Genomic DNA, 60,948 nt, shown 5'->3' with positions numbered 1-60,948 from the left:
ATAAAAGCTGCAGTAGTACTATCACTGCGTCTTTATTATAGATCATTTCATGTCACAATAATGCAGACAGCATGCAAACTTTATTATAATACAATATACAATATACAATAATGCATATTTTGCTGTGCTACAAATGACCCACTAAAGGTATCTCAAGCTCTGTATTACTTGTTGTTTGTACTTTAAATGATCTATTAACAATAATAATTTAAAACTGGTTCAGTCCAAAATAGCCTGCCTTATTATCCAGGAATAACAGGCACTGAGGAGCTAATAATGAGCAAGTCTAACCAATATCTTCTACATACTAATGAAAACTCTCTTCTCTGTAGCACTGCTTTAATGAAGCTAATACATGCTAAGGCAGTTACAGTGTGATTACCTCCGTGTGGGTGCTCATTGCTACCTTTATGTAACCTGGCCTGCTTTCACAGCCAGGATTTTACAGAGAGATCTTTGAAAAGTGGTCTTGAAAAGGTTTCTTGTGTCTCTCCAAACTTAACAAGACTTAGCCTCTCCATCATGCGTCAGCATTGTGAATGGAAAGCAGCTCAGGTTACCAAAAGGTCTGTCTCATACACCAGTTATTTGTAAGTCTGCGTGGCTGCACAAGCCCTTAAAACCAGATGTTTAAACTAATGCAAGCAAAATACAAAACTTTCAATACTGAAAGAAAATGAGTTGTTTTTTTATGAGAGAAAGAGTGACATGAATGCTGGGTGCATGAGCCCCAGGTGTTTGTAAGCGATGTGTATTTTAGGTCTGGTTGTTGGTGTTTGTTTTGGCTGTCGAGCTAGAGGCCAACATCTTGGTGTCTTCCGTGCAGGTCTGTCTGGAAATAGTCAAATAAAATGTTAGTCTGAACTTTGAGAGCAAACATTCTTTTTGGGCATTCGGTTGGCCTCTGAGGACAAACATGATGACAGCTAAAGTGTACACGCCAAAGCATGTTTTGTACAACAAAATGGACAGCATATTATTGAAATCTCTCTGAAATATCTATGGCCAGACACATTTCTTATACATTGATTGACTATGTGAACCAACTGTAAGCAAGATAGGTTTGTCTGTCTTTCTTTAAGATTGAGAGTGTGCTACATTGTTGCTTATGAATACTGAAATAAATAACACAATCTTCCTTTTACAAATGAGAAGTTGAATTAAAAAAAAAAAAAAAAATAAAGATTTGTTTGGCAGGGACAGTCTACATAAATCAACATTTTAGTTCACAATGTAAATGTGTCAGAGTTAGCCAAGAGGTGAACATATAGCAAGCATTTAGCAAACTTTAGGTATCTATTACTGTATACCTGGCATTACTGAGCTAGTTCACCGACTCTCCATTTGTGCTACTGTTACAGTCAGTTTCACATTTAGCATTAGCATTAGCCACAGCTTTCAGGAAAAAAAGGTACATAATCGTGCTTTAAGTTGTACACCATTTTAGACAGTTTCATTTGATCATTTGGTCAAAATGTAGCACCTACACACCCCAGACTATCTCTATGTCAAGTTGTCAGAAACTTAATCTTGTTTGTGGCTTAAAATAAGTAATTCCTCGTAAACTAAGAAGCATTATTACAGTATTGGTGTATCTGATATCTGTGGACTTTTACATACGTCTTTCCTTTCTTAGATTACTAGAAAAAAATACTTATAATGTAAAATACAAAACCAAATAATAATTCAACAGTTAGTGCACATCTCGACTAACTGCCATGTCATGTGTTGTAAACACTGCTGACAAGGTGTGTTCACTTTCGAGTCAAACACAGAGGTTCCCGTCCCTTCTATATTAGGGAGCGACAGTGAATGTGTAGCTGAGTGGCGACCATATTAGGGTGCTCCCTTATAAAGAAAATTGATTTGGGGAATCCCTCACTGTGAAGTAATCCCTGGCAAGTGTCTGTGTGTCACAGGAGACTTATATGCAGTATCCAGGAAACACTGGATACTGGGTTAGGCACATGATTTATAAGTTATATATGTAAAAAATATTTGTTTGTTTAGTGTTATCCTTCCTTTATCACTGCAGAGAAAAACACCAAATGTGTGAATTTTGTTCTAACACTCCTCTTCTTAACATGTGTGGCCTGTTGGGTTAGAAATGCTGAGGAAGAAAAAAAGACAAACTTTCTACACCATTACTCTTTTAAAAGCTTTTTTCTAGATTAGAACATACGGTAGGTCAACACAGCATCAATGATCAACCAATGTTTGACCATCTGGGCTGCTGACCTTTTTGCTTTGTTGATCAAAAAGAATTTCCTGTTACTCTAAGGTATTACGACACTGGCGGACTGCACATCGGCAGCACTGGGAAAATTTCCGGTGGCCTGATAGGCATTCTGGCCTGACTTGAACAGTCAACTTAACCAGCAACAATATAGTGAGTAAGAATGAGTTGGATGCCCGGATCAATCAAATCCACTTATGTGGTGATGACGGGCAACAGTAAGCCACAGTGGATTTCGGTACCAAAAAAAACAAAAAAAACGCTTTCTCTGTGTCTCTACTGCAGGAGGACTCAGCTCCGCCCTTTTTTTGATGGTTTGTTTTATTAACTGGTAAAATTTCTTTCCTGTTCTTTGTGGGTGTGTCATCATCATTTATATCTATACAACCAGCAGTTAAATTACTAAAGCACAAATATTTTTTTTCTAGATATAACCTCTTAATGTTGCTATCAGAGGGCACTAGAATGATGCATTTGACTAAAAAAATTTACAAAATTTTCTTCCGGGGGAACATGCCCCCAGCCCCCCTACAGGGTCAGACTGAGGTCCCACTACCATAGTCTCTCAAAATTCCGTGGGAAACACTGGACCACTGGATTTGTAATATCAAATTAGAAGTGAACCCTGAATACAGGGTTTTCAATGATAAACCTGTATTCAAATAGAGAACTTATTGGTCACTCCCAAATTTCTTTTAACTGTTATATCAACAGATAGGGTTAGAATACAAAATTAGAGGTCTGATGGTCTGCATGAAAAGAGTGGCCTGGAATGGAGTCAAATTCCCGGCCTGAATTATTGTCCCAGTTTGCCACTGTCTTACGATTAATCATTTGAGTGTTTGTGTATGAAGATTTCTTTACAAGTATGTATTTAGAAGTGATTACACACATTCCATAGTCAGCAACACTGTATTCGCATTTTGTCATGAGGAGACGAGATCTGTCTTTTTTTGTACACAAGTAGGTGAAATCCATTAGAAAAACACTGGTTAAACTTTAACTATTTTCAGAGCACTAGGTTTATGTGAGGTACACGTGTGACAGTGGAGCTGTCAGTCATTGCAGAGGTACCCATGCTTTGCTCACGTGTGCCCTGGCACCCTGACAGTTCCAAATTGTATTCACTAGGTTGAAAACATATAGACGACTTCTCTTTTGAGACTTGACAACACGTTCCTCAGCAGTGCAAGATACACCCAATAGTGCCCTGAGATATCCAAAACTGATACTTTAAAATCTGAACTGGTAGGCTACAACTGCAGTTCCTCTCAGCTCTACAGAGCGTTTCAGTGTCTTTCAGCTCATTGTTTTGGTTTTACAGCCCACAACTTGTTTCTAGCTGCTGGCTTTTTTCCTGAAAATGAGCTCTGTTAAACCCACTGTACGTTTTTTGTCTAGCGCAAAACAGCAGACAGACAAAGGTAATAACTACCTGGTGAACATAGCGGCGCACTAACGGCTAAAGAATCAGATATTTCCCTCAGGAATAAGTGGATTGAATTGGTTTGAATGCACACCGAAAGACTTCTGCTAGCCGAGCCGGCTAACTTCTGGCTAACCTCTGCTAACTCAAATGGGGATCAAATAATTGAATCTGTGGCTCTTCTAGACTTTCCAAATGGACCAAACTGATCAAATTCTGTAACAAATCATTTTGCTGGGCTTGTGTGACACTCTAACACTATTTATTCAACGTATTACAGCGACAACAGTAGCAATTGTATTCTATGGTGAAGCGTATAATGTGAGTATGTGTACACAGTGGGGTTTTTTAAAATTACTCTCACTGCCAGAAGGGGGACACAAATATCCTGCACTCAAGCTTTCAGGGTTTTTTTTGTGAATACTTCACCTCATCACCGAGAGACTAACATTAGAAGAGCACCAAACTCCAGGACTACCAAAGGAGAGACACACTGCAACACTTTACAAAACTTCACACATCTCTGGTGGGGTGAAGAAAATAACTGTGTCCACAGAGTGTTTAATTTTAAAGCCTTCACCTGTGCAGTATTTTGAATGATGGCTTTCGGTGTGGCTAACAGAGAGGTTGTTCACTACTTCTGAAGACAGAATTTAGCAACACTTTTTTTCCCAGAACACATGCACATTTAACCAGTGATGTTGGTCAGTAAATTACACTTTCTTTTCATTGTCCTCATATAGGAAAAATACTGTAAGATGCTTCCAAACTAATGCAATTACCTTACCTGTTCTCAGTGACTTTCATCAAGACCAGAAGACCAGTTAGCTTAACTGCCAGTTGTGTGTCATGTCAAATTGTAGTGGACTAAAGACACAAATGAAGGTTTTTTGCACACATTTCTTTAGAGCAAGGATTTAAATAATGCCACCTTTCTATTTATTAAATCGAGAATCGATTCTGAATTGAATCGCGACATCAAGAATCGAAATCAAAACGCATTGTTAGATTTACAAAGATTCCCACCTCTACTGTGGTAATTCCAAAATGTTACTTTGTGGAAATGAAAGCAAAGCATTAAATGACTTAAAACAGAGAACAATAGTATAATAATATATATACATACATATATATATTTTATTATATACTCATCTCCACCCATATACTGACTGAGATGATGGTTATTCGGTAAAGAGTCGAGGCAGCTCCCAGGCATGCACTCACTGCAGGCTGTTAGAATTGATCAGTATCTCATGACATTCACACACAAACACACACACACACACACACACACACACACACACACACACACACACACACACACACACACACACACACACACACACACACACACACACACACACACACACACACACACATCTGGCTGCCAAGCATGATTCCTTTAAAAAGTGATATGAACGCAGCGTTAGGTCTAGACTGCATCTACAATGGACTATATAGAGAGAACACTTTACCCAGACATATGAAACATGCTTGCAGGTATAGACGCTTACAATATAGCACCTTGAAGTTATCAGCTGAAGGTTTCCACATGCAGACGGAGACACACGCACACCGACACGCACAGACGTGCCATTCCCAATCACCCACACCATCTCTGTCAGCCCTGTCCCATGACTTCTATTGGAGTAGAAGGAAAAGGGTAGAGTTAAGTGGTTGCACGTTCAGCAGCTCGACTCATATGACTGCCGTACCTTCAAATATTACTGCAGGAGAGGAGGGAGGATGCTGCTATAGACAATGATCCTCTGAAAGCCTGGGAGCTTCCTCTGGGATGCCTGATTCAATCCTCAGTAATCCCACACTCAAATTTGTTCTAGGACCCTTCTACACACGCAAAAGCCACAGAGAGATGCTAGGTCGGGACCTATCAGGGGCCTTATACTTTCTTCAAAGGACAACTCACACAGGACAAAAGTTTCAGAAAGACATGGAAGAGAAAAAGCAGAAATGATAAAGACACTGAATATCTCAATGACAGGATAGAAAGTAGAAAATAGAAGCAGACAATTGAAACTTTGTCTGCAGGCTCCATCAGTCAGTATCTGGGCTGCCTGCTGCTCTGCATCACTAACATTCAGCCAACAAATGAATGCTAATAAGAAGATATATATAGAGCAGGAGCTGATTTTCAATCAATCAACAGACACGCACAAGCACTACATTAAGTTGATTTTGTGAGTAAACCAAGTGAGGTTCTGAGTGATGAAAGAATGCCAGAATTTAACTAGTTTTTACAATAGAGATACCACTTTTCTTCTACTTTTCATCATTAAAATACATGTAAAAGTCATGTATACCTACTATGTGCAATTGTGATGGCAGGGAACTCATTAAAAGTGTAAATTACCGTTATAAACTGAAAACAAATGACAGTATAAGCACATAAAGTAATGAATTGAGTGATGTGTATATGCTAACCAGCAGACAATAGAGTTTGGCGTCCACGTTGCTGTGATTCATCCAGGTGAGCTGACTGAGAATGCATCATGACACACGGCTCTGTTGGTAACCGAGCACACATATAAGCTTGTTTCTTTTGCAGCGTTTGAGTCACCTCCCAGTTCAGGCTGAGGCTGAATGTGAGTAAACTCAGTGGCCCCTTGCAGAATTTGCTAACCACATGAGCAGACAGCGGTGTGCTGCAGGCAGGATGACACTGATTAGTGGCAAGCAGATGGCAGCCATACAGGATGCTGTCCACAGTCGTCTGTAGACGATGGCGCTATTAACTTCCTATCACTCATCTCGTCTTCCCTTTAAAGCTGCACATTAGCAAGAGATAGATGCAGATATATTGCACAACCATACCTTCAAATCATCAGACATTGAAACATGCAAAGTCAGCTTACTTTTAAGCAGAGTTCAAGTGTTGTTTTTTTAACTGTTATTTGAATAAATCTCAGTTTTTCTGAAACACAATTTAAAGCCCCCAAATGAACGATTTAAAATGTTCTGAATTCAATTAAACCCCCCCCCCCCCACACACACACACACACTACACTAACTTTAGTCAGAATTTATAGGACCAGTCTTATATAGTGAGAAACAGAAGAAGAGACTGACACCTACAGAAACTCACACAATCACCAGCAAATATAAGAGACACCACAGTAATTTAGCAGCTGCTAAAGTCCACAAAACTCAATTTTGATGACTGCATTCATGTTCCTTTAACCCTCCTGTTGTCTTCCTGTCGACTGTGCAACCTTTGTCCTCCTGGGTCAAATTGACCCAACTTCATTCCAATGTATTACCTATTACCACAGGTTTTACATGTATTTTTTGTGGAAATGATGGTCTATAGGCCTCATTTAAATTAAACTGAGCCAAAGATTCAGAAAATGTGTGTTAACAATGAAAAAACTAAAGTATCAACTACGCCAAGTCCTAGATACTCCATTAAACATATATATAATAGTTTTACATGGTTTAGAGCTATAATAACTCACGTATTTGTCAGTTTTTCAGCAGTATGGGTTCACAAAAAGACATTTTGTGTAATACAGAATACTTAAACAAAATATGTTTTTATACCAAAATATAGATGCTTAACAATAATTTTGATCATTCCTTTTGTATTGAAACTATACCTCATGTTTGAGTTAATGCCTGTTGTGCTCCCCAGTCAAAACCTGAGGACAACATGAGGGTTAAGGTAATGCAAGAAAGTGTCTAAAATCAGAGGTTGAAATGTGTTGGAGCTCCTTTATCATTAAATATAATAGTAAGCAATAGTCTGGATTGTCTTTAAACATCCATTAGTTGCATTCATGTTGTTTACATCTAAGCATTGTCCTCATTTTAACATGCATTTACACCTGTAAGCAACTTTTACCAGTAACTGATACTGATACAAGCATACTAAGAGTTTATCTAGAGTAAAACTCATACCCAACTACCTCTTTTTAAAACAAGCTTCCCTTTTCTATCATTTGTGCTGGATTAGCAGTTTATGAGAGTGAACCTTATGTACACAACTGTAACCATGCACTATTCCTCACTTCGTGTCACAGTTGCTTAGTTTTCTTTTTTTTTTAAAAAGCTATTGGTTTCTTCTTCTCATTAAGGTTTGAAAATATAACTGTTCATCTATTTGCTCTCATTGGTAATTATCTGCATGGATGTATGATTTCAATTGAAATCTGCTAATAACAAATGGTGTTCATTCCTGCAGTGTAGTATCTATTAAGATGATTTATTGATTTGGATCTATTCTGTTTTTTTCTTCAATGCATGACATTTTCATAACTTGACTGCTTAGTTGCTACTCGCTGATCTACTCTTTCTGTTTAGACTGTCTTAATATATTTGGAAGTGTTTCTTGTAAAGTACCTCATGTATTTATTGGCACATCCTTTATTCAAATTATCTATAAAGTGCAGACCTAATGGCTTTTCAGACTTGCAAATAAGCTGCTTTGCATTGCCCAGGAGAGCAGGTAACTTTTGTGATTACAATCAATCAGTTGACGTGATGACTTTCCCTTACAGAAAAACTAAAAAAGTAAAGAAAAAAAAAGGACGTTTGACTCAAAGTTTGATTTAAATTGTCAGAGTTGTGGTTTATAGTATCACGCCACACTGACAGACATTTTTATGTTGTAGTTTGAATTTTATACAAAAGCATTTGAATGCACCAACATCTCTTTTTTCTAACCTGGAGACCCTGAAGGCAGCATATGCATTGCTCTCATTAGTCCAGTAGATGGCGCAGTGAGGTTAGGATTTTGCTTCAGCTGACTGTTCACAAACCTGCCAGCTACCGGCTTTATTACCACTGTCAAGTTAGAAAGAGAAAACTAAAGTAGTACCGGAAAACATTATATGTTGCTTTCATAATAAAAGCATATTTTCGGTTCTAGTGTGCCTGTGTTCTCACAACAAAGAAAGCAAATCCTGCATCAGCTGTGCATATATTTCTTATAGAAATATATGAATTTGAATTTACTCATAATACAAATGCTTTCCCAGTGATATATCGGGCAAGTCTTTGTAGATCTGAAGTGTATTAATAAGGAGCAAGGTGAAGATGGTTAATAGGGAGTTCCTGAAGACTGTAGATGAACATCATAACAGACATGGTTGCATCTAAATTTGCATTTAATTATTTATTTTACATGCAAGCGATTCACACAAATGTGTTGTGACATTTGCCTCAACAATGCACTACAGCCGCTCTTTCTTTTAAGTGGTATTATTTTTAATTCCCCCCACCTTCCCCCCGTAAGTAAACTGTTCTTGGATGTTGTGAATAAGAAATAAACTATGTGCTAAACTAAATACCAATTTCAATCCGTCATCCAATACTCATATGATGGATGTTTTGTTTAGAGTCGTCACAGGAAACGTTACTATGCATAGTATCTGTCTTGACTCTGTTCTCTGACACTGGGTCTGCAGTCGGTCGTACCGGAGAAACCGAAGCGGTGGATTCAAGTGTTTCACCGGGTTCCCTGTGGATGTGAGCCACTCAGTTTCTGCAGGTAAGAACAATGTGAGAAATACTACCAGATGCACTATTTAGTGCTTCCTTACGTGTGTGCTTTTTGCAGTTTGTTTGGTCGTTTGGTTTTCTGCCGTCACTGATGTTGATGTGGCATTTTAATACCGACTCGGTTGCCCGCTCGCTGAAACAACAATACAAAGCTAATTTACACATAGACACGACGTTAACTTGTCTCGAGTCCAGCACGTAGAAGCAACAAGTAGCTCTAAATAAAGTTAAAACAAGTCTAAAACAAAATACACTCCATTCGCTACCTCGCAGCACCGTGTGTATTGTTCTTCAGTCACTCCTCAGATGTTTTAGCCGACACACAAGATTAATGACCGTAAGCAGCTAGCTAACTGTTAGCAGGTTAACTGATAACGTTAACTACGCCTACGTGCAGTTGTCCCGTTTAAAATGCTACACATTGAAGCAGTTTATGCTTTCTGCAAACGCACTCAGCGTGTTAAGTGTGACTTTTGAGTTCTGGAGACACTTTTGAGAATCCATCCTTGAATTCGGCATTGATGGAAAATGTGTGGCAGCATCTCCTTCAACAACATGTCAACGCTGATCATTCATTTCGTTCGCTATCACAACGCTGCTGTGGGACAGAGGTGCATTTCAGATGATATTTCATGTTACTAGGTGTATTTATTGGGTTATATGTTCAGGGTTATGAAATTCCTGGAAAAGTTATGAAATTAGAAAAACTGTTTTCCAGGCCTGGAAATGGTTTGGAATTAGGTGAATGTTTTGGAAAAGTTTTGAATTAAGGATGGCCCGATGGATCTAATATAAAAGATAATGGATATAAGACAGGCTCCATGAACTTGGACCCCCCACTTTTACCATGTCACAAATCTATATATAAATCATCAATTTCTACGTTCTTTTCAATATGTTCTAATTTGTGATCTGGGGCCAAACGATTGCTCTGGGATGTAATGCAGAAAAAACTGTTGCAAACTTGTTCGTGAAAGATAGAAGTCATATTTGATGAGTTAATACATTCACCCCCCAAAAAAGTATCCCAACAAAAACTGCCAGCTTTTTGACTGAAGTTTGGTGTGACGCATCCAGAAAAAGCTACAGGTTAGTAGTGAGTGCAGACAGGTAAATGGGTCAGGAGGGGCTTATTTGTTGCTTCATTTCTGTCTGTTAGTCCATTTCTGCCTGTACCTTGGTTAGACATAGTCTTGAACACTCTGGAGCTGGGAGTATTTTTAGACAGCCTAATGGTAGGGTTCATTGTGTAGGGGTACATTTACTGCAATTTAAATAGTTCCTCCCCCATGTTTCTTACGGGTTTCCAAGCTTTCTGCCCCTGCACAGACTATTCATGAACACGTGTAACTGCTGGGTTTACAGACCACAACAGTACTGTAATCTAAGCAAGAATGTGAATATGGTTTAAGCATTTTGATCTTAATAACTGTATATTTTCATTTTGGTAGGATTATATTAACAGAGGGTTTGCTTCTACTGGCTCTTGAAGACTTGAAAATTCAACCTTAATTAATGGGCACCCGTGTTATTTGCCATGCTACTACTTGCTTAACAGCACTCGGCTTCATAATATCAGTGCAGCAGTATACTGTAGATACATTCTCCACAGATTGCAGCCTTTGTCTTTCCCAACTCACGACAACCACAAAAGTTGAGGAATTGAGGTGTTGCAGCATAAAAAGTTATAAAAACCTAATTAGTGCACATAAACTCCTCAGACTTTTGGCACTGATGTTGTCTCTCTACCAGTCTGTTCCTGCAGCTTGAGTAGAAAAACATGCCAATTATCAAATTATTGTAAACATTCTTATAGACTCACTCACTTACTCACTCACTCACTCACTCACTCACTCACTCACTCACTCACTCACTCATTCACTCTTTCTGTCTTTCCAGACTGCAGGGATGGGCCATAGTCTGGATGGCTGACAAGACGGGGACCCATCACGTGACAAGATGCTGGCTCGTAACCGCTTCCTCCTCCTGGTGGTGGTGGGCGGGGCAGCGCTGGCCATCATCAGTCTCAGCCTCCAGTTCTGTAAGTGCAGAGTGTGTGTGTGTGTGTGATGATGTGTTCATGCTCAACTCAGAGTCCTTTACATATCCAGGTCTCTCTTTCACATTTGAATTGAAAACAAAACAGTTGTGTTCATTAGAAAAAGTTGTTTGCTTTTTTGTTTTGCATAAATGAATATCCTCTCACCGCTTTCCTCTTCAAGAGACCCCATTCATACCAAAACAAAGCCCAATCCCCCGTAGACCTCCTATAAATATCCAGCACCAACAGAGGGGGGCCTCCCTGGATGCTCTGAAAGCCTCAGAGAAGCTGTGTCGACGCTCTCACATCTGCCGTGGAATGCCTAGGTGTACACAATGTAGCGCCTCTTTTCCCCCTCATTCAAGTCATTGTTAAGCATCTCCTGGAGGTATTGTCTAGACAGCGTGTCCCTGCCAGCCGGAGTGAATGCAAGGAAACTGCGCCGCTCGGTAAATCGAGACAGTCTCCTCTGCGCTGGATACGATTTGCAAGTCTCACAGGCACGAGTTTAGAATAAAAAAAATAAAACCCACACACATTAGATAAGGACGCAGCACAAATGGAAATTTCATATTCAGATTTAAAATATAAAAAAGAAGCAATTTTAGTGCCTTATTCCTGAAAACCCAATGCAGTAGTGTTTTTGGTGTCTGGACAAGCATATAGGATTAGCATTGCATAAATCACGCTGGCACACACACACACACACACACACACACACACACACACACACACACACACACACACACACACACACACACACACACACACACACACACACACACACACAAACACACAGGATTATAGTGCAATGCGGCAGAGCTGGTATTTTGGACTGTATCTTTGCCAAAATTTCGCGAACTGCCCTTTATCAGCTCTTTTAAAGATACTGTCCTCACTTCTTCTTCTTCATGTCTCCTCTTCTATTACTTTAATGTAAAATCAGCCTCCTACTCATCTAGTGTTAACACTCTGAAAGCAAAAAGTACACATTTGCTTCCCCTGCCATTCCTCCCTCCCTCCCTCCTCCTCAACCAGATAATAATGTGTGCTTGACCGTGTAAAAGGAGGCTGTTCTGTAAGTTGTTATTAATGCCACAAGATCAAACCCACCCTCATCTCTCTGCTCTGTAATCTTTTCCCTTTTGTAATAAAGCTCGGAGGCAGAAAGAGAGGCTGCGATGAGTGAAAACGACCCCTCATTCCCCGGAAGAGCGTAGGTATTCGCAATCACGCCCGTCTTTCAGATTTGAAACCATCTCTTGTTTTCTACATTGGAAAACCACCTGATTTAGTTCTTTTATTCATTTAGGTGACATTATTCTTAGTGGGTGGAGGTTCAACTTCCAAAACTGCCCCCGCTTTAGTTTTTTTGATCAGTAGTTCTGTTCGAGAAAAAGCCGCCGTCATAATTTATTCATCATACATAGAGAAGGATTTTGAGCCATTATCCAGGAGAAGCGCGGGATGAAAGCGTATGGGATTTCTCATCATGTTTAATAGATGGTCGGCTTCTGTTTTCGTTCCACTTTTTAAGCTATTGCTCGCTACTCTGTTCTTCTCTTAAATAACCTGCCTCTCGCTCTCTGCACTCAGCCCCCCCCCCCCCCCCCCCCCCGCTTTTAAGAGGAGCCCCCCCCCAACCAACCACCACCCATGTGTTTATGATTGTTTGTCAAGCATTACCCCGAGCGACGGATTATGATGATCGATGGCGAAGTAAATGCCTCCCCCATCTCACTCCAGGCTCTACCTCAAATTAAAACCTGGGATGGCCTGCGCACACAGCTGCCAAGGGTACAATCGACAGACTGACTGACACTCAGGGAGAGAGAGAGAGAGAGAGAGGCGGGGGGAGAGGGGTGATTCCCAGAGGAAAGTGGTGACGGAGCTCAGCGGCAACTCCAGAGCTGAAGAGCAGAGAGGACAACAGCAGGAGAAAGGAATTAAAGTGACGGAAAGGCAGATAGGAATTGAGGAGGAATAGAATAGTAGATAGCCTGGGAGGAATGTGAGAGGCTACAGCAACATGCTAAAAAGAATTGAGAGAGAGAGAGAGAGAGATACCATAATAAATAGAAGAATAAGTACTAGTTTAAGGCTCTTACTCCAGTCCTCTGTGTTTTACTAATTTTGAAGCATGTTACAGTCTTAAAATTGTAACTTAATTAATATTTGTAGGAGAAACAGAAGTTAATATATGTCAGAAGTGTCTAGAAACTATTCCATAAAGGTTCATGTGACCAATCAGGAGCACACCAGGTTTGACTCCTTTAATCAATTGATCTTAGTATTCAGACAGTTGATTGGTCGAATTGTGTGCTCTTGACAAACCTGCAGCCAGCAGCCCTTTATGGAATCGTTTGGACATGTCTGATGTATGTGTTCTGAAGTAAAAGGGGAGAAATAAATTAAAAAGTCACAGTGCTATGCGGTGCAGTTATTAGCATTCTGTCTCCAGCAGTAGTGAATACCGTCTCTGCTATCTCTGTTATAATGCTAGTTATCCACCACTTTCTACAAGCACAGAGCTTTTAAGGTGAAAATACACACCCTGCCAGAGTTGGCTGAAAATATTGCAGTGTGTGTTGGTTGGTAGCGCCGGGGTTTGGCACTGTCTCAGGGTTAATGGCAAATGAAGGTTTAACAACACTTTACTTTCGTCTCGCAAAACGTATTATCCAGTTTTTACATTAAAAAAGCACCAAAGCTCTTTGAAGAATAAGTCTAGTGGATGCGTGCTGTATGCTGAATCTGTGGATCGATTCAGGATTGCAGAAGATATGAATCACGATATACTCTTTTAAATAGAGCTGTGGTCAGACAGTCTGAAAGCAGCAAGTAATTATTCTAACCCCCTCCAAAAACATTCATCCACCGACTGGTGTCCTTGAGTGTTAAATGGACAGAGCTCCAGTCTCTGCCAAGCAATTCTTTTCCCCACATTCCTCAAATTCTTACTGGGTACAGCATCCATACTCGGTGCCGAGCCAGTCCCTTCTCCACCTCTGCGCCGGCAGCGACTGGGACATTACGCCTCCAGAGAGGACATGGGAGAGCGACCAACAATCTGCTTCTAAAAAAACACCCCGCCAGTGGACAGACTGACAGAATTACACCCCGACCCTTGTGTTAAATCACAGCGGCACAGCTGGGAGTCAACACACATGAGGAAATGAATGACTAAAATAGACTGTGAGGCAGCTGCTCTAGAGTTTATTTTCTCCATTAATTGTTCGTTCTTTAAAATGTCAACAAAATGCACGTTTCAGTATCTTAAAACACAGGTTGTTTGTTTTGTCAAGTTGACTATCACATGAGACAAAATCCTCACAAGTGAGAAGATGTGATTAGGCATGGTTGGTATGTTTATGTAAAAATGATTCAAAAGATTAATCACACATCAAAAATTGAGTCAACCACTAGAAATGGAGTTGCCACCTAGCTCATGTTGTGTTGCTGTGACTCTCAGTAACTCATTTCCTGACTCCAGAGGTGTGATGTCACAGAGGTGGGTCAAATAAACCATATGTATCTATATAGGGACCCTGGATGTTGATATGTGTTGGTGACAGTTTGGATTTGGGTCTGTTTGGCAGCTTGCACCAAACTGATGGATTTTAATGAGACTGGGTTTCAGTGTGAGGCAGCCTGCTTGCTACAAATGCATGACAAACAGTATTAAGAGCAGAGCAGAGAATCTGACTTTACAGAGTGAAGCAGTGAAGGGAGACTGTTTTCCTTTTCATACTTTATTTTTTATTTTAGCAACACCCGTTCTGCTCAAGGATTCCCAGCTTCAAGTCTAATATGGTAAAAAAAACTGAACATATACCATATGTATGATCCTCAGTTTTCTCCTTGGTCACCTTTCCCTCTATTATCAGATACAGCAGTGTGTTGCAGCTGGGTATCTCTGGCTCTGCTGGAGGTGATAGAGCTGGCTGATGACACACTCGGGCTGGGAGGCTGCAAGACATCAAACACTGAACTTTCTTGCCGAATGACGCAGATGTTGCTTTACGTGTTTTGGTCAAATTTGACTTGCAACCTGACAGCTAATTAGTTTCCCACATGCACTTTATCACAATGTCACGTAAGCCATACATGCTCATATCTAAACAAATGATACATGATGTAGACAGGTCATATGTGGCCTTTGTTTAGGATTATAAAGGGCTATTGTGTTTAGGAATAATACACAAAATAGTATTGGATGTCATGGGAAGCCATTAAAGGAAGATTGTGATGCGATCTATGTTCTTTTAATGCTAAACGTACACTGTGCAGATGTATTATGTAGGGGACAATCCTAACATCCATCAGTTTTCTATTATTCTACAAAGGTGGTTGGTTATCTATCCCAGCATGCACCGGGTGAAAAGCTTCTGAACAAGCCGCCGGCACAATCTCAACGCAATCGCTCTCACACTTGGATCTTTAGGCAGTTTAGAGTTTGAAATTCCATTAACAGGCATTTATCAGACAGTGGGAGAAAAGTGAGACATGTGGAGGACACAGATACGGTAAGAACACACAGGAAGTGGAGGGCTTTTTTTTGTGAGGTGTTAACCACCAAAGCCCAGTGAAAGAAAAACAAAAATAGACTTGAATTAAATATCGGATCACACTCGGTAGACGCAGATACTCAACATTGAGGGACACGTATCAGCTTTGGGGGCAATCGGGGGGGTTTATCTGTACTGCTGAGCATTAGTGCTTAATTAAAAGTGCTGAGCAGAATGTTAATCTGTGCTCAGATAAGGTTTGTGTTCCTGCGGATTGTTTCTAAAGCCACAAATGCCTCCTAGAGTTTTAAATAGTTTTGTTTTTGATGAGTTTTTTGTGAGTAAGAGATGCGTGTTGCCACATTTCTGACACACACATACACACAGAGTACATAATGTGTCAATCTCTACTGCACCTTTAACACTAGTGTTTACCGCAATGCTACAGAACACTTCGGATTCACGTAACAGCTGACACATTTTCATAAATAAAGGCCAAACCGCAATCTGTAAGCACCTGTTGACTCCCTGATCACTGCGGTGTGATGGCCGTGTGCCAGTCTGAACACACTCTTTGCTCATGCCTGCGGCTCAAACAGAACGGAGCTGTGTGTGCGTGCGTAATGATGGGTTGACACAGAGGATGAAGATTTAAGAGGGCGTACTATGTTTAGCTGGGTTTTAATGATTGCGGACGATGAGTTTGTGTGTGTGTGTGTCTGTGTGTCTGTGTGTCTGTGTGTGTGTGTGTGTGTGTCAAACTATTAAACAAGCATCAAACTGAATTCTCACGTTTTGTTAAAAGCATTCTCAGACAGCCTCTACTGTCGGCGGTCGGAAAACTGGAAGCACATCTGAAGTCTGGTTACTCAAGCCCATTCAGTTTGGGCGCATTAATATATATGTATGTGCGTGTTACAGTATGCTCTATGCGCCATTCCTGTGTACTCGCTTCTTGGTAATGTTGGGCAGCCGGTTACAAAAGCCCCATTGTATAGGCGGCTGTGACTGAGCTGGCCTCCAAAAGTTTGGTTAGTTCAAGCAGGCCTGGGTGTGTGTGTGTGTATGGGTAGGTGGGGGTGGCAGCTTACAGGGCACAGAGCATAGAAGGGGGACAGGTTGTGGTTATGAATGGACTCCAGTATGCTACCGCTGCTACTTCAAGCTACCGAGCAGTCGTCAAAATGGTCTCCACCGTCGCCACACACTTTCTCCTCTTCCTCATCACCGGTGAGTTTGTCGAGAAATCTTCATCTAAAAAAATCCAGATCTCTTTAACAAAGACTTAACAGCTTAGTTTGTAGAAATAGAGACGGTCCTCACATTGATTTTAGTTCACTTGAAAGAAATCTTTCTGTCCAGCTGTTGGTGGAGAGCCAACTGAAAAAAACACAGCTCAACTAAAATGTGGTCTGACTTGTGTGTTTTTTTATTTAACACAGTAACCACGGTAACGTTTTGTTAAAGTCACTTGAAATGTTCTTAGATTCTATTGAATGAATACTCATGATTGAGAATTTAGCATGAAATGTTAGTTTAGTTCTGTTTCCAAATGGTTTTAACAGCTTGCGCCTGCAGAGTTGTTCAGATGAAGTGCAATAATAATGTATCACTGTTGAAGAGGAAAAAATGAGATTTAGCTGCAGCAACTGAACATCTGCATCCGCCCCTGGATGTCTGAGTCAAGACAGGCTAGTTACAGTTAACACTGAAACTCACACAAACTCTCTTTGTAGTTAGTTTTTCTGCTTTACATGATGAAAATAAATGTCATGCAACAACATTTGCATTGTGTGGCACTGCAGGTTGGTTCAGATAAAAATGATGTCAAATGATAAATGTCAGGGAATAGGAAAGATTTATAATAAGTCCACACATTTGAAAAGCTAAGGCCAGTGAATGTTTGGCATTTTTAATTTGCTAAAAGCCTTAAACAGTTATTGAATTTTTCCCAATACATTTTATTGATTGACTAATGGAGTTTTCTGCAGCTTTTTTCAGCACTTAAAAGCTTCCCTACAGCATTTTGTAGTAAAAGTGCTTCACCTCACTTGAAATGAAGAGAGCCTGTGCATATGCCAGAAGAAAAATGTGATTAATTGATCAATCACATCGTAGGTTAGTATCTTAGTAATGATCAGAGCAGCATGTGGCAGTGTTTGGGGGGTGAAGAAAAGCTGTTACAAGTCAGGAAACAGAGACAAACTGTCACAATCAGGTGCTGAAGTGTGCCTAAAAAATCAGTCCATGTAATCGATTACGAAGTGTTTTTAATGTTCTTCTAAACAATCTATTTTTCAATTCCCCTCAGGAGTAATAAGAGTCCAGTGTGTATCCATCATTCTGACAGTGTTTTCAAACTCTCTAATATAAAACATGTGACAATTATATAAAAACATGCTCCTGAGAGTAAACTGAAACGCATATTTGCACAAAATATCTGGTTTGTCACACTTTGGACTTTGTGAATCTGGCTGCAGCAGAGGAGGTGAAAAACTGTGTATGCGACTGTGTGAACACTGGAGAAAGACAGTGTGTACACCATGCATACACACATACACACACACAGTATATGATTTAAGTCTGGAGGTTCTAAAAATGAGAAACCACCAGCTCTTTGTGAGTTTCATCAGGAGGGTGGGGCCTTCCTTCTCTCTCTCTCTCTCTCTCTCTCTCTCTCTCTCTGCAGCAGCAGCATGTAATATTTGCACAGTCGACTAGCCAGCTTGGATTTCTAATGCGTGAGTGTGAGTGTGTGACATAAGTAGGATTTGGGTATCTGTCTTGCCAGAAGGGCATGTGGGTTCAGCTTCTTTCTCTCCAGAGTTGGATCTTTGTGAATGGGCATTCCAATTCCCACAACACCTCTGCTCCTATTGGACCCTCTTTCTCCAAGGGGTCACAGGTCAATGGTGTCCAGGCAACATGCTGGTAGCACTGAGGGGTTTTTGGGGGTCCAGAGCTGTTGACATGGAGATGAACTGAGAATGAATTGGTTTTTTTCAATTTAGATTTTCTGTCACTGCTCTGTCAGTTGGGCCTTTTTTTTCCAGCTTTGAATGACTGCCTCTTAAAAGTTTCTCGAATCGTCACATTTAGCAGTCGCTCGTCCACCTATCCTTATCTCTTTTTTTCACTTGCCGTATCTCCTTTCTTCTGTCGTTCTCTCTTCCTGCAGTGAACCTGATCCCCACCACTCCCATAGTGGATGAGCGACCGTTCCAGGGTGCAGATGGAGGGTTCGGGGCGGCTCAGGGGAAGAGCAGAAAGCGAGTGTTCCCGGCTCACACCCAGAAGCCCAACCCCATATCTGAGGCCTACAACTACTGCAACACCCCCAACCACACCGAACAAGCCTGGGAGGGTGAGACCTGCTATACCAATCTAACAATATAGTCTTTGATGTCTGAAAGATTTAAATGTGAAATGATCTGAGACCGGTAATAGCCGATGAAATCAAGTTAATTATTTTCAAAATGCGTCATAGTTTCAGACCATAAAAAACAATTTTAGACCAGCTCAACATCTCGAATGAAACCTGAAAAAAGACGCATGAATCCTGATTAACAGAGTGGCAAATTTAGTGGATCTCCAAGAGTCTTGATCCTAGACATGTGCAGCAGTTAAAAACTAAAGTCACTTACCATCTGAGGGCAGAAGGAATAACCCGATGTTTGTGAGTTTAAAGGAGGGCCTCTTGGAGTCTTTCGACCCTGGTAAAGAAATGGCAACAGTCTTCTGATACATTGATACATTGGATCTAGATGAGTCAGACCAGGTACCAGAGGTGGAGCAGGAGCATAGAACCCTGCGCCCGTAACCGGGCAAGGAAGCACTTAGACTGTACATTGTCCACATGCTGAAGTGGAGGGTTAGACAACACATCCTCAAAGCAGCAAAGGCCAAGACAAGATTAAATTGGCAAGGAAACCTTTCTAAATATTTCTGAATCTTCCAGCGGAGATACAACAGCAACATGCTGCTTCTCAAATTTGCAAATAAACACTTTGGCCTGCTCTACTCATCAAGGCTACTGGTAACTCTGAATGGGGAAAAATACACCTATGAAACTCCTGAAGAGGTGTGTCATGAACTGTTAAAACATGTCCCATTGGATTTGCTTTATTTATTCAAATTACAGCAAGCATTATGGATAAATGTTGAAATTATAATTGATGCAAGATCTGGCGATGCTAGAGTGACACACCTACTCTTGGATCATGGACCATATATATATATATATATATATATATATATATATATATACCTTGTTTATTCACTTGGTGATATTTTAAGTTTTTAAGTCAGAGGATATTTTAAGTTTTTAAGTCAGAGGAACAGTGTACACTAACTGAAATGAGTTTGGTGGTCACTTGTAAAATGAATTTTGCCTATTCAGAGTTTATCATGGAATCTCAATGGAATATCAAACATGTCATGAAATTTGAAAGTTTTTCCTGCCTATGGTAGTCAGTTAAAGATGCACACAAATAAACTAGAGGAATATACAACAGCTGCAGAGGTCAAATCAGCTGTAAAATGTCTGACATCTGGAGAAGATGGGTTTAGTTTTGAGGTCTATAAATGTTTTCAGGATGTCTCCTTTTCATACAATGTTATAGAACGATATTATAATCTCAATCGATGCCTGTCAGCATGCAAACAGCTGTCATTTCAATAATACTTAAGCCTGGCAAAGATAATATGCAAATCATTTTTAGGCCTCTCTGTCTGCTTAGCAATGACTACAAGTTTTTTTGCTAAAATATTTGCAAAGCGTCTTGAAAGAGTGGTTCCCTCATTGGTCCATTTTGACCAAGTAGGGTTTGTAAAAGTCTGGCATTTCTCAAGTGACATGAAAAGGTTCTTTCACATAATGCACAGATCTGCTTCACTCCATCATTGAGCACCTTTGGACCTATATGTATGCAATGGATTGGGGTGCTTTATTACAGACCACTTGCCTGTGTTAAAGCAAATGGAATTATGTCTTCATCCTTTGAGCTCACTAGATCAGCCTGGCAATTTCATAGTCATTTCTAGTTTGGTATTAAGACCTCTGGCATTAGCATCAGAGCTAATCAAGGAATAAGCAGTATTAATATATATGGGTATGGTTTTAAAATAAATCTGCAGACTATTTATTATTAACTCTTTCAAATCTAGCAGTCTCAGTGCCACACTTATTTAAGCTCAGAAATGAGATTATCAACCTTTAGGGATATAAAGTCAACTGGAAGACAAATGAAGTGACTGCTCAGCTGCACAACTTTTCTATCTCTCCACAACAAGACAGTCTGGAAGAAAGAGGGAGTGAAATGTCGTGGTATTGAGACAATATTGAGATAAATGGTCCTAAATTGATTTAAACTATTCGAGAGGACATTACTAGATGGGTGACATCTCTGCTGTCTTTGTTGAGAAGAGCAGAGATAATTGACTGTTTTTTTAATTATCTATTCAATGCTACTTAAATTACCTGAATATTAGTTTAAAGAAATAAAATGCTTTTAACAATGTTTCTTTGGAAGAATTAAAAAACAAACGAAAATCAGTCTCAATAAACTTACAAAGCACAGAAATAAAGGAATACTGCAAATATATACATATTGTTTTCAGGCATATCATGAACAGTGTGAGGTCAGCAGCTGGATATGACTGGAACAGAGTAAAAATGAAACACCCCTTTGTTCTTTGTAGTATTGTGGAAAGGTCAACACAAACATTAAGAACCCAATTCTTACCTATCTATTCTTAAGTGAGTCAAAAGTTATGTCACATGCTTTGTTACTGGGGAATCTGTGTACTGTAATCTTTTTTTATAAGTGTGTAAAGAAATCATGAAAGGATGCTTTCAGATCAGGAAAAAGAACTAAAAATCTGGATGTTTTGGTGTGACAAGAAAATCCAGTCACCATAGAGAATCATGTTAACAATGTGGAATACAGGCATTTATAGACAACTGATGATGATGATGATGATGGTAGTGGTCATAATATTGATTGATTGAGTCTCTCCTTACAGGTCACAGTCCAGCCGACTACAAGCTGCTGTCTGTGCAGGTGATGATTCGCCATGGAGACCGCTACCCACTCTACTCCATCCCCAAGACCAAACGGCCCACCATCGACTGCACCCTTTCTGTTAGCAGGTACACACACACACGCACACGCACACGCACGTTTCATACATGTCGCAGTCAGTAGATTTACTGCAGCTGTTCTAAAGAGGGTGAACATGTGGAAAGGCACCTTTAGTAACCGATGGCTTCCCATGTACATCCCTACCCTAAACATATTGCTTTGAAAATAATGTGGACATTCTCAAAGTGGCTGGGTTAGGTGTGTGACAGACTAAAAAAAAAATCATAAATCATAAAAAAAAAACATTGTTTGTGTGATCTGGAAAAGAAGAGCAGTTGAAATTGTGTCATGAGAGAGAATGGCAGGAAAACATGCAAAAGAGGAAGAAAACAAGGAAATGTAGTGACCATCACCACCATCACCATCAACACGTGTCACATGAGTAAAATAGATACAAGCAAATTGCAACATATGCAGAATAAAGAAACAAATCAATTCAATTCCAATCCAATAACCCTGCAGTAGTCATTGTGTACCATTATGAAGCTTATATCGTTCACTTTTCCTATGAGGCTGTGTTAGTATCTGGTTGATGCAACTCTGCGGTCTATTTTTCAGGCCAAAATTTGATGGCATACTTAAGTTAATTTCACTGGGACAATGCCAAGTGATGCAAATGAACCAGCTCCTTGAAGTGTGAGGTGCTAAAAGGAACCCTAAAAATCAGATAAAAATGACATAAGCAACAAATATACCATACATAACAGAATACAGATGAACAGGAGTGTTGTTAGAACACTATAAATTATAAATGAAAATAAAAAGACACAAAACTACAGGCAAGTACGTACAAAAATGCACTGACAAGCATTGGTACACTTCCACATGCATGGCTTGATGCCAGCAGTTTTAATTAAAGCAGGTCAGAGAAAAGAGCACTTGCTGCCACTGGCTTCTTGAGCAGTGACTCTCTTTTAGCTCTGAGTTCTGGCCACCTCTGACTAATGCCTGATGGAAAGCGAGTGGGTGTACACTCAGCGCAGAGAGAGAGAGTGAGACATTGACAGATCCCTCCAATTACTGCAACAGCCATTGATATCCATCCTCCTCCAAAGACCACTGGGTTGATAGCTGTCTGAAAATGAGCTCAGTGCGCTCAAGAGAAAACGCTCGTAGAGACTTTCCTGTGAAATATCTGTGAAGCTTAATTAATAAGTATTACATTGGAAATATCTCAGGACCTGAAAGACACTGAATATTCAACTCTGAAGAAGATACACTGCTTTGTCTTTTAACCATCTGTGTTATTGCATGTGTCAGCTGCGGCGGGTGCGTTTGGTTTGCTACATCTGTTCTGCTGCGCTTTGGTGCGGATGGATACACACACGTAAACACACTTATTAGCATGTGTGCGTGGTCTGTTGAGGCAGAGGCGCTGATGGTCTTATCTTGCTTGATTTGAGCAACAAATGCTTTCAGAGCAGCTCTGTTAAGGCAGAACTGTGGAAATGTGGGAGGTAAATATATGCACACACACACACACACACACACACACAGTCAAATGAATATCATTATCTTTTATTCATTATTATTCTTCTTGTCAGTATCTTTCTCTGTGCTCACGCAGGCCCTGCTGCTCTTTCAAGGGGCTAGATGAGAGTTCCTGATAGGACGTTATTAAAAGCCAGCTTCAGAAGATGTCTGAAATCAGCACTTTCACACCCAGTTTCTGTGTGTGCTATATTTACTTCAATTTATGCAGACTCTGAATGTACGTACAGATATTTTATCATAACAAACACTTAACGACACATACCTAAAGCTAGAATACGAGACTTTTACATATAAATTAATGTCAATTACATTTAAACCCATCAAGCCAAATGAGCTGACACAATGCTGATGAAGTCTATCAGAGTTAGATAAATCACTAAATTTTTCACAGTATACAGAGTTTTAAATGTGGTATCTATGACCAGATTCTTGCACTTGCGCTCTGGTAGTGTTGCATTAAGTCAACCAGCAATCATTGGTTTGGGCTGCCATAGAGCATGAGCACCACAGACTTCCGTCAGCCGAGCCACCTAACTTCCAGTTTAGCCCTCGCTAACTTGAGGGATTTAAAATGATCTATTCGTGTGGCTTTTCTAGACTTTCCTAATGTTATCAGACTAGAATGGATCAAATTCATGGAGAAACGGGTCATTTCAAGGGTGTTGTGATGCTCAAAACAAATTATCCATAGTTTTACAGCTGCAATATTGGAGACGGGGAGCAGCTCTTGCATGTGCTCACAGAACTGCAGTGTAAATAGTGTATAAATAGTATTTAATGTCACTGCCAGAAGGGGGAGAAGGAGGAGAAAGAAGTTCCACACTGCAGGTTTAACATATAACAAACATTTTCTGACCCTGAAAATGAAACTTGTTTTTGAAATGTGACCCACATCCTCTGAGATGCTTTATTTTAACCGTATGTTCAATAAATTCCCTGTCACCAATGTGTATCCAAGTTCAGATTTAGCCAATTACTTAATGGCTTTCACTGCTTCCACATCAGCTTTGCACATCTGGACAGAGCGGATTGGCTGTAATCTTTGGAGCTGGCGCAGTGGACACACAGTTTAATTTCAGATTGGACTTAATCTGACCATGCACATTTGATTATTAGATATTTTAGATACCCTTGATCTCTGATATTGAGCTAAAAATAAGGTCATGCAGCACACAAGCCTCTTATGATGGAAGCTAGGTTCAATTTAGAAAATGACCGAAATTAAATTGTCTCTTGTCTCCCCTCAACTAAAAAACGACTAAAAGCATTTTACTGACTCAGTAGTAAAAGTTTTAATTTTAGAATAACATTTTGGATCTTGGTACGTTTGTATTTCTTCTTTATAGATAGGGTTGGTTCTCTGTTATTAAACCAATTGCATTAAAAGCCAAATCTGGCATGCAAAGACTCTAATTCTTACCCCATTGCAATGCAAAACGTACTGTAAGAATTCATCCAACACTGTTATTTGTAATGAGGAAACGGAAAGCAGAGATTACATGAGCAGCCTCATTTTCATCATCCAAGGACTTTTTAAATAATGCACACAAAACATAAAACAATTGAAATATAAAACTATAAATCCATGCTAAAATGTCATATTCTGCTTTCAACATTTTACATTATTTGGCAACATAATTTGTAGTGTTTTGTATGTAGCACATGATATGTGTGATTATTCTGCATGGTTCTATTTTACAGGAACAGAAGGTTCCTAGTATGATTACACTGTTCCTCTTATGATGATCAGAATGCCAATCATCCCATGCATAGCACTAAAAGAACTGGATTAAGTCTAGCTATTGAAATGTATGCTCTGGATGAGCAGACAATATACAAGTATCAACACATGCTTAATTCCCTGAGAACTACCTCTGCAACCAGAAAGGAGGAAGTGAGCAGTGATGCAGTGAAGTGGTGGAACCTGGTGTGAACTGAGGCTGGCCTACGCTTGTTTTATGGGAATAAGAATTCCATATGTTTTATTCATTCAACAACAGAAAGCCTCACTTTATGGGGTAAATAATCATGAATCTACTGTGCACAGTTCACCATCAGTAGTAAAAGCTGTTGATATTCATGTCTTCAATGTAATGCCCCCACCAGCTTATAACAATGACTTCTCCCTCCTGCAACTCTCTCTGTTTGGATTCGGCAATCTTACATCTGGCTTTAGTACAATATTTATCTTGAAGGCTGAGTCAAGTTTCAAGTAGGATGAAGAAACAAGCAGAGAAAAACTCCAATAGAGGAAAGGGTTGACGTTACTAAGATACCATCATGAGGCTGCATGCGCGCGTGTGTGTGTGTTTGGATTAATTGTGTTTTCAATTTGCTCATTTTGCAGGGAGGCAGAACATTAAAAGCCTATTTCATATTTCAGTGTGTCCTGGTAATAATGTAGGTAGTGGTGTTTTTATTTAGACCAGGATGTAATTACACGGATGTCTGTGCGTTTGTGTAGGTCTGCGCACATCTGTGTGTTTGTGTGGGTCTGCGCATATCTGTGTGTGTGTGTGTGTGTGTGTGCGTGCGCGTGCGCGTGTGTGCGTGTGCTGGCACCAGCTTGCCGACCCACTGTCTCCGTCTGCGGTTAACTGAGCTCTCTTCAGCAAGGAACGTCTCCACTCTTTCCTCCTCTTCTTCCTCCACCAGTACAGCTTTTTGTCAAGGCTTTTTTTTTTCCCCCATCATCGCTTGTTATTCTGTTCCAGTCATCTCATTTACTTTCATATTTGTCGAAAGCACACTCTCTCCCAGTTTAAACTATCTCATTTCCTCTTCTGTTTATTTATTCCTCCCTCTCAATTATCCTACCTCCCTCTTCTCATCTGTCCATCTCTTCCTCCATCCTCGCTAATCTCTCCCCCCTGCCCTATCCAGTGATATTAATCCCCGCTTAATGTAATTGGGCTCTGTAATCTTTGGTTAGCAACAATCAGCCTAATAGACAGCCTGGCTGGCTCTTTGTCCACACTAGTTGTCCATCCACTGACATCCAGTGCCCCACTGTAGCCAATTAAATCTAGATCGTCCCAAACTCCCCACAGCCGACAGATCTGCAGATGACAGAGCAGAATAGAGCATACTATCTCACTTCATCAGCAGCATGTGCTATGTGTTAGAATCTATTATTATGTAAGTGAATAATAGTGTGATAATTCAGAGAGAGGCGGTTGGATAGATGGTGACAACAGCTGCTGATGCAACGTGACTACAATAGGAAATAAAGCCTTCAAAAACATAAAATGTAGGTTAGTGTTTTCAAACACTGCAAGCACATCAGATTAGTCCTTTTACCCTTTATTCTGCCAAAAAAAAGGAGATTGTATTTTAAAAAATTGCAACTGTCATGTGACTGTCATTTAAAATGTGGCTTTAGATGCCAGATTATGATTATTGGTCAGTCACACCAATCATGAGTTTTTTTGTTGTATGTTCCTGATCCAGCCCCACAATCACTATGGAAACCATCTGTGTGCACGTCCACGGTTCCCCCCCTCCAGACCGGCTTCTTAAATCTGAGCGAGCTGCAGCTCAGCTCCCACAGATTTGTTATATTAAACTGTAATCTTCAGTCATCTCTTATCTATTAGATCACTGACTGCTCCTCTCACTGCCCTCATCCCTGCATGTGTGCGCCAGAGTGTGAGTGTGTGTGTGTTTGCGCTTGGATGTGTATATATGGAGTGTGAGTCCCAATGCGAGAAATTCTTTCATCTTTTTATATCTACAATCTCCCATATTCCCACCCACACATATTGAACAGTGCTGGTTCCCCATTGTGTTAGAGAGACATCTGGTGGTGGATGGAGGAAGTGAGCTTCACATGCCGTCAAATCGTGAAACATATATAGATCCTGTTTAGTTGATAAATCCATGACTCAAAGGACAAAAATAATCACCCAGTGTTGATTAGTAATTTAATTAATTTTTCAAGCAAAAAGCCAAATATTCCCTAGTTTCAGTCTCTCAATTGTGAGTATTTTGTTGCTTTTTTGTCTTATGTGGAAATCAATTGGATATTTTGGGGTTTTGGAGTGTAAGTTGTACAAAACAAGCAGTTTGATGTAACAATTTTCTGTAGTTTAGAAGTTTTCTGTGTACTAACATTAAACATGCCATTGACCTTCCGTGTGTTACACTTATTTTGACTATCAAAACGACCAACAATTTTCAATTTGATGTTCAGTACCATTGTATAATCACTGCATTTGTTGAAGGACTGCAAATAATTGTCATTACTTTCTGAAAAAAAACATCAGTTGTTTGGTGTTTTAAATGATAGAAAAATATGAAAAGTCCAAGGTAATCTCTAAAATCTTATTGTCTTTGTGTGCCCAATAGTCCAAAACTGTGAGGCAACAAACGATATCAAATTTACAATAATATAAAATTGACAGAAGCTGCATATCTTCAGATTTGACAAGCTGGAATCAACACAATTTTGCTCAATTAAATAAAAAAAGCCAATGAATCCACTCACCAGTTTCTTTAAAAAAATTAGAGGTTTGTGGGTAATACTTGAAAAAAAACTCAACTAAATCGTGATGGATTCTGTTTCAGCTCAAGTGAAGATCTGATTTGATTCGGAGGAAATAACTTTATCACAATAGTGTTAGAAAGCAATAAAACTTGATTAGATACATCAGAGTGTCATTTCAACAGCATGTTCCTCAAAATATCATTTGTTTGTTGCCGAGAGATTTGACACATGGGCTTTATGTGCCCACACTAATACAGCTGCTGTAACTGCTTCACAGAACCACACTATTCCTGCTATGTAGTGTATATGGAGCTGTGTGATGGTATCTTCTGGGCCTTAAAACATTAGAAAAACCTTTAAAAACAAATGGTTGCCTCTGTAGCGCATTGGTTTTCATACTTGCATGGGTTGAAGTGGGTTAATGTTCCAACATAGTATAACTTGTTCAAGTGTCACCATCGTTGCCAGCGTCGGAACAATTCAAATTAACTGGGGAAGCCACATTCATAACAGCAGAAATGAGTCTTCCAGCTACTTTCTGCTGGTTTAGAATTCTAATGAGGCTGTATGTTTTTTTCCAACTCCCTCACTAACCTTAGGCAGCCTTCCCACTCCCTGCTGAACTCCTTTATCAGTCACATGGGTCAGGGAGGACGTGGCCACTGGGAGTCCCCTTTGAGCTCTGTTCCCCGCTTGCCCAACCACAGTGCCTGTGAGATGGGAGAGCTCACACAGACAGGTAAGCAAGGAATGTTTCACTACAGAGATCAGACGTTTTTCTTCTGATCTCACCAAACTAAAACCGAACTTTCATTTCAACAGCTTTCATAACAATGTCTTATGTCAAGCATGAAGCCCTGTGTCGTTCTTGACATTTTTCTGATAGTTATCATGCAGATCTTAACTTCAGCCTTTTTCTAGGTGTGGTGCAGCACCTGCGTAATGGGCAGCTACTCCACCAAGCCTACAAGCACCACAATCTCCTCCCTTCCAATTGGTCTCCCCGTCAGGTGTGGGTGGAGACCACAGGTAAGAGCCGCACTCTTCAGAGCGGACTGTCCTTCTTTTATGGTTTCCTCACAGAATTTGATTGGACGAAGCTGACCGTGCATCATCAGTGGAGCACGTTGTTCTGTGGTTCAGCCTGCGACTGCCCCGCCAGAAACAGATTCCTGGAGGAGGAGCAGAGGAGGCAGTATCGGCTCAGAGTGGCCGATACAGAACTGGAGAGGACTTACGCCGATATGGCGCGCACTTTGGGTCTGCCCACCCGCCAGCTCAGAGCTGCAAACCCCATTGACTCTCTGCTGTGCCACCTGTGCCACAGCCTTTCTTTCCCGTGCGCTCCCATGGCAGATACTGGTAGCGGCGGATGCCTGACGATGGCACAGTTTGCCGTAATTCGTCAACAGCAGCTAGATGACGAAGTGGATCGGAGAAGGGCAGGACTGTACCATAAATACGCCATTCTGGCTATGTACCCTTACCTCAATCGAACAGCCACCAAGATGGAGCGAGTCGCCAAGGGCAATGAGGCTGGCCGGCAGCCACGAGCAGGAGGTGAAGAGGTGTTCTCCCTCTCCTCAGCTCATGACGTCACCATGGCCCCCTTGCTGAGCGCCCTGGGGCTGGAGGAGGCCAGGTTCCCACGTTTTGCAGCAAGAGTGGTCTTCGAACTGTGGAAGAGTCCCCCAATGACTCAAGGACAATCCAAGAAGAAAGCTGGAAAAGCTGAGAAGTCAAAGGCAAAAAATGGTGAACTGTTCATCAGGGTGCTGTACAACGGTGAGGATGTGACATTTCACACCACCTTCTGTCGCTCCCACGACCACCATGCCAACCAGCCGCTGTGTCCTCTGAAGAACTTCCTGTCTTTTGTCAGGAGAGACATGTTCAGGGTTGTCAACGCTACTTCCTACCAGGAGGCCTGCTACAGACGCCCTGGTTGACAGATGGAAAGGAGGGTGACTGAGTAAGGACACAGCATTAAGAGCTGACAGATGGTTGTGTTTTTACTTGTTTTTTTTAAGTTGTTTTCCACTTTTAAAGATGGTGCACTTTTATGCTGCTCATAGTGTCTTAAAACTCCTCATCTTTTAAAAAAAATGTAGTTTTTAACATTCCTGAGCACAAACTGAATGGAAAACATAAACGGTACATCATATCATGGTCATATGGTTTCTAATCTCATAACATCTTAAAAAATTCTGTTATGAATATGGTATGTTTTCTCAAACACCTTTTTAAGGTCTAAGTAATTCAAGGGAAGTTGTATGGCACTTAGCCACTTTATTCCTACATTCTATGATACCATGGAATATTAAAACCCAATTTTTTCCAAAATACCTCCCAGAAAAGGGAATATTGAAGCTGGAAATACTGTGCTGGATTAATAATTCCTGGGAAATATTTTGTGTATAATAATCTTTTCAATGAAAAATACACTTTGGGCTAGTTTGGGCCATATTATTCAATATAACTCATTTGTCACTTAGCATTTCTTTTGGTATGAATGTTTATCCATTGCTGTAGCTCTGTCAAATGTATTTATCTTTTTTTCCCCCTTCACTTTCTCAAAATTGAACGCAGTAACAGCTTAGTAACAGCTGATATGATTTTTACTAATTAAAAAAAAAAAATATTACCTTTTAATTTTTCTTTTCCTTTTCAAGGGATGTAACACTGTCGTTAGACCATTCCACCACAGTATATGAGGCAGTATCAGTTTGTGATATAACCAAACACGATCCACTTTTTTGTTTTTGTTTTTGCTTGAAGGATACTGAATCTGCTAGAGGTTCATTCTGAACAGACCTTTATACTATAAAGCACATATGGAGTAAAATAAATACTCATGTTTTAATTGTCTTTGTCACAGTAGTATTTTCTAACAGTTGTGATTGGTTTGTTGATAAATTGTTTCCTGGTGGTACGCTGGTATAGAAAATGTTACCTTAAGAATCCCTCAAGTCCATATAGTTGACTATATAGTACATTTATGTATAAATGACTGAACACTGAAGTGAAATAACAGTTCTCAATTGGCGTCTCTTACAATTTTCTACCACTAGGTGGCACATGAACTCCACACAACTCATTCTCTCTGGCCCATCTGTTACTATCAGTTATCCACTTTGTCAACAGTGCTGCAGGGGCAGAGCACATAGTCAATACGTTTAGATAAATGTAAAAACCCTGAGTGCCTATTCCCAAACACTAGACAAGTCGTGTATCATCATCATTAGGGACATAATAAAATACTGACAAGATATCAATTGTACAGCTCATTTTCAAAAGTGCTTCAGCATGCCTGCCTTTGTTTTTTTTTATCCCCTTTCAAAATCCTTAGAATTAGGAGAGTATTGACTGGAAAAAAGGCAATAATAAGGGTGAGTCCGTTAAATTACATTTGCAGTACATGGACATTGTATTTGTCCTGGCAGCACTCGGCTATTTTCTAGTGAATAAAAGGGTTCACAATTGATTTTGTAGAGATTATAAATGTCATCAGCTTCCTGCGAGTTTTCATTTTCTTTCGTTATGAGCTGCAGATACATGTCAAATTTTTTGCAAAGTTGTGCAATTTGTGAATTGTACGAATTTAAGGAGCTTTTAATGAAGACTTGCCAAAGTGTATCGTAAGTTTGCAAGGATTCATGTAATGTAATTGTTTGACAGAGGTGACACTGGTCTTAATGGTGTCAAGTGTGAAAATATTTGAACTCCTATAGCAGTGGATTTAAAAAAAACACAGTTCTTTCAGTTGCTGAGTCACACCCTAAACTTAAATTCACATCGTAATCCCAAAGTTCAAGCAAACCACATAAGTCTATGCAAATTTATACCTAAACTTCTCGCAGGCCATTTCCCATGTTATGCCATGACGTCAGGGTTGTTAATGATAGGAGCTAACCTTCTCCGGCTGGCCCAATTCCTCCCGCTCTTGTCCTGCCCTCTCCCACCAAACGCCTCTCCCTTCAGGCCCTGACACCCCACGCGTCTGATGTCATCCCGCCTGACCAAGTAGAGCAGCAATTTCCTCCTGCCGCAACTTGCTCAATCTTTGATGTTGTTACGCTGCCTCCAGCTTTGGCTTATACACCGCCGTCTCTCAGTGTGTGTGTCTATGTATGTGTGTTTGTGAGGAAAAGTGTAAAGACAGATCAAGGTGAATGTATTGGGTGTGTGTGTGTGCTTTCGCTCAATATGTACGTCAGCCTGTTTGTCTGGCCCCAGAACAATGTCTACTTGACCCAGTCTGGCAACGAAATACCGCATATAGATTTCCAAACACACCCGGGCCATTTAGCATCAATAGCAGTGGCCAGAGAGTAGGCAGTGTGTGTACGTTGGTTGAAAAGACAAATGGGAGGACAGATGACTGACAGCTCAGATAGTAGGAGAGAAGCTTTGTGGTCAATGTCGTGAAGAACCGAAGATGGAAGAGAGACAGAGATTGTGGTCATGGTTTGACATTAACTTCATGGAATCATCCCCGTACTCTCCTCTCTCCAAAACCACAGTTATAGCCACAGGTTTGAGGAATTAAAGAGGGAGATTAGATTTCAAGTTGCGAGGAGGTTTCGGGTGGAGGGAGGAGGAGGAACAGCTACCAGACTCGGGGACGAAAGGAGCCAAACGTTGACCAGAGGGAGCAGCTCGGGTTCAGGCTAATGCCACCACTGAAATGACTCCAGCTTCCCACGGTGGAGTTCTCTTAACTCCATTCCAGCATAAATCATAAGAAAGGAGCCAGTTCGAGTATGTGTGCAAATGACACAGGTTTCATTCTCACGGCTATTATCTTCCCAGTACCGACAGACAGTTCACCACTAAATCCAACCGCCGCAATAGCTTCTCCGTGTTGGGATTCCTTGTGAAAATCTCATCAAAGTGGGAATTTTCCATTTGAAGATCTGTGGTATTACACCAGTGGAGATCTGGATGCAACCTGCATGATGACTTTTTAAAGCAATAGTTTGAAATATTGGTAAAATGTTCACTTTATCGCTGAGAATTAGATGAGGAGATTGATATTACTCATGTCTATGTTGAATATGGAGCGAAAGCCAGCAGCTAGTTAGCTTAGCATAGAGACTGGAAGCAGGGGGGAAAGTTAGCCTGGGTCTGAGTCAAAAAATCTAGTGACTAGCAACTTCAAAGCCCAGTAATGTAACTAAACTGTAAATAGTGTTAATTAGTGGTGCTGGTTGGTGGATTTTGTTATCTTCGGACAGAGCCATGTTCGCTGTTTCCAGTCTTTGTGCTAGGCTAAACTAACTGACTGCTGACAATAGCTTCATTATTACTGTTCAGACATGAATGAGTGCTATCAAGCTTCCCATCTAACTTAGCGAGAAAGTGAATATGCACATTTTTCAAAATGTCAAACAACTCCTTTATAAGTTACAGTTAGATACTTCTACTCCACTTCATTTTTGCGGGAAATATTGTACTTTTTATTCAACTACATTTATTTCACTGCTACAGTTACTGGTTACTTTCTTACTTTTCAATATTTAAGATCAAACCAGTAGTTCCCAAATGTTTAGTCTTGTGACCTCTTGCAAAAGTCTGTGTAATTGTGTCTCCTTGTCATGTTTTAGATGTCTGAGTTGCTAACAGCTCCACCAAAGAGTAATTTCCCCTCTAAACCTCTCACATGGTTTAATTTCAATAAATGTTGCAAAATTTCACCAATATTTGAAGATTAGAGAAAATTCCCAAAACTGAGAACAGATTTTTCTTCTTTCCCCTCCCATTATTCATCTCATGACCCCTCAGATTTATCTGCTGACCCTTTGATGGGGCCTGACCCCTAAGTTAGGAACCACTGGAGCTTTAACTCCAGCAGCTACAACAGTAACATGCTGCTTAAACTCTGCTTCTTCAGTATTAATAATCTAATGATGTCACATATTAAAAAAATCATTTACATCGGGCAATTTTCTGCCAAGTTGAGTACTTTTACTTTTATACATACATATTTACATTTTATACATATATATGATATATATCATTTAGGTGATAATACTTTTGTACTTTGTACTGTCACTTCAGTATGATTTTAAAAATCTGGACTTTTACTTATAACGGAGCACTTGTACATTGTGGTATTGCTACTTCTGAGTACTTCTTCCAGCACTGCATTTACAGTATTTTACGACGTTTGAAAGCTACTCAAACCCAAAATCTGCCGAGCTAGAAGAACGGATATTCTTGGCACACAAGGAGCCATTTTGGGTGGATGAGGTGACAGAGGAGACGTGGGAGAAAAGAGACCAGAAGACTGTGTATGTGTGTATGTTAAGCTGAGGGTCAGCTAATTGAGGTCTGCAGTGTGTGTGTGTCCTGTCTGTCAGTGTCTAGACTGTGGCACTGGTGTGTTTTCTCAGATGTGAGGCTTTATTAAGCCCTTTATTTAAGCAAACAGCCATGCTTCCCTCTATGTGTGTGTGTGTGCATACTACTCGTACAGTTTGAACGCAGGCTGTGTTTGATGCTCCTTGTGTGCCCACTTACCTGTTTTGTGATTTATTGAGATGGGAGCGGGTTCTCGTTAGCTAAAATAATCAGGATTTATGAGTCTCTCCGTGCTGTAAGTGACGGGCCAGAGGCTTCTCCCCACACAGACACACACAGCCCGGCTAATTGAGTTTGGTCATTACAGTCTCGTTCCTCTATCAAGTGCTCATTCAGTCAGTCATCTATCACAACACACACACAATAAAAAAAACAACTTTGTGAGTTGAACTTTTTTCTTTTTGCACACACTTTGAAAATGTTCTTAAGGGTGTCTAGCTGCTGCACAAGCACTTCTTTCATTAAATGTGTGTGTATCTCACTCTAGATGCAATATACAAGCATGCACACACAAACACACACTCTAATGTCCACTGCAGCTCTTCTTGCTCATCTCCGCTGATATTTGATAGTGATACATATGATTATTGTCTTTATTATCAGCACATCTGCGTCCTCTATCTTTGGTTTTTGAACACACTGTGAATGCCTGAGTGTGTCTAACAGGAATTGGAAGAGTGTGTGTGTGTGTGTGTGCGCGTGTGTGTGCGCGTGTGTGTGTGTGTGTGTATGTGTGTGTACGTACGTACGTACGGCATCTCATGAAACACCCTCTCGAATGCAAATGGCAAAAGGAACGTTCTCACCGTTTTAGAGGAGAAAAACAGAAAGAGACGGAAAATGAGACGGACAGACGAATAGAAGAGACATACATGCCAAACACAACGGAGCAATAGAGACGCATACAAATGTACAGCGAGTCGACGACGGGTAGTGAGAGCAAAGGAGGAGGGGGGGATAAAAGCGTTTGGTAAATGGGTCAGGCCTGTCTGCCATCTCAAGCACATACACACAGTGTGCAGCCCCCAGAGACAGACCCAGACTGTACAACATGCCACTGAGAGAAGAGACGACAGGAGGAGAGGGGAAAGACAGAGAGGAGAGACGAGAGAGAAAGAAGATGAAGCGTAAGGTTGCTGAAGGATGGCAGAGAAAGGGATGGAAAGCAAGATGTGGTCAGAATGACATCAGAATACCAGACTCAGTATTTCAGTTAGCTCTGATTTTAAAGGGTCAGTTCACTCAAACATGTGTTCTAGCTGATCTCTGGTGATTTTAAGTCCATATCTGCCACTACTTTGATACGATGAAGAGAACTTGTAATTTTAGGAAGATTAGGTAGATTACTTAACATAATTCAAAGTAGTCTCTGGAAGTACTGTAGTTTCTGTCGAAAATTCTACATTTATTGTTTTCAGATGTATTTTTTAGCAGCAGAAATGGTTGAATTTAAGTGTACATTGTCTCAGAAAATCGGTATAAGGTTCCTGACATTTCTAAAGTAGATTACATAACATATTAAAAAATACAGTATGACATCACTAAAGCAGGATTTATAGTTCACACATGGGGCGAATTGGAGTCCCGCTATATATACCGCTGTAGGTTTTGATTTACAGTTCATTGTTGGATTTAATCGCTCATGATCCAGCGATGTTGTGCTGTAATTATAATTAACAACGGCAACTGTGTTCACATTCACTGATATGCGTAATGGTGAGAATGTCCGCCTTTCACACAACTGATGACTTGCAAATGACTAGATTTATGACACACTTGTACTGCAAAATTCCTGCAGTGTCCAATTCTCATGAGTAGTTAGTAGTAGTTAGTTCATTGTACTTACTTGTATGTGTTTATCTATATTTGTATGCACATAACCATGGGAAGTAAGGGTGCTGGAGCTGCAGCCAGCACAGGTTATACTTTTATCGTTGTAAGATTCTTTTTTTTTTTTTTTTCACGTCAAGCCCCACCTGTCCTTATCCCTGTCACTATTATTTATTATTATTTAGATCATTATTGTGAGCAGCATGACCATATAACACTATAATACAAAACTAATATTATATACCAGTCTCCTACACCATCTTGTCTGTATTGATCTGTTGTGGGAGGAAGGATTTTGCAAAGATTTTACCAGCCTCTACAATATGTACTTGATCCTCCAGGTCAAATATAGATTTCAATCAACAGATCGAGTTTAAAAGTTTGGCAATGTCATGACCAATAACTCAAGATTACTACATTTCAATGATACTGCTTTCATATTGTCTTATTCTTTGGCTGACATCATATCAAATGGTGCTGCCAAGATGTGTTTTACAATGTGCTACGGACTCCATGCTGCATTGTTCTGCTGATATAGCAATATAATTTGTGTGATGTTAAGCAGTTTTGTTATGGGAACAGAGGATGGCTACGCTATACTTAACACTGCAATATCAGTGCAATATTCCCTTACAGTAAGCACCTGTCTACACTCTTAGACAGTTCATAGTTCTGGGTGACAGGTCTGACAGGGGATAGGGGGACTTTGGTTTGACCTGTGACAAAGGTCTTACATTAGACTCTGACCCACAGTGCTGAATGTGGTTCAGGCTGCCGCTGTGCCTACCGCAACAGTCATTTTTTATGGTACGCTGCCGCCTGATGAAAGGACACGGTGAGTTTGTTTGCTGGACTGGAACTGCATCAAAGAAAGAGGGAAGAAAGGAAAACGAGCCCAGCTGTCATTGAAGTGAGAACTGTTCCCAGGTTGCTTGGCTTGAACAGATGAAAGGGTTAATCTCATTTGACAACACACACAACAATGAGTAATGACTCCAAAAACCCGCTCTCTCCCGTGCCGTCGTACTCTTTCGCTCTCACACTTTCTTTTTTTTTCCTGAAGCATGGCCTTATTTGCTGTACAGCCTCTGCTGCGCTCGGCCTTGTTTGCCTCCATTGTTTGCGCGGCAGTGTGCTGCTTTGCCGTCTGTGTGCGCCTAGGTAAACACGTTTTGGGAATAAGAGCTAATCCATCACGGGCGTCACACTGAAATGTTTCTCCCCTGAGGCGCTGCAGTGCCCGGTATCAGGTGGAAGGGTTCCACTTCCTGTCTTTGTGGGCAGGTTCCTGGCCGAAGGGGACAATCTCCCTATTGGCCCCCAGTGGGCTGAGCATGCAGCCCAATGGCGACACTACCTGTTCACCACAACTCCCAGACGGCGCCACTCTGTGCACTGTGGAAGGGTGTGTGTGTGTGTGTGCATGTGTTAGTATGTATCATGTGTTTATAAAAACAAGGAAGTTTTGATTTCTTTGGCTCAGAATAGAACTTCAACATTATTTTCAGTTGTGAGGGTATGATTGTATCATAGTCACGGTGTAACAGTTTTTGATTCAAGCATGGATCACTGCATCACGGTGAGGAGCTGCCTGTATGTATCTCCCTCACACACATACAAACATACACATTTGCACGGAATGAGTGTTCCTCAGTGAGCTGCACAGATTTGAAATTGAATCTCTGTTGTCCGCGCAGTGGGTGACCTTCCCTTTCGGAGCAGAGGAGAGCTGGAGAAAGCCAATATAGCCGCTGTGATTTCATTTTTACAGAGCCAGACAGTGACAAGCAGGGAAAGAGATCCAAAGAGACAGAAGGAGTGAGGAGCCTAACTTGGATTCCTGGCACATTTCTTCTTACGTTCTGACCTGGCGTGTGATTATAAAGGTGGCTCAGAGGAGATGGGATAAAAAAAAATTGTAATATGTTCTAGTGCATTCTCTAGACATGACATGAAAATGAGGTATTTCAGGTTTAATCTGAAAACAGAATAGATACAATATGTCTTGTGTATTTGATGCTTCCACTACCTTGGAAGAATGACAGAGTTAAGCGAAGTGCTTTCTGGATTGTTGAATAGTGTTGATCGCTTATCATTGTTTGAATTGGGGGCCAAGTTTGTACCCATAATTATGCCTAGTTCACAGTAGGTTTGTGACAGATGTGCAGTAGTAGACAGGATTTAAACGTATTTTTCCAAATCACTGTTGGTATGATTCATGGCGTCCCTCACCTTCAATTGCTGACATTCACAACATGTATAAACCCATTTGTTTCTAGATGTGTTTAGACAGCATACTTGTGAAAAACCCATTTGTTTAAACATACCCCATCTTTTAAGGCAGTAGTTCCTAAATATTTCAGGTCGTGGTCCTCCAAAACAAAGCACTGTCTACTTGTGAATAGATTTTGTTTTCTATTCTATTCTTTTTTCATCTAAAAAAGTATGTATATCTCAATAAAACAAGGAACAATTTGAGAAGAGTTTAATCAGAAAACTTTCAATCTTGTTTACCTATCACTAAGGGGACCCAGTAAATTCAACCCACGAGTTTGGGGACCACTGCTTTAAGCCTTCAAAATAGAATTGAGAGAGGCATTAACACCAACACAGCACTACAAAAACACATCAGAAGAATTCCCACCTTGGCAGGCAACTGCACACAACAGCACACTGACACAAAAGTTCACTTTGGATTGAGGAGGATACTGTACAGTACATCAGCAGCAAAGCAACAGCCCCGAAGACTAGAGTAATGTATTCAGAACAAAGATTATTAAAGAAGTTATGAAGTAAAGGGCAAAAGAGGGCACGTTCTAACAAAACGCTTTGATGAAGAAGACAGCAGTGCTATATTATGTTGAGATAAAAAAGTCTCAAAATGAAAGAGAAAATTAAAAGCTGGTGGTCGTGTAAAAAAGGGTACAAAGTGAGAACCTTCAAAAGCAATGACCTCCCATCAAAGCCAGCAGGCTAATGGGGTCCAAACTATTTCAGTCTTGACTAAACAACGCAGAGACAGCACCTTAATGAGTCTGCCACTCAGGAAGAGGTAGCGGCCTCCTTCACTCTGAAATCATTTCGAAGTTACATCCTTGATAGTGTCAACGGTGTCCGACTCTCCTTGAAGTTGGAGCGATGTTATCAGTGTTGATTATTGTTTTTGCCTCTCGGATAAAATACCTCTATTTATACGGTATTTGTTCTGCTGTTGCTCTTATAGCTCAAACATATTCTCTTTCATGCAGAGAGTTAGCTGAGAAAATTGCTAACGTTCTAGTATTTGTTTGTTGAAGATGAATCTACAACCATGGGATGCTTAGTTTAGCTTAACTTAGCATAAAACCACAAACTGTCATTTTTACACTTTGGATTTTTGGCACCATCACACAGAGCCAGACTAGCTGTTTCCTCCTGGTTCAGGTCTTTGTTTTAAGCTATAAGCAAACTGTCTCCCGGCTGTAAGTCATAGTTAACGTTAGCATACACAAATGAGTTGATCTTTTCGTCAAACAAGAAAGTTCTCAGCATTAAAGTGAAAATATGTGTCTAAGGAATAAGTATAGTTTTAAAGAGGATGTATCATGCTCATTTCCAGGTCTCCAGGTGTAGTTATATTCTATATTCCAGGTTTATATATTTAAATGTAATCTGGTGATTTACTGGAGTGGCGTTTTTAATGTTAACTAAACTCCTTATTTGTTTTTTTTCTTCTCTGTAAAGCTTCCTTGGGTTTGTGGAAGGCGCTATATAAATTTAACTAATTATTATTATTATTATTATTATTATTATTATTATTATTATTATTATTATAATTATCATTATTACATGCAGCCCTTCAGTTTAGGCCATTTTAGCTCATGTCTCTTTAAGGTCCCCACTCTGTTCTGATTGGGCAGTTTCAGAAACAAACAGTCATCATAGGATTTTACTTCTTTTTCTCTTTCTTTACACAAAATAACTAAAAACTTCTCAAATACATCTGAACCCAATCCAAAATATACAGGGTAGACAACATGAACAACTCATCGAACAACCTAAGCAACAAAGGCTACGAACGGACAGCCGGGAGAGGTAAATTTGCAAATGAAGCATTCAGAGCAGAATGAAGCCCTAGCTTTTGATTTGCAGGATAAATTTGTTCATACATTAACCTCAAGTTTTGGAACTCTGACCATGTTTAACACAGATATCCGACATAATAGTATCACAAAAGGCATGATGTGTCCCCTTTAATTATTCATTTAAGTTTTGCATCAGCAAGAAAAGACTTGCTATAACGCCTTTCAACAATGAAGAACCACATTCGATAGAGACAAAGATAGAGGGGGAGAAATATAGAGGAGGAATAGTGGCATAGCTCTACATTGTTTCAACCACCCTAAAATATATTCTGATGCTCTTTTCTGTTGTTGATGCCCATGATAAGCGCCATGGGTATAAAATCAATAAGTCTCAATTCTGTGGCATTACAGCAGAAATCTATAGCGCAGTTTTGAATTATTATTACAAATCCATTTCTCTTGATTTTCCCTTTCCCCGCTACAAGAGGTGGAGAGGCTGTCGGAACAATGAGAGTAAATCAATGGCTACGGCAAACAAAGCACGCCCTGTGGAGACCTAAGCATAGGTCAAGCCCAAAAACATGCAGTATTATTAGTATGATTCAATAGTTCGTCCTCTCTGTTTGGCCCTCTGAGAGGTTTACACTCTACCCTGAGTGGAGGAGGAGATGGAACGATGTTTCCATCTATCTTTCAGGAGGTAATGAAGTCATCATCCCCTGATATAAGTGTCCTGACCCTATCGTCTCCTGATGGTGAGTCATCCACGTGTCACTCTGGTCACAAGCCACACACATACTCGCAAGCATTTTTTTCCCACAAGATGACCGATATGAGAGCTCATACACTGCTCTCTCTCTCTATCTCTCTCTCTCTGTCTCACACACACACCCACATCCTTTCTCAACACCTCCATGCATAAAGGACCATATTTTCAAACCCCCAATCCGGGGTCCTTAAGTTTACCACAAATGTGGTACATATGTTTTATCTCCCAAAATCCACTGAGGTATTTATCAGTGTGGACAAGCACAGGCTGATGGTTAAATTGCTGACTGTGACACAGTCTCAGCTTATTAATAACTTTATAGGCTGTAACTTTAACTTACATCTTCACAATGCCATACCACAAGCTGGGAGAAAGATCTTTTAAGAAGATTTGCGATTACTTTTCCTTCTTTCTTCTTAGTTAGAGTTTCTTTTCAGGTCTCAGGGAAACCACCACTTATGTTTGGCTGTGTTAATATGATATTTCGTGTCTGCATTTCCACCGCGTGCCACCAGAAACATACGGTGTGTTAAGAGCGCAGCATTTTCATTGCTAAGTACTTTATGAAGGAAGGAGTAAGCCTTCTGGAGCTCTATAGAAAAGACTGACTTTCTCTTCAGGATGATAGCTAACCCTTAGCATACTGACTGGTTCTGTCAGAAAGAGCTGCTAACAGCATAGGCTAGCTACAGCCTCAGTAACGACACATTGATTGATTGACACGCATATAGACAAATCAGTGTGCTGCATTGTTTATGTCATAAATGTGTTAATTTAAAATTTAATTTCAGCCTTCTTTTAGACTAAGTGACGTAGCACAAAAAATTCAAACAACGCATTCCAGGCACAAGAAACACACATAACTTAAATAAGCATGATTTAAAAATAATAATACCAAATTAATGAATATAATATTCTAATTATTGTTTTAGTTGTGGTGAAAACTGGAACAATTTGGGAGTGAATGTTGAAAACCGGAACATTTTAGTGTTTTTAAGATTTCCAGGACTCAGGACACCCAGTTTGAAACTGGGACAATCCCTGACTAACTGGGACATCTGGTCACCATATCCACACTTCCACATTCCCTCCTCCTCTGTCCTCCCTCAGTGTACAGTCTCATCATAACAAATCACAATTATTAGACATAACACCTTCAACATAGATGTACACTGTGCTAATATTACGGGTGAATTAAGTGAATAGGAAGGTGATGTTGAATGTACATGTCCAAACACGTGCAGAAGTTAACACTGCACATATTGCCTCGATAATGGGAACATGACAAGATTTGGACTTTATGTAAACTTCACTGACTTGAAGGAATTATGTTTAAGTGGACAGAGTGTGTGAGGGTGTCAGTAAATGTACATCAACCCTATATTAAAGAGTACATGTACATACTCCTAGGCCGATGAATGTCCAATAGACCTTTTCCACATTTCTGTGATTTTTGACCATAAATAGATGAACATGTGTAGCAGATCGAGCTTTCAGCTAGCATTCATTATCACCCTAACAACAATAGCAGGACTCAGAAACTAGAGCTTCTGTAGCTGGGGACAGCGTTTGTCTAGTTATATGACAAATGTAATCAATTTCTTATTACTCATTTAAAAAGTAATTGTAATAGTTTATTTAACAGCATACATAATTTACTGCATTCCTCATTCCCCCACTTCCCTACTCAGCCCAGGGTTCTCAATTATAAAACAGTGCATAGGATTTATACTTAAAGTGTATGTGCACAAAAAAAACCCAAATAATAATAATAATAATAATAATAAAAATGATGATAATGATAATGATCAAATTTATAAAACAAATGCATGTTTTTCCAGTTATAGATCACGGTCCACCTGGAAATGCACATGAGAAATACTCTCATATTGCACCCTCCAGATGTCGACACATTTCACCATAAATGGTCAGTGCAAAAGTATTCGTGAATATTGATGTACATGTGTTTCTTTCACCAGACCAATCAGTGTCTAGAGTCAGCATATGTGCCCTCTCTCTAATTTACACAGTCCACATATGAGTGCAGGTATCTTAGCTTTTGTGATATGTGTTCACTGCCGTGATTTAACACACAAAAACTACATGAAGACTAAAATCATACCTGGTGATATATGCACAGCGTTTGAAGATGTTATTAAAAATCTATTAGCACTCTGCTCTGCTATTATTTTCAAGTTAATATTTAAGTTATTTGATGTCATTTTGGATTTGATGGTAAATTCATCAATTAGTTAACGTGGTTGAGATGAAAAGGAATCAGTACATTCATGATTAATATCGAGGAAATTTCTTGAATCCTGCCACCTGCCACATCCTGACATCATTCACTTCAGCAGCTGCTGTGCCGCTCCACAGCTGACCCTCTCCTTTGTCCTGTGGTGAGACAATGCTGAAGAAATGTTGAGCAGACTTTGATTTGAGATTTGAGTTGGCTTGTATCTTTTCAGATTGAAAGGTGCTTATGGAATAGTTATGGCTCACTACAAGCACAAGTACAGATGACACTGCTGGTTTGAATGCTTATGATGAAGTGGATCTATAATTAACATTTGACATGAAGTGAACGTGTGAGAGGAATCATTAAACAATCTGGCTTCAATTTACCATCTCACCATCTGGGTCGCCAATTTCCCCCGTCTCTAAAATCCTCATACAAGTGGAATCTGAGCTTCTGCATGGGAAGTGGTGTACGCCTCTTCCAAGCCCAGTTTTGCAAGTATGCAACTTTTATAAATGAGACCCCGGGTCCATCACGCAACAACTAGAAATCTACTGAACTCTTTGTTTTATTTTCAGTATTTCATTTGTGTAGAATAGAAAAACAAGACTTGCGGCATTCCACAAGTTGCATTCTAACAAAGATACCAGCAACTTCACACAACGTCCAGATTTGTGCAAAAAATCGGCTCGCCTGTGGCTAGTTAGCCAGCTAAAAAGACACAACATGTATATGAGATTACTTTGGGGTTTCAGGAGGGTGTATTCTTCCTCTTTTGGCAGAGAGTAGCTGTCTGCTTCACTTGTGCTATTGATGTTGATTCCCCTTCCCTCTGTAGATGAAGTTACATTTCACTTAGGCTAACATTATGTTTGCTTAGGTGTTGCAAACATGACAGGAGCTTACACCTTACACTCATTATTACAAAAAGTAATCATATTACTGAAACGGGTTATACAGGTTATAGTGCCCAACAATGAGCAGAGCTAACAGTGTGCAAACACAGATTTGGGGGGGGGGGGGGGGGGGGGGGGGGGGGGGGGGGGGTTGCTGGGAAAGCTTTGAGAAGCAGAGGACAGCTGAAGTCTCTGTTTGACAGATGCCCTGGCTCTCAGAGGAACAGAATTAAATAGTTGACATAGTTTAGATGGAGGACTTTCACGCCTTTCATACTCACTCACTCACTCACTCAGTCACACATACACACAGACACACACAGACACACACATACATACACTCAGAGCAGGCTGTCTGACAGAACATAAACACGTATTAGCCGTATCGTCTCTCATCGACACTTAATGCCGTAGCGCTGGGTGTTAACACGCCACAAGCCGTGTTAATGCACTGCGGCAGCGCCGTTTCAAGTGGCACCATCAGTGTACTGACATTCAGAGAGACACACACGCATACATAGAAAATGTAGTGGGAAAGCTCCAAAATAAACAGAAAGAGGAAAGACTTGACCTCAATGGCATGGACTTACGTATCTTACATGCCTTACTAATGGAAGACTGGATATTATATAATTTACTGTACTGTATATCCATGAAGTTTAGCTGCTTCCTCCAGATGGATACTCTGTGTGTGTGTTTGTGTCTCTGTGTGCGTACCATGATTTGTGTGTGTGTGCTCTTACTAATCCTATTTCCTTACGTCCACGCTGCCTGTTTAATTGCGCAGCAACGCAGGATGGAAGCAAGGGCGCCACGAGTTTTTTGTCTACAGAGGTTACACATACACACACACACTTTCAACATCCGATTCCTATTTGGCAGTGATGGCTAAGTACCTCAGTAACCACATGACAGTATCATGGGTTTATGGATGTGTATCTATTCAGCCGAGATCAAAGGCTTATTAGTGTGAGAGGGCGCAGGAGCAAGGCATCAAGGTTTATTCATAGTGTGTGTGTGTGTGTGTGTGTGTGTGTGTGTGTGTGTGTGTGTGTGTGTGTGTGTGTGAGTGTGAGTGTGTGTGTGTGATACAGCACCAGTGGTAACTCAACCTTGTCAAGTCATGCTAGAATCTATAATAGACCTCAATAGCTGCCATTTCTATGTTCTTGTGCAATAAACACCTAGACTGTCTTTTTTTCTGGCCTCTCATGACTCAAAATATATATATTTTTAAAAATGTTCAGCAGCATGGTTGTAAGTTGATACACTCCTCTCACCCACCACACTCTCTTATTTCTCACTGCTTCTCTCACACTCTTTCTCTCTCTCCCCTGCCTCTTAGTCTTTTGTTGACCTTGCCGAAGTCCTCCTCATCCTCCTCTGATCCAGTCTCTCCTCTAATCTCCCAGTTTCTTTCTCTATCGATCGCCCCCCTCTCTTTCAATATCTCTCTCCGTTTGTCCCACTTCTGCTATAACCGCATTTGCCCAGCACCGTATTTACACAGGTAGCGTTTCTCGTCTTTTTCGCGTTCCACTGATCTTATTTCCATCTTCTTGTTTCCTCTCCCTTCTTTCCGATCACGAGGTCTTATTGGTGTTAATTGGATGATTCCATGATGCGATACAGCTGACCGTGCCACTTTGATCCCAATCTGCGTTCATGAACTTTTGCTGAATGAAGGCAGGGAAACACTGATTATTTCCCTCCCTCCCTCCCCAGGATCCATGGATGTTTTGAAAGGTTCTCGGTCTGGAAATTGATTTTCCTTCTCTATTGTAATTTGTGTTTGCCCGTGCTTGCACTGTGAAAAGCGTCCATCTTTGCAAGTTGTATGCTGGTATAGAGCCAAAGCTTATGTTAAAAGTTGTTGTTTTTTCAAATCTGCCAGTGATGTGAGATCATTGACTTGCTTTCAATGCCAGCTTTATAAATGGCCTTAAATGCTGGTTATTTAAAGTGAAAGATTACTGTATTTGTACTTTTTCTGGGCTCCTTTCATGAATTTTAAAGAACTTAACACAAGCTGAAAATCATCTTGGCTTAACTTAAGTAACCTTGCTGCAGGTGTGTAGATGTACTCCAAAGTGTGTCAGTACACTGTGACATCACTGCTAGGCATCGTCAAGGCTGCATTAGTACCTCTAGGGGGCCCAGGGCACTGAAGCTCTTTGGTAACCTTGGCAACTCCATATTTTGTTTAGGTTTCCGATGGTGACCATAATTATCAACATCAAGAGAATGGGTCAAGCCTTGTGTTTTATCATTCAATCAATCAATCTTTATTTATGTCTCGCCAAATCACAACAAATGTCACCTCAAGGCACTTTTCACATAGAGCAAGTTTACACTGTGCTCTTTCAATATCATTGAGGACCCCTTATGCTCAAGGGCCCCTGGCACTTTCCCACTTGTCTGTATTGTAAATCCGCTGTTACAGGTGCAAAGTTACTCTTTAAAGTCAGCAGTGCTGTGATGAAAGCCTTTTTTTTCAATGCCAATCACAATTAAACAGACACCATTGCTGTTGGTTTGCTTGCTTAAACTTTACATTCTCATCATATCACAGTGGCTTTTCACTTTTTCAGTAATAGCCGTTCATTTACTTCTGTATTTAGTCGTTTTCATTCTTTCTTTTTTTCCGCACACGCTATTAAAACTGTGTAGCGACACATAGGGGATTCACAGGAAACTAACGGGATGTAATGTGGTAATAAAAAGCAGGTCAACGCATTTCATGTATAATGAGTTTACATAGATGATGGTCTTGTTTAGTCTCTATTTAAACAAAGAGACGCAATAAATCTGCTGAGCTTGTTTGGCAGGGCTTTGAGAAGTGTGTTTTTCTGCCCCTGCAGCAGTAGGACTTTATTATTAAAACACAATCGCGTTTAACCACATCACCAGGACTGATAGTAAGAATGATTGTAAGAATTACAACTTCAATCTATTATTAATTTTAATAACTAAGACATTTTCCCCCCTAACTTTAAGTGTAATTAAAGTCCCCCTCTAGTCAAAACTCAGTTTTTCTTCTTTGTCTCCTTCATTTGAATATTTGAGCTTCACTATGCAGAATGATGAGTTTGACACTTGACGCTTTTTTTTATATGCATCTGCTGAAAATGTCAAGTTTCCCAGTGCTACCCTTTAATCTGACTTTTAAGATGACTCAAGAGCATCATTAGTGACATCACAACCATTTTGGAGTGAATATGTGCTCCAGTATAAAAATTACACAAGTGTGATATAGAAACCTGAAGTTTCCAGTAACAAGAAATTAAGCTTTTGAAATGAACAATATTTACATATTTTCTATGGTTTTAATAAAGGAAAAGTAAGACATGTCTTTTTAAGGATTTTCAGTTTAAATGTTGGTAGAAGCCCAGTTATTCACACCAGGATGTCATTTTTATCAGTGACACACTTGGATATGCTATAAACTGTATCATATCAGAAAGAGGTGATGCTGAATTATCCAGAAAAAAAGCCAATATTACCTCACATGAGTGTGTGTTTGACTGTGTGACTCAATGTTCGAGTACTTGACCACAAAGACGGTTCTCACTGATTGACTGATTTGTTAACCTTCCACGGGCCTCTGCTGATCTCTGGAGAATTGCTTATAGAAAGTTGGAGGTAGTAATTATAAGTTTGCCCTCCTCTCCGTGGAAAGTTGCAGGTCTAGTTGGTCCAGTCATCTCTGATGGAGAGATAAAAGAGGAGGAGGAGGTGGAGAAGGAGAAAGGCTTGATCTCAGCATACAGGAGAAATAGATGACTAACCAAATAGGAGAGGCCTAGCCAGCCGTGACCACAATCAATGGGCTTTCTCTAAGTGTCTTCGATTTGGACTCACACTCCTCTCTCTATCACAATCTCTCCCTCTCTTTTTATATATATATATATATATATATATATATATATATATATATATATATAAATATGTATGTGTATATGGTTCTTTCCTTCCCTCTCTCCCTCGCTCCTTTCTTATGTCCCACTCTAATTTGAACTCTTCCTCTTTGTCCATTGCCCTCTATCTCGTTCTTCTTCTTTCTCCTTCCTCAACTTTCATTCCTTCCTTTAATTTTCTCACTCTTCCTCTCCTTTGTTGCATTTCATTATTTTTCTACCCTTTTTTGGCTCCTTCTTTCCATTCCTCCCCATTTTTCCATTCCTCTCTCCTTCCTTTTCTTCCTCCTGTCTCTTCCTCCTTTCATTCATGCCTTCACTCTCTCTCTCTCCTCCTCTCTTTCACTTCATCCCCGCATCCCTCCCTCCCTCTATCTTGTTCTCTCTGCAGACCGTCCTCACCCCCCCATCCGGACCGGGTATTGATTAACTCCTCACAGCTTCATTAGGATTCTCCCGTTCACCTTGTTGGATGCAGCCTTGGGGCAGTGATCCAGCGGGGCTCTTGAGAGAAGAGCACTCGGGTTACATGTCAACTCTTCCCATATTTCACTTTTAGCGGACTTACTTTCGCTTATCTGCTCATTCCAGGCTGCTGAGAGTGCACTTCAAGGATGTTAGCGCCTCAACCCGTCCTGGGGTTTACTGTCATGAAGATGTGTCACAGGCAAAATGGAGGTGAAGACTTAATTTAGGTGTGTGTGTGTGTGTGTGTGTGTGTGTGTGTGTGTGTGTGTGTGTGTGTGTGTGTGTGTGTGTGTGTGTGTGTGTGTGTGTGTGTGTGTGTGTGTGTGTGTGTGTGTGTGTGTGTGTGTGTGTGTGTGTGTGTGTGTGTGTGTGTGTGTGTGTGTTGGGGGTGCTTTGCATTCATTGTGCTACAACAAGTTCAAGTCCAGAGGTCATTTTTCGCTCATCTGTTCTTCTTCTGAGCTTGACCTTTTGACCCAGGACTCTGATGTAAAAATTGGTATTTAGCAGAAATAGGGAGATGCATTTTAATTTAAGGGAGCATCACATGAGGTAGTTGCAGACAAATGAGTGTGGCATCCTTAGTCCCTTTTCAGGGTATTATAAGCAACATTAAAAAAAAGAAAAGTTGCCTTGAACAGAGATTATCACCTGACCATTTCTCAAATAAGTCATGTGATTAAAAGCTAAACCATCTCCATGACACCTGAGAATGTGGTTGATTCAGGCCAAGCGTCTATTATGAATTTTCTAACAGCACATAAAAGCATAAAAAGGTCAAAGCTCCAGCAACACTTGTAGAGTACAGAACTACTTTATTATTAGACCAATATGTTTCAGCTTGCCGCTTTCATCAGGGTCACCATAAAACACATTGCAAACAGCATTTAAATAGGGTAGTTAAAAAGCAGGACAAAAATAAAAATATACAAAATATAACCAATTATGTGTATACAGACACAAGCAGTGAAGTTGTGCCAGAAACCTCTACAGTGCATAAAAGCCTCACATAGATGTTGAAGCTGACTCTTGAACAAATGTTACTCCAAGTCTCAGTAAATAAGGAGCATTTACCACTGAAGCAAAACCATTGATATTTAATTACTGTAGAGTGTTTTTTCCCCAATACATGCTCCTCCCTTCTACAGGTTTTCACACATACATCTAGACCCGAACCAGGACTTGACTCAGACTGAGTCCAAATTATACTCAGTCCATACAGTAGGTGTTTGTTTTACTGCCTGAATGTCAAGTCTGCATGTCAATATGTCTAATACCCAAGTGGAAAAGAATGAATGCCAGCATAGTCAGTATCACCTCTGATCATGTGATACATCATAATGACAGCAGGAGAAAATAGTTCAGGTAATCAGTAGTCTGTGTGAAAGATGTATACAATCTAATAATAAAATCCTTTGTTGATTCACAGATTATAATTGTTTAAAAAAAAAAAAGTAGTTCACTGCAGAATGTTTTATTGTTGGTGCAGGTACAGTAGGTGATAGACTTTCATTTATTTCTATAAATGTTTTCTGGAGGCATATAGAGACATTTTTTTAAATGAGTTTCTATGACTTTACATTTGTTCTTAGGAAGTTATTGTATCGCTGCCCTTTTTGACCACAACTGCTTATTAAATAAGAGCGCATCATGTTGCTCCTGGTCTATTTGGGATTTAATTATTCCGTCTGACTGTGCTTGGGTCCCTTTCTGATTAGATCTCGCTTTTTTGACAATTAATTTATGCACATAGGTTTGGGTAGATTGTCCATGGGCCTGTTTTGGATAAATGTTGGAAGACCTCTACAGTGTTTTGGCCATCTGTCGAGGTGTCCTTGAGAGAGAGACACACCAACACAATGTTTTTGAAGATGTGTGTGTGTATGTGGTGAATATGAAGTAGGTTGCTTAGAATCAATGAATGTAATATCAAAAGTAAATCTATTTGGCATGACAATGTTTCTGTATGCTGCAGTACAAAGTAGCCTATGACTACAGTACATTATAATATAGTCAGTGCATTATAATGAAAGTAGAACAAATTGTTACAAACAAACCATACATTTACAGTTCTGGTCAAAAGTTTGAACACATTTCTCATTGAAGTGAATAGGAAGGTGTGTGCAGACTGTAGGTTACTTTTATTTTTTCTCTATAAATCATGACTATTTAAGACTATTGAGCTTTGCTAAAGCTCACACCTTCTAAATGGAAACTATTGTTCGTCCACATACTTACGAAGCACTTAACAGGAGGCAGGATAACAACACTCACCTTGTCTTAACACTAAATCCAAATATAACTCTCTATTACCGCTGTTTTTGTAAATTCCCTCATTTTCTCCCTCCTTGTGTTTCGATCTTGAGCTTTTACACCCTTTCAGCTAATGTTTCAAGCAGACGATTAGTCACGACTTTGCCTAAATATGTCAGTTAGTGGCAGAGAGACACAAAGCAGAAGCAGGGGAGAGAGAGCCAGTCCTGTGGGAGTCAAACGGAGAGAAAGTAGAGGCCCCCATGAACAGAGGACACACAATGATAACACACTGATAACCTATACATACGAGCATACACACACCTCTAATGCTATCACATGTAAGTACACACAACTGCATTAAGACAATCATAGATATAGAGTGCTTCTTGTCAAATGACGATTAAATGACATGCTCCCACATTTAAAAAAAAACCCAAAAAACATCACTGTTCTGTTTTTCACTTTCTCTCAGCAACATTACTCAATTTCAACCACTGGCTCAAGACATTGTACAGATCCTGTGTTTGAGATATATGTGTGTATGATATGTGCAACTGTATGTTTTCACCAGGCAGCTGCCGTCTTTCTTTATGGGCTCTGTAAACCGCAGGATGATGTACTGTGTTGCTGATGTATTTGAATGTACAAATAGTTTTGACACAATACTGCACAGAGAGAGAAAAGAGAGGAGAGAACGGTGGAGTCCAAATGCTGTTTTTACTTGGCTATAATGAGTCAATCATGTATTTTTTATGTATGTTTTGAAGCATCTTAAATCTATTTTACTTTTGCATTCTGTTTAACCCAGAATATTGTTTATATTCATTTATTTATTGGTATGTTTAATAGGGCCAGTGCACATTTATATCAATATTAACACTACAATAAAAGTGCAAGAGTTAGCCAAAAGACTACTGCTCATCCGAGGTCAGCCTGAAAAAGTATATTGAAATTTAATTTAATTTCATCATTTTTCATAGGAACAATGCATCAGTTGACTATGTGTAATGTGAAAGGTGTTGCACATTGTTACAAACCCATAGAAAATTATCTAAATGTACATTCCCCTTCAGCTCAACAGAGATTTTTGCCTCATTGTTTTGGTTACTTTCGGTCTCTACTGCAGCAGCTGTAGGCAGTAGTTCTCAATGAGAGCGCTCTGCTAAACCTACTGTACTCTACTCAACAAGTAGGTGAACACATTAAAGTATTTAGGACCTAGAATATACATTTCAGAAGCTGTGGACCAAAATAGAGCTAAAAGGAGGGTGAATGTTGGACTTGAAAATCATTGGGTGACCCTAAACACGACTCGCATAATAAACGCTAATGTTGCTGCGTGTCTGTTGAATAGAGATAGGCAGCTGTTTCATAATATGTTGGCCATTACTTCTTTGTGAGAATTCAATGCATACAGCTTCAAATGACCGTTATTGAAACATGACAAAAGCAGTGATGACGCAATGTTTATGTTGATAAAGCCAGTATGCAAAATGATGCACATTATCAAGTAATTCAAGCAACGCAGAAGCATACACGGTAATACACAACACAAGGAACATGCGCATCTAAAATGAACACGCACTGAATCAGTGTGTGATGATGACATTAGGATCTTAATGAAAAGCACATTAAATTAAGTTCGTAGAAAATAAAAGTCAGTTATATTACGATGAGCTGGAACAGACAATTAGCTTGTAATGCTAAAATACGTTTAAAGCTTCCCATGAACAATGTGGAAATGTGGAAAACACTGATTTCTTTGTACTAATTTGATAAAACTGGTCAGATGTAAAAGATACTGTCATCGTCTCAGTCTAAACACTTTGGTATCTGCCTTCAAACCCCATATCAGTCAAACCCTTGTATGTCTACATGTTTCCAGACGTGTATGTGTGCATATGAAGTGCTGTTTAATGTTAAGAGCCTTTCTTTGCCTCCTCCTCCACCCTCCCCTCTTCATGGCTTCAGGGAGTATAGAGGAGCAGGGAGGGCTGGTTCAGTTCTCCAGCAGACACCCTGTTTATTTAGCCTGACATTCCTCTACTGCTCCCTGAATGGGAGAGCAGGCGGCTCTGCCTAGTCTCATTCTGACTCACGTCCGCCCCATCAGTACCAATGACATGTGAGATATTTGTGTGTTTGGGGAGGTACAGTCCGTCTGCTAGAAGACGGCGTATGCACACATGTAGGAATACTGTCTGTCCTCATACGCCACTTTATGCCTGACAAGTCCTCATTACCGTCATCAGATCTCTGTTAGTGCACATTTGGGTCTTTATAGGAATGTTGCTATTTGACGACTGGCTGCAGGGAAGCTATTACACTCGATGAGAGATCGCATTTGTAACGCGTCCTCCTTACGGTGATCTTCACGCTGAAAGAAGAACCAAAGTGGCGGGTTTGGTCGGTCTGTCCCGTCTCACCGCCGTGGGAGTTTATTTACCCTTCACTTCTCATTAGGCCACCGACTTTCGCCTGTGAGCCTCGCTGCACGGTGGCCATTTCGGATCGTTGAGTAGCCACAGTCCACAGGGGCCTCTAATGAGTCAACTGGAGTTCCTGTCAATACCGCTCGGGTGTACGTCTTTATTTGCCTCTGTTTAGGATTCTCGCTAATTGATATTGAGTGCTGACTCGCATTTTGGTTAGCGTGTGTTGAGCTGCTTGTCACTTAAAATTAGCCGTCTTTACGAGGCAGCTCGGGCGCTTGGTGTGTGCACTGAAACACGTCCTCTAGCTGCGGTCAGCGGCGCAATTTACGATTAATTTTCTTAACCTAGATGTTTGGCTGCGGCGCTACATTTCTACTACACCCTTTTGGTCAACTTTCCATCTCTTTTATCCCTTCTGGAACGCTCCATAACATATTTCAGTCCCAAGTCGGGGTTGGAGCCAGAGTATTGGCTTTCTAATTAGAAAAGCTCCAGCTCTTTTTCTAGGAATCCCCTCTGTTAATGCTTATTTATTGCTGTTGTGTGTGTGTGTGTGTGTGTGTGTGTGTGTGTGTGTGTGTGTGTGTGTGTGTGTGTGTGTGTGTGTGTGTGTGTGTGTGTGTGTGTGTGTGTGTGTGTGTGTGAGAGAGAGAGAGAGAGAGAGAGAGAGAGAGAGAGAGAGAGAGAGAGAGAGAGAGAGAGAGAGAGAGAGAGAGAGAGAGAGAGCGAGAGAGAGAGATTCAAGCTGGCATGTGATTCAAATCTGTATGCAGGTGTGCGCGTGTGTGTGTGTATTTCGTTTTCTCCAAGACCCGTCACTTCTGGCCTGTCTCACTCGTTACCCTGTCATAACAAGCACTCCGCCGCTGTATTTCCCTTTACATGCACAGGGCCAACACACACACACACAAAAACACACATGCACCAAGGTCCACCTTACACATACTGATTCTTTTTTCAACTGATTAAGCTACAGAAGAAAAGGAGAGGCAGAAATTAGGAGCAAGAAGCGCTTAGAAATGGACAAAGTGAGATGGGAGCGGAGCTTTAAAAGCCTGTGTTTTGTGTTTTACGCTTTTCTAGGTCATGTTCGGGCGACGCAACCCGCTAAGTTGTCTGGTGCTTTTTGAAAAAACACTAAGTCCAAAGTGCCAGGTCGGATCTGTCAGCCAGCTCGACAGGAGAGCCCGGGCGAAGAGAGGTAGCGGTGGAGAGATAGAAAGAGAAAGCGTGATGGGATGTGTGTATATGTCAGGAAAAGTGTGTGTATGTGTTCGCTACAAACTCCCACTCTGCTTTTCACATACACAGGCAGTCCATGGATGAATGCACAGACACACACACACTCGCTGTATCATCCCCTCCACCTTTGTGTTCTCACACAGACATACACACACTTTCTCTGCCTCTCCCAGCCAAAGAGGTGATGAAGTATCTGCACTATGTAGTGTATGTGTCTGTGTCCGTGTGTGTGTGTGTCTGTATGTGTGTGTAAAAGCCAAGGGCCCGTTGTGATTTTACATAAAATGCCTCTCAGCCTGGTAACTCACTCTGCTTCCAACTCCGTCTATCTGTCATGCGTGGCCCGGGACACATGAGCAGCCGCTGGATGAGAAGGTTTGGCAGCTGTCTTTCTCTAGCCACGGACGCTCACAACGAGAATTGACTGCGGGGAATGTGATAGCGACCTTGTCTTATTACACTAATGTAGCCTCGGCAAACACAGGATGGATAGCCTGTCCGCAATGGCTGCCGTTCAGACTGGAGAGCGCTGCTAAACGCATATCCTGTAATGCTTTTTTATGATTTTAACCGCTTTTGTGGCTTCAGAGTTATAGTGTGGTTATTGAGCACTGCCCCAGACGTGGAGTCGAGTAGATTACACTTGTGTTTTTAAAGATATGCAACACAGTCGGGGCCTCAAGGTCGGTCACATGGCTTATTCCAATTAGGTCTGTTATACTGATTGGGGGAGATTTAAATACTACCAAGTATTCCCCAGGTCAGGTAGAGGTGTAACATTCTAAAGGTTAAGTTCCTCCTGAGGTTGCTATGTAAGCTACCCGGGAGTCTCCAGCTGTTTAAAAGTCAACAATCATTTCAATAAGTCTGGCAAATCATAGCCACTCATGGCAATTATGAAGGACAGCAAGGAATATATTTGTGGTTTTACAGATTTCAGTGGATATATGGGGAATTCGTAGCGATTCAGGTGCTTTTTAGGTCCTCTGCCATACTACTAGCTCTGTGAGACTGTACTTTGAGCTAACTGCTAACAACACCATGCTAACACAAACACAATACTAACATGCTGATGTTTAGCAGGTATCACCATCTTAGTTTAGCAGATTAGCACTAAACAAAAAGCTGACACTGAGGAGAATATAACTAGTTTTGCAGGTATTTGATCTGGAAGTACTGGATAAACTGGCAGTTTTTGGTACCAACAGAGTAAATACAATTAATCCCACGGTCTGCATGAATGTGTGTATTGAATTTCATGGTAATCCATCCAATGGTTGTGGAATAGTCTCTTTCAAAACTACTTAAAACAACCCCATTTTGGTGCTGGAGGAGAAACCAGCAAAAACATTACTGTTCCTCTGGGGACCACGAATAGCTTTTACATCATTTCACAGCAATCCATTCAATAGCTGTTGAGATATTTCCGACCAAACCTACCAACTTTGAAATCCCTAAAACTTCCCCACTACTAAAAAAATGTATTGATGTAAGTGACAGAAAGGTGTTTGGGCGACCCGACTTGATCGATGTGTAGCATCTTCATAAAGCCCATATGAAGAGAGGAGATAGTATATGATCCCCTGGGAGATTAAATGCTGGTGGTGGTGGAGTGGAGTCAGAGGCGGGTTGATGGAAACCTTTGGATGAGTCACTGGATATTATGGAGGTGATGGTGGTGATGGGGAGGAGGTGGGTTGTGTAATAGTAGATCTGAAACACAGAATAGGAGAATTAAAACAGTATTTAAAGAACGGCATCTAGAGTCTGATTGGCTTGAGGAATGAGAGGAATGTGGGCAGAAAGATCATTGGTCAGGTAGTATGAATGAAGGGATTAATCAGCGTGGGAAAGCAGTAAGAAAGTGATCGAGAGAAATAGGACAGCATATTATATTCAGCATATATTCAATTTGGAATACAAAGCTGTGTGAGAGACATTCACTCCCTACTGAGACATAAATTCCCTTTTACTTTCAAAAGTCACCATGCACAAAAACTTTCCCCCCCCAAAAAAAGGGGGGAAAAATTCAAATCTCATTATATCACAAATCTCACCGTAGCAGCTGTGTCATTTTCTGTTGTCAGAAACCTGGCTGTGGCATTCTCGCCATCTGACAGGAGCCCGGGTCAGCTCCGGTTGATGCTGTAGCCCCGGGGCCCAGATGCCAATGCGAATACGTTACCTGTTTCGCCCCTGGGCCGCGCCGGCTCGACAGACCCGGTGTGAAAACAACATATTTCTCCCATCCAGCTCACAGCTAGATAGATCCATCAACTTCAGCCAGAGTTTGGTCTTGGCAGCGGCAGTGACAGACGTTTCATATTTCATCACTGTCAGTCAGGGCAGCTTTGATGAATGAAGAGTTAAATTGCTGTGATTAAATACACTGTGTAATCCTTATGAGTGAGTATTATGCATTGATGTTGATAGAAGCCAGTAGTGTAGCATGGGCTGTTCCACAAACATGGAAATGTGAAGACACTACCCTAGAAGCAACATGAAATATAATGGATGCAACTAAGCATGCTTAAACATATAAAACTAATAAAGTGACCATTGTGACAAACACCTTCTACCAATATTTCATTCATTCCTTTCTAATCTCCTTATTCCTTCTATCCATCTTACCCCTATTTTATTTTTTTCCCATCCATAGCAAGAAAAGAACAGGAAGCAAATCCTCTCGAATTAAACTCCACATTCTCCTCTCTCGCCATTTGCTCCCCAGGAATTCTCTACTTCGTTCCAATCATAACTACAGGAAAGAGTGGTGATGGTGGTGGTGAACAGAGGGAAGGGGGGGGAGGGTGAGAGGCCGGAGGTGATGGATGGTTTTTCAGCGCCATGTTTGTACAGTGCATAGCTGGAGCTGCCGACAGGAGGGGAAACGACACGGATGAAAACAGAGAGAGAGACGGAGAAGCGCTAATAAGAATAGTGAAGTTTGATAGATTTTATGAAAAGGTCTGATGATTGAAACATGTGTGTTTAACATCTGTCTGTGTGTGTGTGTTTGTGTGGCTTGTGTCAATTCACCAGTCAACAAGTGGATGTTTTAATCGTGTAAACATGAGATGAAGTCCCACCAGATATGCTGCTCAGCTGGATGACACTTGTGGATATGGAGAAAACTAACAGGGTGTAAGTGTGTATGTGTGTGTGTGTTCTGTATTTGACTCAGGTCCAGCTCAGGGTTATCCATCTCTTAGCTTTGGCCGAATGACGGGTCAGTGGGGGTCTAATGTCTTAGCCAGATGTGCATGTAGATCCCTCCTGTTCATGTCCTCGAAGTTACCTTTACCCTCATTTTACTCTTTCATTTTTCTCTCTTTTTATTTTTTTGGTCAGTTTAGTTGCTTTCAGTGACTTTATTGGCTTGACTGTATTTCACAAGCAATATTGTTGAGCCGTATAAAACCTTTACAATCTGCACAATACTTTAGGACTGAAAGCAGCTTTTAAAAAAAAATGTAATGAAAATGTAAACCAGATACATTTTCATATCAATAAACATAGTTTTTTTCGTCAATGATTGATACTTCCTAATAGCTGTTATCTGAGCGCACCAGCAATCTCATCAAGGGAGTACTGCAACTGAGGTGGAGCCCATGTACCAACATTTTACTTCAGTTCAGCCTCGTAAAAAGCTTGCAGTAATCCAATTATTATTCTCCAGCAGTGCAATTTTCACAACACTTTGCAACAAACACACAATCCAGATTCTTCACAATGCACACTGAACATGTGCTGTTGGTTGCACACTCCGTTTTTTCCCCATATTTCTGCCATTTATGGACACTTTGTAGGTTACAAGCCCACTCCCTATGCTCAAACAGAAACAACAGTCATTTACTAAGTGGCATGTCTTTCCACGACTGTAAAATAAATACACTGATAAATAAAGCTTTAGAGGACCAGTGTGTAGGCTTTAGTGGCCTCTAGTGGTGATGCTGCAGACCCTTCCCCTTTCAAGTGTGTAGTTGAAGTTACGGTGGCCGCGAAACTTGTGAAAAACATGAAAGGCCCTCTCTAGAGCCAGTGTTTGGTTTGTCCATTCTAGGCTACTGTACATGATGGTGGCCTCTGTGGAAGAGGACCCGCTCTCTATGTAGATATAAAGTGCTCATTCTAAGGTAACAAAACCACAATTCTTATTTTCATGGGATTATTTATTTATTAGAACATACTCATTAATATCATATTCAATTGCCTGCCAAGTCTGTTCCTTTAGAGGCCGCTAAATTCTACACTGCACCTTAAGGAACACTTCTAATGCAAAACAGCTCAAGCTCAGAGTCATATTTTACATGCTAGAATATCAAGTGCATGAAAACAAAACCAGTTTAAGCTATTAAGCTTTTCCATTTACTGTTCTATATATCCAGTAAAGCACAATTTATTAAAATTAAACAGAATAGCACATACTCACAAATTCCTCCCAGCATATCCAAATACAAAGTTCATAAAGAGTGAAACTTGTTATATACTGGTAAATAGGCTATGAGAAATGTTAGTACAGAAATATAGATTTGTATCTGCATCGAACACACAAGACATGCTAAATATTTTTCATTTGAGTCCTGAAAACACAGCAGAACATAAAAAGGTGAAATTGTTCAAAAATGCTTTCTTGCAATGAAACATTTAAAGAGTTCTTGGATCACCAAAATCTGCTCAGTTGTTCTTTTGTCTGGTGTAGAACTTTCCAAGAGCTGTCATTTAAATCTATCCTCAAGTCTTTGAAATATCCTGCAAACTATCATACAAACAAAACAAACAAAGCAAAACATAACCTTGGTAGAGGTCCCAAAAAAAAAAAAAAAAACTGCAATCAAGCAGATCATTCAAATGTCAGTAACGGCATCTCTCTCTTCCTGTCTAGGTCTCACTCACTCTCCCTCCCCTTTTCTCCTAAGATGAAAACAAGTTGATTGGAAGTGACTGCGCAGGGTAAGAGGAGTTTCCGCTAACACAAGACAAGGAAAGGTTTGTGTGTGTGTGTGTGTTTGCATGTGTGATCCAGGTGACTAGATTCGATGTGGCTTTCAGGGTGTCGGGGTGTCAGGAGGCCCCACCAGCCACTACCAGCCGGGGAGCAGAGGTGGACGACAGACACCAAAGTGAAGAAGTAGTTGACAGTCAGGTCTTTATGTAGTCAGGAGTGAATGAATGATCGGGGGTTGTGAGGTCAGAGCTCATGAAAGGACTACAGGGTTTATCTTTACATTTGAACTTGTTCCATGATGAATGAAGAATAAGTTAAACATGACCATAGGCCATATTATGCTGCATGAGTCACAAGCCTTATACAATGATGTTATAATGGAAAGCATACTCTGGTGTTTCGTGGAGCCAGTTTAGGAGTGGAGAGTGAGGATTTTAATTGTGCTTCAAGAAGAAATGCCACGCTTTTATAAGCGCAGCTGCTTTGTCCCCATGTGTGAGAGCTGTATAGACATGAGGCTGGCTGGTGTATAGATGGGTTTCATATAGCGCATGCAGTCAAAACAACTTTATGAAGAGAAACAGCTATTGATCTGAGCAGCAGGCAGCCATATGATATCAATAATGACTCTATCACACACACACAAGTACACACTCACTCGATTCAACATGGGATCAATCAATTCTCTGCTGCGGACCACCAACTGATCACACTGTACGGACTGATGTATATCCATCCCACACTGTGTGAGTGTGTGTGTGTGTGTGCGTGTCCAGGCTGGAACATTTGCTCTCTGATCATGCAAACATAAATCTATTATGGAACAAGCCACATGCTGCTTGTCATGAATGTAGTGTAATTTCATATTAACAAACACTTTTGATTTATGGAAATCCATTTTTGGTGCTGAATTTATACCACAACATTTGTAATGGACATGGGTTCAGCACTATATCATATGTAGGCATATGTTGAGACTACGATTCCCATCAATAAGAATTTAACTTAAAGCAGTGTTGCTCTTTATGTACGCTTCAAACGTAGTGTTTAGATTCATCCATCTCTCTGACAGAGGCATCGAGGAAAATGGTGTCCGATAATTTTCGCAACATTGACCATGACTGCTTTACTTAGTGATTGGCCAGGTGAGTAGAGGTATGAAAATAAGCTGGATTTTACCTTCTCACTGAGCTCTCTTTCATTTAAAAAAAAATACTTCTGTTGCTTTTCAACAAGTGCAAGGTGACTCTCCGAAACAGCATTCCTACAGTCATGCACACTTTACTTAATCTTTGGCCAGGTGTACAAAGGTGCAACAGAGAGAGTTACAAATGTGCCTTTGCACTCTTTTTCTGTCACTTTTTGTGTGCTCAACCGAGTGCAACCACCTTTTAGTTAAGTCTGTGTTATATTGCTTTGAGATTTTTGGGGGGAGGGTGCATTATTGCATTATTTTTGTGAAGTGGAGGGTTCAATGAAAATATAAGCAATACTTGGGACAGATTCAGACTTTGTACCTAGTTCAACAATTTTCGTTCTTACGTTAACGTTGACTGTCAGTTGGCAACAAGAAGTAAACAGCTGTCAGCTTTGTCAAAGTCAGATGTTTTGTTGACCTATGAAACCACTCCAACCTCTGCAGGCTCTGTAACGTCAAACTATTTCCTCCT

At 40.5% G+C, this 60,948-nt stretch overlaps 1 protein-coding gene across 2 annotated transcripts; it reads left to right on the top strand.

Annotated features, from left to right (window-relative positions):
• The first annotated feature begins 9,095 nt into the window (after nucleotides 1-9,095).
• On the top strand, nucleotides 9,096-30,677 carry pxylp1 (2-phosphoxylose phosphatase 1). Of its 2 annotated transcripts, none has more exons than XM_062419265.1 (6): nucleotides 9,096-9,168; nucleotides 11,079-11,220; nucleotides 18,907-19,092; nucleotides 21,753-21,879; nucleotides 28,451-28,590; nucleotides 28,773-30,677. In XM_062419265.1, exons 2-6 carry the CDS (start codon nucleotides 11,139-11,141, stop codon nucleotides 29,798-29,800), a joined length of 1,563 nt encoding a protein of 520 aa, XP_062275249.1. In that variant the 5' UTR covers nucleotides 9,096-9,168; nucleotides 11,079-11,138; the 3' UTR covers nucleotides 29,801-30,677. The 2 variants fall into 2 exon arrangements, with proteins under 2 accessions (XP_062275249.1, XP_062275250.1); XM_062419266.1 differs by having other exon boundaries at nucleotides 9,141-9,179.
• The last annotated feature ends 30,271 nt before the right edge of the window (nucleotides 30,678-60,948 follow it).

This window comes from Scomber scombrus, chromosome 5 (genome assembly GCF_963691925.1).
Source record: "Scomber scombrus chromosome 5, fScoSco1.1, whole genome shotgun sequence".
In the NCBI taxonomy this organism is placed as follows: domain Eukaryota; kingdom Metazoa; phylum Chordata; class Actinopteri; order Scombriformes; family Scombridae; genus Scomber; species Scomber scombrus.
The sequence above is the reverse complement of the archived record's forward strand: the minus strand, read 5'-3'. Positions and strand labels throughout refer to the sequence as shown.

Bases quoted from the DNA above. Each gene is read 5' to 3' on its own strand.
- pxylp1 (XM_062419265.1), top strand. From the start codon at position 11,139: ATGCTGGCTCGTAACCGCTTCCTCCTCCTGGTGGTGGTGGGCGGGGCA. The intron at 21,880-28,450 runs GTACACACACAC...CACTAACCTTAG, and splicing joins TGCACCCTTTCTGTTAGCAG to GCAGCCTTCCCACTCCCTGC. The intron at 28,591-28,772 runs GTAAGCAAGGAA...GCCTTTTTCTAG, and splicing joins GGGAGAGCTCACACAGACAG to GTGTGGTGCAGCACCTGCGT.